Below are 50,766 nucleotides of genomic sequence, written 5' to 3'. Positions count from 1 at the left end.
GTCGCATTTTGATGCAAGCCACAACTTCCTGACGATGACTGCTACAATCTTTGTCACCACGACGCCCAGTTTCAGCTTGGCTACCAACTGTGAATCTAAACACCAATTCATCGTTGCAGCAAGGAACTGTTAAAGTGGTGCTTCGACCTCAAGGTTATTCGCTACATGAGACCTAAGTTGTAAGTCGTTGGCCAATGGCACATCATTGTCACGCTGCCCTCTGCGACCCGTAGGCGATTCACGTCTTCCGACTCAACTGAACTAGGTATGCTCGGTAGGACTGTGAAAATCTGCTATTTACGAGACTCTGTATTTTGACCTAGTCTTGTTTAAGCTGTTAATTTAATTTTGTGTCATAAAGACGATGAGTCTTTCACAAGAGGGGAGTAATGCCTCGTGCAAATAGCCGAGTCAGCAGCGTGATCGACTCGCATGCCGCTGACCCCGCCAGCGCATGTCCTTCTTTCTTTTGTTTGCGTGACTGGAATGATGAGACGACTCTAAATTTTTTTTGTTTGTTCGAGCTCAGAAACTTCTACATACCCACGCGCTTACAAAAGTACCTTCGCTTGGCTGCTTGAGGCAGTTGTCCTTTCGACACCATCAAAAGTCTTTGTTAATTTATGTTTCTCAGCACAAGTTCGGCGCATTACACACTGATTTTAAGTTTAATAAATAAGTATGTTTTTATTCGTGACAATATTTAGATGACTTTGATGATTCAATCTTCTGATATTTCAAACTAAAGTGTGTGGCTTCCAGGGCCCGTTTGCTCAAGCGCTAACCGCGGCTAAAGTTAACCACAGTACCTAAGAGAGGGATTTTGAAATCACGTGACTGGCTCGGCAGGAATGCAGGGAAACATGGCGGTGCCCCGGTGAGTGAGCGCCGCTCGCTTTGAAACTAATATGTCGTTGTAGCTGCAATATTGGGCGCGTTAGTCAGCAATGAATGGTGCCAGAGGCTTTCGCTTTGCTTTACCTCATTTAAATCGCAAAGCATGAGCATATGACCTTGCCGCATTTTTTAGATAGTCTTTCGATTCTGGCAATTCCTAAGCCAAAATGAACGCGATAAATGTTAGCATGGCAATGTCTTTGGAAAGTGGATTGCCTTGACTCAATCGGCCGGGTATTAATAGCACACAAAAGCAGACAGCGTCCCAATAGACCATATTAGACCTTTCTCTAAATTTCCCAAGCACCGAGGTGCATGCTACAAGTGTAGTTACACGCGTTGCACGTGTTGGCGTCTGAAGTAGTAACTGTTCTAAAGCAGAAAGTCTAAAACAAATTTTGTCTTGCACGTGCGTTGGTCAAATATTTATTATGATTATTTACTTCAAATCTTTTATAAGAGGAAGGCCAGTGCGCGTGGACCCCAGAATTATACTTCCAGCGTTCTTCTTGATGCTTGGGTAATTTAGAAAAAGGTCTATAGGGATGCTGTTTGCTTTTGTGTGCAATCAATACCCGACCGATAAAGTCAAGACAATCCGCTTTCCAAAGATGTTGCTAAGCCGACAATTACCACATTCATTTAGGCTTAGGAATGGCCAGAGTCGAAAGACTATCTAAAGAATGCGGCAAGAGCCTTGCTCATGCTTTGTGATGAAGTGAGATAAGGCAAAGCGAAAGCCTCCTGCACCATTCGTTGCTGACTAACGCGCCCGGTATTGCAGCTACAACGTCATATTAGTTCCAAAGCGTGCGGCGCTCACTCACCGGGGCACCGCACCGCTTCCCCGCATCCCTACCGAGCCAGTCACGTGATTTGAAAATCCCTCTCCTAGGTACTGCGGCTAACTTCAGCCGCGGATAGCGCTTCGAGCAAACGGGCCCTGGAGTTTGAAATAATGAGAGTCGACTGTAAAACACCATTTTTGCTACCCCAAGTAGCAATTTATTTTAGTGTAATTTCTGGAATCTTTCATTCAGACCGAACACTTCTTTTTCAATAAGCTTGTCGGCATAAAATTTAGACTATTTTTTTATAGCCTAAACGTAGCAAGCGTTCAAAACAAATACAACCTAGTGCATCAGATACACAGAAAACACAATATTAGCAAATGCTACTTTTATTGAACACATCTGGAGTTTCTGTTGGATACATACAGCGCTGTGAAGAAGTACACCATTCTTATATGAAAATAAGCTTCCCACCAGTGAAATTTCTCAAGTTGGACAGCCTTGTTGTAAGTCAGGCACGTTAAAGAGAACCCTGCCAATGTTTTCATAGACACTCTTACAAAGTTGTTTCATCTGTACAATAGCGACTTCAAGGTATATGTGTAGAAACTTCCCAAAGTGCAAACATTATGTGAAGAAACTGCATTTCAAAGTTGACGTCCTCGCAACCCCCTCTATCGGTAGCTGCTCTACTGGCAACAATGAAAAGAACTATACAAAGACCGCTGAGGCCACATAACGTAAGACATGGTGTCCAAGATTCGCCATGGACAACATTGTTGGTAGTTGGACTTGTTTGTGCTCACTCTTTTACCCAGTCTGTCAATTGACAGCTATTTAGAGTGCATGATAGGAACTATTTGTGCTGTAGACATAGAAACATGTACATGTTGCCCCCCCCCCCCCCCCCCCTTTGAATCTGGCAGGCGAGACCACTCGAAAATGTTTGAGAGTAGCTGTGTAGAACTGACATGTTCTAACATTCTGATGACACAATTATTCATATTAAAAGGTATGCTTAACCGAAATTCGAAGCTTGCAAAACAACACTGGGGCGGTAGGCGGGACGCTGCAAAACCCCCAAAACATCACACATAGAGCATTATTTCTAACGGATGGCCGTATTTTTGGAAACATGTGGGATTCAACAAGGCCGACGAGACATGTGATGTCGCGATTCTCATTCCCTCTCCTCTAGGCTTCATCCCCTTAAGCAGGTGAACCGAAGCGGGAATGAGAGAAGCGAGGCCGCTTCCCCTCATTCTAAAGTGTACCAGGAGAAGTATGATGTCACATTTCTTGTTTGACTGCGCCCTTTCCTTTCCAAGAATACGGCCATCCGTTTGAGATATTAATGTATGAGTGATGTTTCGGAGTTTGTAGAGCTCCCAATCAAAGCTTCTGCGGCCTTATTTATGAAATCCAAATTTTGGTCCAGCATCCTTTTAAACAAGCTTTTTCAAATATTAGCATAATGAACATACAATTGGACAACTTGCTAACTTACAACAGTATCCTCCCGATGATGCCATACAAAGGTTCTGTCACACGCACCAACCGAGGGGATTGCTGCAAGTCCATCCACCCTCAACTTTTAGTCACCTTTGAGCCTGAAGAACTGCTGTATGAGGCCCGTCCAGCCACTGAGCACACAAAGAGAAACACGGGAAATAACACTCAGTGACGAGCAAAGTCTCTGGGCGGAAAGCCCTCCATGACAGATGAGCACTGTTGGGTTACGGCAACGGCGTAATACACAGGTTCTGCTTCTTCGATGCCTTCACCGCTGCGGTGGGTGGTCGTAGCTAGTCGTAGCAGATAGTGTCACGTTTGTTGCTCGTACCAAAACACCAAAGCCGTGTAGTATTCTTGTTGCCGAAGTTCATAAGCCTACGTTCCCGGTCTACACACACTACACAAAGCCAGCCACGAGCAAAGCTAGCTAACCCCGTTTCCGCTTCGGCGACAAGCCGCCAGGGCGGTGACACCGCCGCTGAAACTTCTGCTTCGGCTCTTCAAACCCCGGCTCCTCAGTGCACAAGCATGACACTTGCTAGGCTGCTCTGCCTGTACCAAGTGACACGCGCCCGCATGTTCCCTCTCATAATTCTTCTGACTGTACGTGCCCCGTATTGTACACGGCCATACTGTGCACATGGCGAAAGTTCCCTTTTGAAAGTGCTCCACGGTCGGCCTACAATGCTGCGAACACATAGCACATGACCACTATAGGTGACGACACTTGGGACACTTGCCATCCGTCGTTGTGGCGCAAAGTCGCTTTCTCAGTCGTCCTCACAAGGGGCAAGGAAAGGCAGGCACTGCATAAAAAATCAATACATATTATAACACTGGCTGTGGCAAACTATTTTCAAAGATGATACAGTCATGTCTTCTTAATATGGACACCTCCATACTATAAAAAGATTTTTTTTTCTATAATGTAAGGTGTTTATATGAGAAAATTAAATTTAAAACAAAAATTGGATAACAAGCATAACCAAACAAACAGTTTATTCAACTAAAAGATAATGAGATGTGAGTTTGCTCTATCGCTTTAGAGCCGTTTAACATGTAGCACTACTGTCGTTTACAAGAACAGATACCCAGGCTGTAAAGTGATGATCGGCTGAATAGCAAAAGATGTTGCACTGTTTGCACAAGCCGGATGTAATTGACACTTAGCTGCCGGCAGTTAGGATCCTATAATCTTATGATCGCAGACGGGAATTACATCTGGTGCCTACGGCTGGAATAATGTCTTGCTTCGTAATAGAAAAAGCACAAAAAAAAACACTGGATGGAGAAACCGGGTGTCACAAATTCAGGCTTCTCTTCCTTTTTTTAAATACTTTTATGATCTTTTTTTTGGACCACTTTAAGTGTTGGTACGGTCAAAAAGGGGGAGTGTGGTGCCACTTTTAATCTCAGTTCGTCCCGTCGTAGTTCCTTTCTAAGTCCCTAATGAATTTGCTTGTTTGCGGAATGGGTTTTTGTTAACGGGCGACGTAGATCATCCCAGGTCACAGTTTGTGGCTTTGACCTCGCGGACGGAGGGGTGCGTATGCTGGCTCACGTATGGTGCCAATTTGACATGCAGGGGCGCCGCCGGGATACAAAGATGTTTACGCTGGCTAGCGCGCTTTTTGAAGGCGGCGGCTTTGCTCAGTCTGCCGCCTGTCGTGTTCTATGTATCGGCGATAATTGATGTTTTTGGACTCGTACGGGGGAATGGATGGGCACATATGTTTGGTTGTCTGAAAAATGTAATAGGTTTTGCCATTTGGGTCGTTGCTGTGTAGCTTTGTTTTTCTTGAAAGTTGACTGACCCGAAAGGCGGGGAAACGGGAAATTGGTCGGTAGACGAGCCTATAAAAGGGGGTTCGGGAACAAAGAAGGTAGTCCAACCCCAGAGCTGGCCGGGTCGCTGCTCAACGCGGTTACTCCCTGCAGATGAGTCTTGGAACGCGTAATTTTTGGCTTCTGCCCTGCCTGTCGGGCAAGTGTTTGAGTTTGTTGTGCTGAAGCGTGTGTGGCTGTGTGGTGCGCGGTGTCGACCTCATCAAGCCTCTAATTGGACCGCTGGACTCCGAAACGCCGTTCTTCGGCCGACAACTCCAGACTACAGGCTGCTCTGGACTCAGCACCTACCGGAAAGCTAAGCCTGGTTTTCTAGGACTTGTCTACTGCATTCTCTGGCTCTGAAGTACGAATTGTTGAATGTTGGGAAGATTTTTACACAGTGCTACTTTCTGTCGCGACTGTTTTGGGGGATTATCCCATGTGTGTAGCGGTAACGTTCGAGCTCCATCTCGGTTTGCTCTCGTTGTTAATGTCGGGTTTTCGTCACTGTTTTGTTGGCTTATTCCGGTTTTATGAGCGTCGAGTCTTTTTAGTATTAGTTTCTGGCTCGCAGGGCTCCATAGCTTTGAGCTGGAGTGTGGTTTGTGTTGAGTGCTCTATTGCCGTGTACAGCTTAGTTTTTCACTTTATTAAATCTAATCTTTTGTTTGCTTATCCTCCCTGTGTCATCATCTTTCTCTACTGATTATACACCAGGCGTTGACGTAGCACTAGTCAATGGTCGAACTTAGCTCTCTTGTTCTTTTCCCGTAATTTCTCGTTTATCCTCAGAGTGGATCATTGAATTATTTTTATTAATTTGAACCCCACTCTGAGACACCGAAACAGATGGGAAAGCACCACAACGTATTAAACTCGTCGAACATTAAATGTTTTTGAATTATACCTCACCCATGCTTGCTATGTGATGAAGCCCAAAGGTTAGTTCAATGCCAATCAATATTAAATGTCTTTAGATGGGCACCTGCTGCCCGATCATAGCCTTTATTGCAAAGCACTGTTCACACATTTGCGAGTCCTGCAGTGCTTTGTGGAATGGTGGGCGATACTTGCCGTTCCGCAAGGCACTGCAAGACAGATCAGGCTCAACTTTTGAATGTCGACGTGCTTACGGAATGCTGCAGCAAACCAATCATTCGCCGAGGGAAAAAGAAAGGAAGCTGCATGCCTCCGTGTGCTCATTGCCAGTGTTTTCTGCTGTGCTATGTACCCTGCTTGTGTGCTGTGATTTGCAAGCCAGCGTGGGATATATTTCCTTGATTTGTTTGTCTGTTCAGCTGTGCAAGGTTGTGATTGAAACAACCAAGAAGAATAGACCGCCATTCTTTTCATCAAGCTAAGGCTTCGCTCATCCGAACCGGGGACGATGACTGCTGTTGTTTACATGATTTTCGACAGCTATGTGGAGTGGCTTTGTGTTTAAAATTGCAATCCTAAGTGTAAAAAGAAGTTACCGCAGACTATATTGTTAAAGGTTGATTTCAACTGGCAGGCTCGGGCTACAACCACCTTAATATTCGTTCAACATTGCTTGCATTTCTACTTACCCGTGATCACTTCATTTGCCAAACACGTTAGTGGCCGGTCACCTTACCAATGAAACTAATGTGCTGGTGTCTCCGACCAAGAATTCCCTCAGGGCTACATGCAATGCACAATCCAGTTTGTAGCCCGTTGTGACTGAAAGCTTTCACACTGGGGAAACGTTGTTGTCACAAACGCAGTCAAAGAATGCGATAGGATTGAGGGAACAGGGGGATTGTCCAAGTTGACTGACTGCATGAGCATATGTTTCTATCGCCACCGTGTTTCCTCCACGCAGGCGACGGAGAAATTGATATAGAGACTCCTCGCGCTTGCCAAGTTTCTCTAAAACGTCGAAATACGAGACACCCAGCAGCGAAGTGTCGATATTGCCGGAGAGAGCGGCGGGACAACGATCAGCGCAGGATCGCGGCTTCGCCACTCTTATGCGACGGTGTCTTCGGTTTCCGCTCTCTGCAGCTTCCACCGGGACGCTAGCCGTGCCTAATTGTGCTAGCTTTGAGCACCACAGTTCATAGGGTTCACAGCGCCCGAGCGAAAGCTCGCGCAAAAGAACCGGCGAGCAGTCGAGTCGTTTCCAATCGACGGGGTGGCTAAACGCCGGTTGTGTGAATCGGGCTTAACGCCTGAGCCGGCTTGCTCAAAGCAAATCTAACGTTCTTGAATGGCATGTAATAAAAATCTGAGACGAGCTACATTCTATACAAACTTGATTAAAAAAATCAAACACTCACCTTCGGCTGCTACGTCCGCCGTACCGCTTCAAGGCAGAAGCAACATGGCGCTCGACGTTTTGGGGTGTTGGGCTGGGGTGTTTTCAGTGTTGCTTACACGCCTAGTCGCGTAAACCGAAACCGAAACACCAATTTTTACTACCCCAAGTAATTTTTTGACGATTTATCACTAGCAAGGCGTGTAAAAATATGCTAACGAGTGAAAATGGGGTGTAAACAGGCGAAATATTACATTTTCGCTAACAGTGTACGAAACCGACCGCTTGAATGACGGCGACGCAATCGGTTGGTGTCGCGCGAACCGACGGGCCGTGACCGATTTTTTGAACGATTTAATTGTGATCGCACCCTTTCTTTATAGCTTGGGCAAGGTGCGCATCGTCGTAAGCATGAACACCTCAAAGTCAGACTATACGTTTGTTCAGCCAAGCATGATGGAGGTCGTAACAACCAGTCCCGTGTCCAACATCAGCAACGTGCCGGGCATGGCGGCTCTGTTTGAGATGTGCACTTCCGGAACCGTCGTCATGCTTGGCGGTCCAGCCGAGTGTGGGATACGCTCCCGTGATCTCGGGCCCGCGATCGTACTAGCCCAGCCTGTGACCGCAGTGAAAAGAGTGTATGCAGTTGAGGAACTTTCATATCTCAATCAAAGCCTCCGTTACTCCCCTCGTACGTGTGTTCTAGTAGTGGACATTGATTTTGACCTGTATAGGGGAACCTGCGCCATACCAACTATTTCTAATCACCACCGTTTATATCAGCTGTGGAGCGTTCTTCCGTAGCCGAAGACGGGACCAAGAAGCCCGAGTCACTTTTGATCAATGTCTGTGTGACCCACGTTGCATTGTTTTGAAGCAGCCTTGAATTCCGAAAGTGGCATCGTTCGATATTTCGCTATTTGTTTCCTCCTCAGAACGGAGAATGAACAATATTTGAAATGAAGGTACTGACCAAGTTTCGGATATGGTTATCGGGGTTATTAGAACGATCCACTAAACTCCTCACTGACATCTCGTTGGCTGGTTGTTTGGTTGGAAACTTTCTCTATTAAAATTATAAAAAGGTGAACTACGCTCGCCGCCCTTGACTTCAGTCAGCTTTTTTGAACAAATGAGGATATGTTTTTTTTTTATTCCTTCGCATTCTTTTAGATGAATCGTGGAGATTTAGCCTCCTTCACCATAACCTCCTCTACACTGAGTATAAAGGAGGCTTACCCTTCAAGTATCTGTGGAGGGAATGAAGGGATGCCTGGCAATGCTCGGGGGATCCAGTGAGCAGGACCTATTCTTTGAGGCTATTTAGTTGCATTGGAAGTGGTAATGCTTCTAGGGCACTCCGTCTCGAGTCTTGAGCGCGGCGACAGTCCCAGAAGACGTGGGTCTCCGCGGCGATCTCCTCGCAGCATTCAAAGAGGCTCCCGTTCCGGGTTTGGATCCAGGGTCCTTGTAAGTCCTGAAGTTCTGGCTCTTGCTGTTTTAGTGCTCGCCTGTTTTCTTGAAAATGGCTGCGCGTTTGGGAACCATTCCGGTATGGGTGCGTGTCTTCCAAGGTACACTTTCTCCCATCGGGTGTAGTTATCCGCTGGGGGAGGATGCGAATCTTTTCGGAGGAGGCTTCCGCGTCGCTCCCGGCGTGCCTGGCTTTTGACAGCCTTAATAAGTGTCAAGGGGTCATCGGCTTCTGCTTCCGATTGTATTGGATATCCAGTGTCCAATACCTGTACGTCATTGCTGTCAGTGCAAAGGCCGGGCAGCTGATGAGGAGGGAGGGAGACCCGTGGCGGCAGCGTCCTCGGCGTTGTTCCCGGGTATGTTCTCGTGTCCCGTAAAGTGCCCATTAAAGATTAGCCGAGTTCTGCAGCCGTTGGATTGGTTGGGTCCGTTGGGTCGGCGTGGGTGGGTACCATAATTCCGGCTTGTGCCTGAAGTGCCTGACTTCGTCCGGGCGAGTTGGCGTCTTCCACATCCGCCAGGAACGCTCCCACCAATGCTCTGCAGAGCTGAAACGCCATCTACACGTATTCCATAGAATACACTGCAGTTAACAAAGCAGCCGTCCGGCGCGTCGACCGACGCGAGGCCACGGTGTAAGATAATACTCTTCAGGTGAGGACAGCGCGCTCCTCGCGACGTGCCGATAGACTTTGCTTTTCACTCTCTCTCTTTCTTTCTCTCACTACCGTTTCAAGCGGCACCGGCAGATGCCTCGTCTCCTGCGCTTTTCAATGGGAAACGCGTTTTTTAAGAAGTCGTATTGTGCATGCGGTGCGTTCCTTATAACCCTGCACTTGTAGTACGTGTGTTGCTTAGACAGATTCGTCGTTTGCCTTAAGGCTTGATCACACAGACCCGTTTTCTTACGTTACGTTATGAAAAGTCAATGGCGGGTCTGTGCTTCGTATTAAGCGTGGCTACCAATTCAAGGAGATAGCCTGGCACGCGACATTCGAGACACGAATGTTTCCGTGACGACGAGCTAGGACGGTAAGTAGCCATGGCAACCAAGGACACAAGGTCCGTCGTAACGTAACGTAAGGGGTTGAGCTCGGTTCAACTTTTCACACAGCACCGATTTCTTACGTTAAGTCTAAGTCACCGAAACATTCGTTGCAGTTCTGGACGAAGCATCTCCGGCCCATTGTCACCGCTTTGAAGCCGCGTCAAACGCGTGGTCAAATGCCGCACACGGCTTCGTCAATCTTCATTCCATGTAGCGTAGAGCGACTGGAGTTCCAAATGTCTCCGTCGCAACTCGAAACGAAGCAAAAACGCGCAAGGGGCAGACGCTGAGCAGGCGAAATTGCGGCACCGCGGTGTCATGGCAACGAGATAAATTTCTTCGCTCTCACACAGTTTCGCCGTTTGGCCGCCGGCGACACTGTCAGCCGCAGGAACGTACGGGCACGGTGGCCGCAGAATGATGCAGCCTTTCGGAAGCCCGTCGAACGAACGCTATCTCAATATCCGATTCCTCGCGCCGCGTGTGTAGCCCCGCCGTGTCCTCACCTAAAGAGTGTATCTTATACTTGGGCCACACGGGACACTCGAATTCTATTTACAACGAATGACATTTGAACGATCGGCCAATCAGCGCACGACACTCCGAGCGTGGGGCGTTCCACCTGCGACAGATCGCGAGCCGGTTCGTTGATCACACGAATGCCATTCATTGTAAATGGCATTCGAGTTGCCCGTGTGGCCCAAGTATTGCACCGTGATTCAGATCGAAAAGGGGAGGGGTGGGGATTGGAACCCAGGAGATGTGTAGGGCGAGCCACTCGGCATCAGATTCCCCTGAATGTGTGGAACTCAGCGCGTGTTCTGTGCTTTGCCAACCTCAACGCGTGACTATGATCAACATTGGAGGCTCGTATAGGGAGTATTCACTGGCAGCCATAGCTGTGTGCGCGAATGCTGAGCGCATACTGATGGCGAGCTTCCACAGTTCTTTTGCAACGTGCATTCCGCACCATCAAAAGTGCCGGTCTTAGCAGCCTTTTGATGTGAGCTCATTCTGAGCATGCATGCTCTAAACAGCACCCACAAATATGGCGTCTAGTGAATACTCCCTATATCGGCTCCAGATCACGTGGCCGCTTGTTCTGGCTGCGAGTTGAGGGGGTGAACCCTGCTCGTTTTCTTTTCTTTCCTTCTACGACTTCTTTTCCGCGTGGTGAAAAACGAACGCGTATTTTATAGGTCACTAACGTCAGGGTTTCGTTCTAAGAGCTATTCGCGCAAAGTACAAAAATGGTTGCGTCGCACCTTTAAACATTGCACACATTTGAGCAAGAGCTCCAAGAAACGGCACTGCGAGCAAAGACAGACGAAGAGTGTCGTGTGCTCCCGTGGCCTGCTTCTGCACGGACGCCGATTTTACTTCGTGACCGGTCCAAGGTTTTGAGGGACTGGGCTTGAACTCCTTCAGAACCGCGATGAATCGAACGCGCCAGTGCAGCGGCCGTGCAACCTCCGGATGAATCGAGTGCTCCAGTTCCTGCATTTACGAACTAGTTGAGTCAATTCGGGGGAATTGAGCAGACCTAATAACCTTGCCACTGAAAAAAAAATCAAGAAAAAATCGAGAGCCAGTGCGAAGACGCAATGCCCTGGGGCCCTAATCTACACCGCGGGAATAATCGGGGAAGGGGGGAGGGGGGAGGCAGGCGTGATTTAAACATCCGCGGCTCCTGCTGCGATTGGCCAGCTCCGCACCGCTGATCAATCGCAGCAGGCGCCGATGTTCCGGTCCCTTGGTCCCGCCTTGTAGATTAGAGCCCCTGGGTTTCTCACACTCTCGGGGACCATAAACTCGCATGCGTCTATACTCACTTTCACTTTGAGTTTGACCATAGCCGGAACTAGGATCCTGTGGACCAGAGCCGTATATTGGGAGAGTTTGGTCATTGGTTGGAGCAAAGGCCGCCGCCAGCGTCGAATATCCCCCCCCCCCCCCCCCCCCCCCCCCGCGGTTTGAAAGTAAACTAAAAGTGCGACACAGCGTCGACAAATCAGCGTCACAATATTGGAAACGACAATTAACGCTCAAAAAAGTAGCGCTCCATCTCAGCGTCTCGGTGACAATGGCGTCAATGGTAAATCAGCAGCAATGTTGGCAGCTACGCAGTTTGATCTGGTTTGGAGCGCACGTTCGTTTATTCTACCGTTCAATATGGACGTGACGAAAACCGCACATGCGCCGAATTTTTAGTCGCCAAGAGTTATACCTTCTTACTCGAGCGACGCGAAAACGGATTAAATTAGTCGAGTCGCATTTGTAGAGCTCACGACCACCGCTAGTGGCTGTTTCGTGGCCTGTGGTTGGCCGCGACACGCTCGCCTATTCACACCAATGAATGGTCAAACTCTTTCAAAATGCGGCTCTGCGATGGGCTCACTGATCTCTATGTCTATATGCTGGATCGCGTTTGACCAGCTCTGCCTATAGACGGGAATCGACTCCGTAAGTGACTACGTAACAATATGGCGTCTGGGCTCAAACAAACCATTGATACCAACGTTGCTAAAGAGTAAAGCATGGGGACTCCACATGAGGTTAGACTTTTGCTCACAAGTAAGTAAATAATTTTTTTGTAAGCAACCTTACTTCTTGATATCTAATTATGAAGATGTTCTTGTCGTCCCAGTGGCGTATTGCAACGATGAAAACCGTTTCTGAAGTTTTACACTCCGATTTTACATTGGTAGCAGTCTAGCAGACAACACGATAGATTTGCTGCCCTTTGTTGTAGCGGGTGTCTTCATTGAATTGCGTCGGTAAAGGAGCAACAAAAACAAGTGCATCGTCATGGCCGTATAAAAGCCTCCGCAATGTGCGCTTTTTTTTTCTTTGAAAAACCCAGCTCAGTTTAGAGGGTTAAAAATGCCGTAAAATCAAACCACGTCGTGCAGATCAGTTACGACGCTGACATCAAGTGCATTACCGGCGTAGTGCAGGCCAACATGACAAACAAATCGTACGCCGTCGTGGTAAGTGGTTTGTTATTGTTATTATTGAGGTCGTCAGGTTATTTAATAATTGCATGCCTATCGCGATTTTGCAGTATTTTTTTATTGGCATACATTAAATTCCGTGATTGTGCTCTTTTGCTGAAGATCTCCATCGAACCCCCGATGCGAGTACACTCTGTAATAAACTCAACTTATGTTTTCTACCTACTTCTTTCGCGCTTTGGGGTCTTGCGGAAATCTTAAGAAACTGCAAGAATATTTCTCCACTCGATGGTTACAACCAGGTACGATGCACCCTCCCATAGCGCGAGTCCGCAAACAAAATTTGAGATCTCAACCCATCGCCTGAAGTGCTTTTTTCACGGGTGTATTGCGATCTTTTAACAGACGATCATCTCGGTCGATGCCCCGACTTTCGATAAACCATATTTTGCATCGCATCCCACTATGAATTCTTGTAAGTGTCTGAAACTCATTATATTTCATACAAATACAGTATCAGAATATTGTCTTTAATCGCACGATTCAGGCGCCGGCTCCGGCTTGGCCGGCGGGCGTGTGGCAGATGGCATGCTACTTGCATTCGTCGTCTGCTGTAGGCATCTTGAGGACCGGAAGTTGCAGTCGTAAACATTTCAGAAACATGCGATTGCCGGCGCACCTCTGTCGAAACATATTTGACATTCAAGTTTTTTATATCTGTGATTTTTAGAAGTTTGAATCCTACTCCTGGTTTTCGATCGGTCGGGTTTTCGTAGCGAAACCAAGCCACATGTATTTGTCCATAACAACGACCCTAGCAACGGCTTGTTTGGACCCATGACCTTACACTTACGGAGTCAATGCGCCACGGTCGGCCATCTTTTTGGGAGAGTCATATTATCTCTAGACATCATAGTAATATGGCGTACAGCGCAATGGCGGCAGGCTGCCATAAAATAGCCGTGGATCTAGTACACTGTACCGTGGGTGATACTTCGTGCTTGATTGAAGTTTTTCGACGAAGCAGGTTCTTGAAACCCGGCGTGAACGGTAGTCTCATCTTTGAGGACCCGGCGAAAGTTGTAAGAAAGCGCAGCACCGGGGGTAAGTAACGCAGCTCGCATCGAAAGCAGACTCCGTACCGGCGTCTGCTTTCGATGCTTATTTTGATGCGACTTTCGATGTGTGCTGTGCTGCTTTTCCCCGCTGCTGCGATTTCGTGAATCTTTCACCGGGTCCTCAAAAATCTGGCTATCGTTCACGCCGGATTTCAAAAATATGTTTCGTTGAACAATTCCAAGCACGAACGAAATATCATCCACGCTATTTTGATGGCCGTATGCCACCCCAACCAACGTTACTGGAGCAAGCTCCACACTCTCAACAAGAAAGGTGTAAAAGGGTGTATCGTTACATCCTTTGTCCCATATGATACACACTAAAACTTCAATTCGACGTGCGTCGCCCTACAGTTGAACAGACGGCCCGACATTTTACGAGGGGCTTGATAGCCGTGTGGTACAACTTATTAAAATATCTAATGTACGTTTTACTGTCTACAAAAAAAAAAATAATGTGGGTTTTCTTGGCCCTACTGTAAAAACTCTGTGTTTTCCTTATGTGGTCTTTGATGCGTATTTTAGCTATTTAAAAAGTTATATCGCATCGTTATCAAGCCCCTCGTATAATTTGTGGCCGTCTGTTCGACTACAGCGCTCAGTACGTCGAACTGAAGTTTTGGGGTGTATTATGTGGGACAAAGGGTGTAACGATAACCCTTTTACACCCTTTTTTCGTGAGAGTGCAATAACGTGGACCACAACTGCCAGAACGCTTTCTGCCATGGATGGATGATAGTAGCTGCAGCAGCTGTACCTTGGCTAGAGGTAATATAATTCTACGAAAAAGATGGCCGCCAGTGGCCGCATTCGCGGAGCGGGCAAAGGCGATCCACCAATTGTCATAGAGATCAGTGGATGGGCCAGTCGAGCCGCGGCAAAACTGCATCATCAAGGCGCTCATCGGATTTGTACGATTGCTATTGTCACGAATGACAGTTGATGAAGCTACGAAAACTGAAACAAACTAAACGTTTAATGGGGCGAACTTGTGCCCAAAGCAAGAAAGGACCACAAGAAGACAACTGAGCGTCGCGGGCGTCGTTAGCGGCGTAGCAGCAGGATCGATCGCTGGGGGCCAGACTGACTCCGGCTCGCCACGCGGAGCACCTTTTTTACCCGCGTGTGTCTCTGGAACATTCGGCCTAGAACCTTCGGCTCGTAGAACATTCGTAACTGTATCGGACGAGATGGTTCTCGAACTTACGAGAACCGTCAAGCTGAAATAATCAATAAAAATGCAATCCGCTAACTGGAATCGAACCCAGACCGTTCGCTCGACAGTCAAGCAGGGTAATTATTCGGCCACGGACGCGCTCCCTCAGCGAGGCGCGTGGCGCTATTACCGGCAACACCAACCACTCCCAATAACGGCGCCGTGTGACTGCGTTTTTTTTTCTCTGTGTGTGATTATTTTCAGCCGGTGATGGCAAACCCAAAAAGGCAACGTGTACCGTGACGATGCACATTTGACGCTGCCTGATTGGTTCCATCGAATTGTAGCGCGGGCTGCGGTACGACTTAAAGAAAAGCTGAACCAAATTTTCAGTGTCTATAATAAGTGGCGCACTATCTTTCCACGATCCAGGAGCCGCCGGTGTGCGCGAGCACACGCAACGAAATTGACGTCATCATATCTACCATTCAAGCTTATGAAGCATGAACGGGGGACGTCATCATATCCCCCGTTCAAGCTTATGAAGCATGAATGTTGATGCCAATTTCGTTGCGTGGGCTCGCGCACACCGGCGGCTGCCGACTCATGGAAGGATAGTTCGCCACTTAACCTAGACGCTGAAAAGTTTGGTTCAGCATCCCTTTAAGCCGGAATCTCACTGCTTATGCACGAGTCCCACCAGAGCGACAAACAGAAACAAACAACAGCGACAAGCCTCAAACCAGAGTCTTTCGTGATTTGACAGGTTCTGTAGAATAAAGGAGGCTATAAACAAACACGAGCATCATGCACGCGAGGTTATCTTTTGGAGGCTTGCAATCGCTCGTCCTTACTTCGCAAGACCCTAACGACTAAACGCCTACCAAAGGGACCATCGCGAGCATGCTGCATGTGTTGGAGGCTTGTCGCGGTGGCTTGTTTTTGTTTGTCGCTCTGGTGGGACTCGGGCATAAGAGCGTGAACTAAGAAACACCGTATAACGCGTTCAAAAAAAAAAAAAGGGGGGGGGGGGGGCGGGGGCAATAAAAAAAAGCATTCAAAAACGTCGGGACACCAGATGTTTTGACGTCACCACCCAGAGATAAGACAAGCGTACCCTAGCGGTGGTGGCATGAATCTGGAACTCTCGCTTGTCGTGCGGCGTTGCATATAGACGCTTTCAGGCAGCTGTGCATGGGCGCCGCCATAACCGACCTTCAGTTTTGTTCCCTCGTATTCCTTTCGCTCCACTTCATCATTGCGACAGCATGACAGGTTATTACCAATTTATATGCTACTGTGTCCTTCTCCCCAGGCAAGGCCTTTGTGGAGGCTCGTCAACGCCGGCTTTAGTGGCTTGGTATCTTGGTAAGACAAGAGAAGGTCGGCTATGGCGGCGCAACCTTAAGCGCGCTGAAAGCGTCTATAGCCGATTTCGGATGTTGAAAGGTGTTTCCGTCCTTTAGCACTACACAGAAAAAAAAAAATCTCGGCAATGGCGTTACAATTAGTGCGACGCCCAGAGCAATTGCTTGTATTACCCAAAACGAGGGCGCCACACTTTGTTCACAGCTTCAGCGCAGGAGGCCAATAGTTTTACAGGTGACACTTTCCATGAATTTCGATGTCGGCGTTTGTATACTTCGTTTTACCTTGAGTCCAGACGCAGCCGACTCTATGGACTGATGGGTCCAATCAGACAGCGTCAAGAGTGCAATATCATGGTGTTCGTCGTATTTCTGCGCGTGTTCTATTATGGCTGAACCAATCATAAACAACAAAAGAATCGCCTAGTCACTAGCGCGTTTAACGCTGCTTCATTGGTCCCGGTCCCATTATTTCGTAGAGTCAAAAGTCCGCTGATACTTCTTTTTACAAGTAACGACAACCAATACAGATGACAAAGCACATTTCGCTGGAACAAAGTCAAAGTGGCGTCATTGAGTGCAGTCTTCTTCTGTGCGCCGCAATTTGCTTCCTAAAACCTGCACCGTCATGCAGGTGGCGCTTCAAACAATGTCCCTACCTCCAGGTAGCTTTTATCTAAGAACTTTAAGAAGAGGAAGCCAGCTGGACACAAGACATGTCTTTCCCATTGTCAGAGAACCAGCTCGATTAGTTGCACCCACCGCGTCTTCGATCGACCGGGTGCTCAAGCTGCTCGGTTACGAGATCGACCGCAAGATGGGAGATATCAAGGTCCGCTTTCGCAAAGACCGCCACCCGGTCAACACCGGCGCCAAGCTTTGGAGTTCCACCATGGGGGTGCTGGACTCCCTGCGTAAACGGAGGTTTGGCCGGCTTGTCTACAAGTTGTGCACGCAAGCAGCCCTCACCCTGCGCTCGAGACCGACCTGCTAGAAGTCAGCAGGCCATGGCGGCCCAGCGAAGGCCACCGTCGCGAAGCCCGCTGCTCGGCCAGACGCTCTTCATCCTCTTCATCACCTCCATCATCATCGTCACCATCCACACAATTCATTTGAAAAAAAACTTTCAGCCTTTCCACTCTGGTGAAGAAGGAAGACAAGCGGAGCTGGTACAATGCAAAGTGATGGCCGACCGCAAGTCGGCAAGCCAGAGTGGAAAGGCTGCCGCAATCTATGAGCGACGGCGGCAACTAGTGCCACTAAATAAGCTACGCTTTAGAGTAATGACACTGGGCCATATTGTGTCTTAAAATCATGGTTGCCAGTTATCTGAAGCTTTATCGGAAATCACAGGAAACGCTTTTCCGTCCTCCACAAATGTTACAACAATTCGCGAAAGAGCAAAGCAATATTACATGACCTTCCGAACACCGAATCTAATGCCGAGGAAGTCGCACTTCTGAATCATGGCGATCGGCAGTAGCGTCTGCTCTGGATACGAGCCAAAATGGCGGCGCCCACAACAATGTCGGGGAACGGAGTGCCGATACTCTAAGCGCAGCTCATTTAGTGGCTCTAGCGGCAACCAGATACGTGGCTTGCCGCCGTCGCTCATAGATGGCAATAGGTGTCGAGAGTTCGGTGTCTTCATTTCTTTGCCTGGGACACGATCCTGGGGAAACTAGCCCTTGACAGCTCCGCTGTAAAATATCTTTTCATCATCATTACAAGCGGCGCCGCAGGTGTTCAAGGTTTGGGCGATTTTCCTTTCTGTGTCACCGTGGATTTTCCGAGCTAAAATAAATATATCAGATGTGATATTTAGTACTGTTGGCTGCATCTGAACTGAAGCTGGAACGAAGTATAGTTGCCTGTAGTCACAGTGGAGTACAAAAAAAATACTTTCTTTTCATGACGTGAGAAGATATGAGGTGGATTTTCCCATTGGCCGCGCCGCGCGAACAAGAGGACTCACTCAATTGAGCGCCGAAGCTACATCGTGAAAGTTTGTTTAGAGTATGTTTGTGTTTGCGTGTATTTTGATCTTCGAGTAGGCGCGGACTCAGGTTGGCACCAAGTATAGGAAGGCCATCACTATTTTGGAGCGGATAAGGTGGCGCAGCTATCTTCAACGTGCGATTTCGAATGAGCAAAAAATAAAGATAAAACGTGTGCGCGCCAGAGGGGAGGCAGACGTCACCACTAAAGGCCCATACGCACATTCGCGTTTGAGCGCGGTGCGTTCCGAAGCGGCAAGCGGACGCGTTGCGTTGCGAAGACCGCTTGCGCCAAACTTGTACGCACAGTTGCGTTGACACGCAGTCAACCGCAGTCAAGAGCCAATAAGAACGCGCTATCGTCGCTAGTGGCTCACCAATAGTAAGCGAAATCCAAGGCAACATGGCGGCGCACGGCGACAGCGTCGAAGCATTCGATCTTGGGACAATCTCGCCGGCTTCCCCGACGTTTTGTAAAGCTTGAACCATCGCAGCCTTGGAAAATACAGTCCCCATCGCTCCCCAAAACGAGAAAGCAAGCACTGCGACCGGCGAACCGGATACGTCTCGCAGTCGCCGAGTCGGCCGGGTGGGGCGAGCGAACACGTCACCCCCCTCTCCTCTTTCGGCTTCTGACTGGTCGAACGCACCCGAACGCACCGCAACGCTTCGGAAAGTTGAACAAGTCTCTACTCGCTTGCGTCGCGCTACCGAGCGTTGCGGGGAGGCGCGCGTCGCTCCGCAAGCGACCGCGCCTGGCCGCAAGGACCCCGCAACGCACTCAAACGCCTTCAAACGCGAATGTGCGTATGGGCCTTAAGGGTTCAAAGCGCTTCGTACATCCTTCACAGTACTGGGGAAGCCGATGACATTCGAGCTCTCTTCGCACTGTTAAAGCTAAGAATGACGCTGTGGTATTCAGTTGAAATCCCTATTCGCCCACCACTATACTCTGTTTCACCTGGGTCCATATCACAAGAGCGAATGACATTTTAGCGAACGGCGACATTTGAGCGAATGTTCGTTTTAGCGAATAACGGGGGCGCGCGTTAACCCATCCGTCGCGCTGCGCTTTACGCCGCTTCGCGGCGACAGTCTGCGACAACTCATTACAAAAATATGAACTCACTTGGCCCACCCGAAAACACCGCTTCGCGGCGTCCGACTACTCGCTAAAGTGTCGTTCGATGAAACGTGGGCGTTCGCTAAAACGTCATTCGATCAAGTGAGTGCCTCCCGTTTCACCTTATGATGTACCGCAGGAAAGGCTACAAGTGCGAGCTCCTTGCTCTAATACACACCTCGGTGGCACAAGCGCTCGTGCGTTAATAGGGAGTTTTCGTAGATCGTTTTTGCCGTCCCGCAAGGCCCCCCGCAACCCGCTACGATAGCGGGAACTCCACAGTCAAGGCTATCAGCGCGCAGGCGCAGTAGCAACTTCTTCGTTGCGGAAAGCTTAGCGGAGGGGGCAACGCGGTCTACGAAAACTCCCTAATAGCAGCTCCCAACGCTATGATCTCGCGCTTCTCGCCTTCTCTGTGGTGCACCATAAGGCGAAACGAATATAGTCACTACCTTTCTTTTTTAAAAGCCTTAGCAGACTTTCTAATGGCGCCTTCGCGCCAAGGCCGTACTGCATACCAGGAACGAGCGCGGGGGGAACGGTTGGTTTCGCGGCTCGCGACCTGCGTCGCGCCCACACTGACCAGCGACGATGGGCCAGCAGTGCTGCGCGTGTACGGCGACGTGAGGATACCGAGGTGCGACTGCGCGAAGCAGAGGAGGCTTACACAGTGACGAGAGGGTTTCAAGGTCCTCAAACGCGCATTTGCTATCGATTTTGCTTGTTTCTTACATTGTGGGCAAAAAAGGCACCTTTTTTAATGCGATAACTTTACGGGAGACACATTACAGGGATTTCGGTGTCGGCGGGTGCAGTTGCGTGTCGCCACAGCAGATATAAAGAAACCCTTTTCTCGCGGCGCGAGGAGCGAGATGGTCGCGTGTTTTCATTCACTAGGCCGCGTGAATACGGAGGAGAGTAGAGCCCCAACGACCGGCAAATAATGACGCGACAGCATTGAAGCCTCAAAGGAGCGTTTTCCCCTGTCGTCTGCGAACGGTAACGTTAAAATAGGTCTTTTGAGACCTTACTTGAGTGATACGAAATTTCGCATTGGCAGTATCTACTTTTTACGGAAAATGCTGGATGATTTAAACACTTGCACCGTTTTTAATTTTAGTGAAACGTCTCTACTCTCGATCCTAACTCGAAACTTAGAATATGGTGTGCAAAAACTCGCCGCCTTGCACCCACCTTCCACGCAGAGCTTCGCCTCGTTTCTCTGCATGCGTACTCCTCTCCGCTCATCTCTGAACGTCAAGATTACCTTCTCTATTCACCGCTCAAAACCACCAAGAAAACGCGTGTCTTCGTTCGCTTGCGTCGTCAATTCCGCCGACACTTCTTATGGCGCCGCCGCGCTAAGGCCGTACTCCGTCCAGGATCGAGCGCGGAGTGAACGGCTGGCTCTCGAGGCTCTTGACCGGCGTCGCGCCCACACTTACCACCAACGATAAGCCAACCGTGCTGCGCGTGCACGTCCACGTGAGAATCTCGAAGCACGACTACGCAAAGCGGAGGAGGCTTACAGGGCCCCGAGATTATCCCTTGGGGCGCGACATTTTGGGTGAAAAAGGCCCCCTTCTATGTAGTAGAAGCCGCTTTCAATATTTTTGGTAATTAAAACTTCCTCGCTATTTAACGCCTTCATGCAGGGATAACTACTGTCCCGCTTTGTGCCAGTGTTATAGTGGTCTATCTCGTCGCACAAATTGCAGTTGCCAGGGGCGAGAACTAGGTCGAGTACTCGTGTTGTGCACGTTCCCCTCCAGAACTAACTAAAGGCCGCTAGCCGTTACTTCATCCGAAGGTAAGAAAAATACGTTACTCCGTGCTTCTTTTAAAAAGGAACAAGATCGTTACTTCGTTAATAAAAAATCAACCAGGTACAAGTAACACGGTGCTTGTAACACGTTTTATACAAATCTGGCTTCATCAATGTGGACATTGCTTATGGTTTTATTCTATTAATTACATCAATGTGTTAGGATGTTTAAAATGTAAATTTCCACGTTTATTTGTTCGATCTTACTGTGTATTACAACAATGTCTTCCACTTCGACAGTTCGAGAAAGTTCCACTTTTTAACGGCCAAAAGATAAGACTGTTTTGGAAAAAAAAGAACAATCTTCACGTGTTCCTTTTTTCTAGTATGCTGCGTTTAAGGCAAATCAATATCATTCCACAAGCTCATAACGTCGCTCCCTGCTGTCTTGACTGCAATTCGCTCCTTCATCCGTCGAGTCTGCTCGACCGAGAAGTGGTTCTTGTAATCCCCGATGATACCCTTACGTATAAAGTCGCCCTGCGGCAGAAACGACTCCTCTTTTACCAGGAACGTTTTGAAGACTTCTACAGATTTTAGCTGCTTCTCATGGGGAAGTGAAAGAAGGTTTGGCATCAGCGTTTTCAGGCCCTCATTGACAGGTTTTTTCATGCTTTCGAAGTTTGTGCCTTTCAGCACCCGGTCAAGCAACGCCTCGTTCCGTCTTAGCTTCGCTCCGTAGCCTTCACCCAGGAAATCGGCAATCTTCAGAACCCAACCCCTGGTATCCTTTTTAAGGTCTTCATAGGTGAAGAAGAAAACATTTTCGTCGTTTCGGTGATCATACCAGGATAACAGGTGATCAAAATAGTCTCCGAAGCTGACTTTCCCGCTAACAAACATCTCGAAAAACTGGTCAAATGACGAGTCTCCAAGTTCATACGGAGGCGCGCTCTTGATATGATGGAAGAAAGAAACGCAGCAGTCGTAGGGGTTCCGAGCGACGTATATGTACTTGGCATTCTCAGAGTAAGGCTGCATGTTGAAGGGTAAGTGAGTTTTGATGGCGCCGGGCCGGATCATTTTCTCTGCTGCCTCGGCGCCAAGGAACTCAAGGAAAGGCGACCTTAGCATAAAGTCAGTGAAGTCCTTGGGAAGCACACCGTCGTTCAAGATGGAGTGCACAATGTACTGAGTCCAAGTTGTGCCGCATTTTGGGTAGGTTACGATGAATATTTCTTCGGGTCTGGGCTTGTAGGAGAAAGCAGACCTCAAGATGTCTTCGTCGAAGAATTTGCTGATGTAGAGGCCGTCCACTTCTCTAAAAAGAACGCCGATGTCCTCGATTGACTTGCTCGTCATTCCTGCTTGTAGTGTCGTCTGGAAAAAGCAACATTAATGGCCTACAGTCAAACAAAATGCCGGATTCTTCGCCGTGTTCCACAAATGAACTCCGGTGACTGCCAAGACGCTGCGCACAGTTGTGTTTAAATTTAGAAGATTTACGTTGTTCTAAATTTGGCGGACGGCGTTCAGGTGACACTATGACGTTACCTGACGCCATGAAATCACGTGACACTGTGACCTCATGTAGCACTACGACGTCACACGGCACAAACATTCCCGCTAACTTTAGCGGAGAAATTACGCACTAGATTTAGCCGCAATGTTTTGGCAATGAATCAAGCGGGTCATTTTTGATGCCACGCGTCATGGCATCATGTGACGTTGAAGCGTCCCATTGTTATGACAAATTTCGCTTCCCGCTAAATTAAGCGGAGAAATTCGGTAGTTTTCTTAGATCGTTGTGTCGTTTCGCAACGCTCTCCGCCAACGCGCTACAATATCAGGAACAATACAGTCAAAGCCACCGGCGCGCAGGCGCAGTGGCAGCTTCTTCCTTGCGGATGGCTTAGCGGAGGGGAAACGCCGATCTACGAAAACTCTTTATTTACCCTCTAAACTTAGCGGGCCCCGACGTACGTACATGAAACACGGACGGGATTTGCTGAAGCCTCGTCAACGAGGTTTGATTCACATTGTGCGAATTGTCTCGCGATTTAGCAGCTGCGGCGTTGAGCCTGGTAGTCTCTGCCACGATGTTTCTGTTGCACGAGCGACGTCGTCGCAGCTGCGAAACCGCAAGCGAATTTGCACCATGTGAATCAGACTTAACAGCAGTCACCCTAAAGAGTTTGTGAGTTCAGTTTTCTGTGTAACTCAGAAAGTCATTCACACCGAATTATAATAAAATCCAAGCGAATAAAGTCCGAAATGCAGTTAGAATGAAGAATGAGATTTCCAAAGCGACAATGAGTATTTGTTTCACCTGCTTGCTATTTCTGCGCGCATCTCATTCTTCAGATTTGATCTTATTCGCGCGTTCGTTATTTGCTGGGATCCTTGTATTGTTAGTTGTGGTTGGCTGTCTAGTTTGTTCCGTAGAAACATAAACGTATTTTGTTAGGAATCCATGAGCGTTGTTTATGTATCATCTTGTATAAATTCGACGGCTCAATCGTCTTTCAAAAATCGCCGACAGATACACTCTTGAATCTACAGTCAATGCTGTTGATTTCTTTTAGAAGAAGCGGGGTCATTAGTTAATTGCCAGGTAATTTTTATGAATCAACAAAAAAGATTAACACCTTTATTATTATATACATTCATAAAAACGTATAAAATTCAGTATACGAGAGCCCCTAATGCAGCACTTTCAAATAACCCTATTAAATAATATTAAAATGTTTTAAGTGCACATTGTTCTCTTGAAGACCATTTTAACAAGAATGCATCGCCCCATTACATGTAGATGACCCCTTGGTGGCACAACGGTAGACTAAAGTCGACATAATCGAATTCGCATCACGCTTGGTATTCAATCACGGCATTGTAATTACTTCAGATTGATTTGTAAATGTAATTTTTACTACAAGTAATTGTTGTGACTTTAATTCCTTTATAGATACAGTAATTGCAAACCTTTCATTACAAATACAAGTCTTTCACTCCCGAGCATCCTTGTATTAAGTCACAGAAACACTGGGAGAAATCAATATTGGTTATGAATTCAGGAATAGGAATCATACCACCCAGGGCTTCAATGAAACATCGGAAGGGTAATCAGTGGCGTCGCGAGGGTCAGCGGCAACCGGGGCCCGCCATGACCTCCCTCTCCCCTTTCCCAGCTCTTTTGGCCCGCCGCAACACACCTCCCCCCTTTCAAGGCCCAGTTGCACCCCTCTGAGCTTTGCACCCGGTGCGGTCCCCCCCCCCCCCCCTTCCCGCCCCCTCCTTGGTGAGGCTATACTGGGGATAATGCACCTTTTCATAAAATTGTCAAAGGGCGTTGTTTGCTCTGTTAGTCCGTTCAGTACAATAATTTTTTAGCTGGTCGTAGTTGCGAGCGCGTGCTGGCTGGCAAGGTTGTCATATCATTGCGCAATCAGGGGGTAAAATAACTTATTTCCTCTGAAGTGGTATTCGCTAAAGGGATGCTTTTCGAAAGAGGGGTGTGCGTGACGTCAGTGATGGGTGGAACCAGCGGGAGTCTCTCCTCGACTCCTTATAGCGTTTGCACGAAGGGTGGGGAGCCGAGAGGGATGTCAGTGTTATCAGACGCATTTAGTGTTCAGACTCTCGGCAACAGGGCTCGGTTTGCATTGACGAGAGCAAAAAAAAAGGATGCGTGCATGAAACGGCGGTACGCGATTATTGCAGCATTGCTGTTAGATGCAGAAGACTGCTTCCTGCTAAAACAAAGATGCTTCTTGAATGGGTAAATGAAACAAAATACCCAGTTAGTCATATATAGACCTTTTCCGCAAGTGTGCCGCCATCTTGAATTGACGTCACTTCCAGTATGGGCGAAAACATTGTTTTGCCTTTGCCACGCCAATAGAAGGCATTTAGGATATAAGCGTAACCGCCACATTTTGTCATTTTGACTCCCCTTTATTTTTTTACTATTTCCAGATAGAAACGTTGGATTATTTTTTCGTCGCCCATACCGGATACGCCTATTAGGTAACTGGAGACGAGAGTACACAGAAACGGTCTATAATGACGGCCAAATCGACCAGCAAGGTGTCGGGCATTACGTCGAAAATTCCGAGGACAGCTAAGCACTTCTTATGAGTTGTGAATATGAAAGCATGAATGTCGTTCTTCCGCTCTCTTAGCTTGTCTGGTGTGTACTGGCGTGGACGGCCAGGTTTCGGTACTGCCCAGGTTGCGGCCGCCGACAATAGAGATGCCTCAGGCGCCGCCATTTTCCTCGCACCACAAAAGCAGCCACAACGCCCCCCACCCCTTTTACGGCCAAGCGCGCGCTCTCGTGAAACGGCCGCAGCCCCCCCCCCCCCCCCCCCTTCCCCCGCCCCCTTCGGCCACGTCTGACACGAGAGCGGCGGCCTAGCACGTGCTCTCGTGAAGGGGCCGTTTCGCTCAGCCAATGGGAGAATGGGCGTTTCTTTCGCGTTTTTTTTTTTTTTTTTTTGCGGTTACAGACGCCGCCGGCTCCGCTCCGTAAGATAGTTAATGCTTACGCATTACAAAGGACGTGTAATCAAAAACCAGTTTTATGATGAGCGGCTTGAAGACGGCATTGATAAATATAGAAGACTGCTTCCGCTGCCTCGGACGACATGCGGAACAGCGTAAGCCACAGGTCAGCCGATCCGGATGCCACCGCCGGTATCTGGCCGAGAAAAACCTATGAAGTTGACTTATTCCAAAACTCTATAAGCGCCTCACCGCGGCGCACTGCCACGTTATGCATTGTGGGAAACATTGCGAAGCAAAATCCGTACGCCCTCCGTTCCTGGCCCACAGGTTCCCAGAATGCAACGCGCGCGGAGACAGATTTATGGAAGTGGTCCAATAGACGTGGAACGTTTCTGCAGCCCGAGCAAAAGTTTCCCCATGTCCCTGGGATGTCCACGTCAGCGCGGTTCCGCGCAAAAGCGTGTCGTTGTTACCACGTGATGCGTATCCCAGGGAGCGAAGGGTCGGATTTCCCTCCCGTGTGAATACCCCTCGAGATCCCTTCACATAGTCTCGTTTCCTTAGATATGCGGAGAGCAAGTTGGTCTGCTTCATTTGCAGGGGATGTTGTGACGTCAGAACGCCAAGCTCTGATTGGTTCTGAATGAAGGGTAGTGGGTAGACGTCGAGGCAGCTTGCTTTGAGGTCTACCCACTATACTTCCATCAGAGCCAATCAGAGCAAGGCCTCTTTCTGACGTCCGCGCGATCCCTGTGCAAGAATCAGACGAGTTTCTCTCCGCATATCCCCGTTAATGCATGCTACCTTCTGCCATCGTCTGCTTATGTCGAGCTACAATCAAGACTCATCGGGACCTCCGAGCATTGTATGAAGCTTGATAACCAGCTCAATGAGTAGTTTTGCACGAGGCTTATGAAGAACGGATATCCCGGTGACTCCTGGTCGTATTACAACGTAACGTAATACACCGTAAGCGAAACAATAGACCGATCTCACCAGCCAGTTTGACTACGCCACCGCTGCCGCAATGCATCGAGGGAACTTTAGTCTTTCTGCACGTGCGACAACCCCGCTGGAGCTCTGCGCATGTGGAGCATGAGACGGCACGAGCCGTCTTGTGCACTGCTGCCTGCCTCCTGCGAACTAAAGTTATAGCGACTTCACGCATGCGCCGAACGCTTGGTGAGATCGGTCTATTTCCAGCGACCTGCACCTTCAAAGTCCTACAATGCATACTATGCAATATAGGGAATTGGTGCGCCGTATGACGTATATTTTCCCGCTAAATTTAGCGGGAAAATTGAATGGTTGTGTATGTCACGTGACGTCAGGTCATGTGACGTTACGCCGATTTCCCCCGCTATATTTAGCGGTGAAACTGGATTGGTGTCTACCTCTTAAGATGCGAATTAGCCCGTGCATTGTGTATTGTTTGAGACAACATCTCAAACTCAGCTGAGTTGAGTTTCAGATGTTGTCCTGAGTTGAGTTTTCAGCTGAGTTGAGTTTGAGACGTTGTTCTGAGCTTAGTTTGAGACGTTGTCCAGTCCCCTATTTTCTGTCTTACACTTTTTCTTTTATTTCATTCCCAGAGTTGAGTTTGAGGCGTTGTCCTGTCCCCTTTTTTCTGTCTTCTTACACTTTTATTTTTCAGGTTTCATTCCCAGTCTCAGGATTTTGCATCCTGTACAAACTAAACTTACTATATGCCAGCGTCACGCGGGCGGCGTTCCATTGGATTACTACCAGCGTGCAAAGGGGTAAGGAGACAGTTTGCCACATCGCTTTAAGGTTTTTCTGAGCCTGAACCACCTACCTCAACTACGCCGTTTCGAACTGGATGAGTATCGTTAAACAGTGCGTTCGTGTGATCACTACTTCGTGATACACGTTAATGACCCCCCCCCCCCCCCTCCCTCCCCCGCCTGGCGGTCACAATTACTGATCTATGGTCACACGTAACTCTGCGCTGGCAAATATTACAGCACATCCGGGACACTCTTCGTCTCATTTAATTGCCTGACCAACTTCACGCAGTCTAAATATCACACCCAAACTTTTCTAAACCTGATTTCATGAAAACCAGTGAGGCGTGAAAACGTTATTTGAAACTGAAACTGTGACGGAACATCAAAGTCGGACTTCGAACTTTGCGCACTTGGACTTGAAATAAATTCGAAACCTTCGAAGTTTTTTTTTTTTTTCGAATGTAGCCCTAAAAGAGAAGCGAAACCTTCGAACTTTATGTAGAAAGAAATTCGAAATCTTTGAATTTATCGAACTTCATGTCTATAAGAATTCGAAACGTTCAATTTTTCGATTTTCAGATCCAAAGAAATTCAAAACATTCGAATCTCACGATTTTCAAGTTAGGAAAGGTCGAAATCTTCAAATTTATCGAACCTCGGGTAAAACAATATTCGAAATAATCGAACTTGAACTTGTAGAAATCGTGAAAGGTTCAACCTTTTCGAATTCGAAACTCCACGAGGTTTGAAAGTTGCGAATTTTTCGAATTCGAACCTCCGTACGGTCGAAAATATCAAAACCTTTCGAATTCGAACATCAGTTCGGTTCGAAAATATCGAAACCTTTCGAAATCGACACTAGGGTGGTTCGCGGCATCCCTACTCCATGCCCGCTGACCTGCCACCGCCCCCGTTGTTTGTGGCGCTGGCGTCGTGAAGGGTTCCACGTAACGAATGCGCCCGCAATACGCATGAATGCTTAGAACAAGCCTTAAGAAAATGGTTTGTGTGATCAAAGAAAAGGGGCCGTCAGATGAGAAAGAAACAAGCCTCAGACAGTAGCTACAGATTGTATTTTGTATGATGCATAAGCAGTGATATGGCGGTTCTGGAGCGGCGGGCGAATGACGCGCGGGGCTTAAGATTCAGCGAGTGGCTATGAGTTCTCTGCATCGTACCCCAAGTGCCAATTCACTCCTTGGAGTTGTTGCGACATGCCCATTGAACGAATATAAGGTAAACAACCGATAAACTTCTTCTGGTGGCACGCTCGCATGCAATAAATGCGCACTGCGCGGCAGCCAGTGTTTTCATGCCGTGCGCAGGACGAACTCCGCCACACTCTAAAAAAAGCCCATGAGTCTGTTTTCCCGCACAACACTCGGAGAGCCAATCACCGCAACTTGTGGAGGAAACCCAGCGAAATACGATGCAGAAACATATGTTTCGACCAAGAAAAGCAGTCTGAGTTGTGACATATTAAGCAATGCAAAACGCCATGCTTGCATTGTTTAATGTCACAACTAAGACTTCGTTGTTTTGGTCGAAACATATGTTTCGGCATGGACATTGCCTGGGCATTCCTACATAAGTTGCGATGATTGGCTATCTGAGTGTTGTGCGGGGAAGTAGACGCACGGGTGTTTTTTTAGAGTGCAGGCATAAGCAGTCGCTTATTGCAGACGAAAATAATCTCTGGAGAAGAGGAACAAGAGGGACAAAGGACAAACACAAATGTCCAAACACAGCTAGGTGACTGGTGCGCGACCGTATCGTGGAGCCCAACGTTTATCCCAACTAAGATCAGTCTCCACGTAAGCCCTCGTAAGGTAACCAGAAAGCGTCCAACGCTACAATATAGATGGTACTTTAAAATAATTGGTCGCTCTAATGTAATAACGATAAGGTAAATATTTGAATTACCTAATCGTCACGGAGCAGCAGAGAAGAAATTGAAGAAGATGGTCGATTCCACCGTGGTTCTGGGAAACAAGGATTATCAGCTTAATGTCTGGGGGGAGTCGTCTGCTTTGATTCTTATTGTCTCGCATTTGCACACAGATTAAAAGGGCACAAAAGTCGTGTGTGCGAGCACGCACTATCTCCTGAAATTGCTTACTCACCGGTACGTTATCTTCGTCATTGGTTCTGGCTCGGGTAGGCTATCTTTCTCAAATACGTGCTTCAACGAAGAGATAAAGGCTCTTAGAACCGAGAAACAATTAGCAGCAGGTACCTAAAAAAAACTCATTCCTAAAAAAACATCGCGTTTGGCCCACCTTGAAGTTTTAGATTTCGAAGCATACATGGCTGAAGAAGATTGGGCACGCTGACATCGTTTCGCCAAAACTTTTTATGTATACTTTAGAGGTTGACTCGGAGACGGTAAAATTTCAAATACAAAACAAAAACGGCATTCTCAGAATGCCCATGTTCCACGTAGGGTGCGTGTTGGGAAAACACCGCCGAATAGGCCCATATTCCAAGATTCCGGCGCCGTGCTTGGCCTATGTAAACGTTCCGCTATCTCGGAAGCAGCACGCTGCGTAGCCTCCCGCGTTCGTTGTTTAGACAAGATAGGACGGCCTTGTGAGAATAAAGTCAAGCCGGTGATGACGGAAGGGGGATTCGACCGCCTGTCACTCAATGGGCAATTTTCGCTACACAAACCTGAGTTTCAGGAATGCACGAGGGTATTCATTATTTTGGAGGTTACCTATGAAAACGTGATGAAGGTTGTACGACCCTTTGATTTTTCCTTGAGAACGTCGGAGATTTTTAATAAAATCCAGATATATGACCGTTTTGACTGTTTTGAGCGCGTTTTGAGACATTTTTGAAAGTACAAATATTTAGAGGAAAAACAAGACAAAACGCTTGGCTGTGCGCACTAAGGGTGCCTCTAATCTTAATTTTGAGACCACGACGAGAAAACAAAACAATGTTGTATTTGCGTATTTGTGTAAATAAAATTACCCTATTATTTTATTTCCAACGTGCTAAACGAGACGGCGACACAAGTACTAAATGCCTCAAAACGGAGATTTTATTGTTGTTGCTGTTTTTCTCTCGAGCTCGAACTCGACCTCGATGTCTGGTTGCTCGGGGATCGGTATCACATGTAGCGAAAGCTCGCGCTCTAAAGCTCACTGATCGTAGATTCAATCTCCCCCCTCTGTCCATTTCAATCTGAACGATCATCGTATTGTACCGGCGTGCTGTCATGTATCACTATTGCGTGATGCACGTTAAAAACGTCAGACAAGCAGTGGTATACTGCACTGGCTTTAATCTCCAACGAAGACACGAGACGCCCTCAGGGCTGACTAACTTCCCGCTGTATAAACATACACACAACAAAATTACAATTGATGGCTCCGTTCGTTGGCACTTTTTTAACGTTGCAAAAAGAATAACTAACTTGCCCATTAGTGACCAACCCGGGGTTCCGCAACTTTGTCGCGAAGCTGCCACGCACCTGCGATGAACTTAGACCCCTCCTTCGTGATGCCTCACAGTACATTATCAGCGTCCCAGATTGTATCGCACTGTATCATCAGTAGAGAGTTTTAGTAGATCGTTCCGATACCTCCGATAGCCCCGATTACGATAGTATGCATGCACAAGGGAGGCGGTGGCGGAGTATCGGGTATCGTTATCGGAGTCATGGGAACGATCTACTAAAACTCTCTATTATCAGGCCCTATACGGGCCTCTCCGGCATTCATTGTAAGGGCTACATGCCTCTCTGTGGCACCTGCTCTCACTAGCACCAAATACGAACATACCTACTTACAAACGAGTATTTTTTTTATGCGTTACATCTGTGAAAGCGCTCGTGTTCCTTGATGAATCGGGGAAATATCGATGCTTGCAAGTGCTGACGAAACTAGATTCTGACGAACAGTAAGAACGGATGCCATGCATAATAGGGTGTTTAAATCCCGCACACAAAGTTGCGTTTTAGAGCGTTTGACTGCGCTGCGCCAAGAAACGAAAGCGAGTTACCTGCACATCTATGCTTCGTATGAAGCGTGGAAGAGTAGAGAGTCTTAGAATAGGGGGCCCTAACGCTTTGGGGAACCCAAGGCTTTGGGGTACACAACGCAACGACACCTCACGCAGCGTGCTTATAGAATAGGGTTTGTGACGACGCAACGCGGCACGCTCGTCTTTTTCGCATGCAGCGCCATTGTGGACAACGAACGAACTTCTTAACAGTGAAAAATTATGAAAACGTAAAATATTTGCGCTGAAACGACACTTGATTGTGGCTTGCAGTTCAAATCATAGGGACGGTAACACCAGTTGGAACGGCACAGCAAGGCCCACTTGCCGACCGTCTCTGAATCAGAAGATTTACTTGTCTGGTCACAAGAGAGCGCACGCCCTCAAATACCAGACTATCATGTGCGCCAATGGAATTGTCTGCGAACTCGACGGGCCATTCCCCCGGTCACAGGAACGACGCTGGTAGGTGTAGCTTGCGTTTAGCCCATCCTGTAGCTGAAGCAGCACGACATTATAGAGAGTTTTATAACAGGGGGTCCCAAAACTTTGGGGCTCCAAAGAAATAGGTGCTAAGCACTGCGCATGCGGAGAACCCAAACTCCGTTTTGGGTTTTGTTTTGGCGCGCGCCCCCAAAGTGAAATTCGAGAAATAGCGTGGGGCCCCCAATTGCTTGGGGCCGGGTTGTGTCGGCAAACATGGAGGCGCCCTTTCCGCTCGCTTTGGAGCAAATTCGTCATGGTCGCTGCAGCATTAGCCAATTTCATTGCCAATGACTAGTGCAACCGGCTTTCGCTTTGCTTTATCTCGCTCAAGTCAGAAAGAATGAGCGGTGTACCTCAATATACCTTTCACTTTTTTTTATTTTTTTTTCTATACCGCGTTTACACTGCTGACTTGTATAAGGTCCGTCAAGCAGTGGACGACACTGCTTTTTTCTCGCCACCCTCAGTTTGTGATACGAGCTGAAATGAACGCTGATTGATTGATAGATTTATTGATTGATGCGGGTGTATTTGGGGCTATCAGTTTGGTCTTTTGTTGGCATGTGGAGACTGCGCTTTGCTCGTGCCTTGTTTCCTGCTCTGTGTTCGTTCACTTGCTCCAAGTTTGCAACCGGTTAAGCTTTACCCTGAGTCTGCCAATCCGTAGTTCATCCGGCGCCAAATCAGGGTTGTTCCTACCGCCTGAGCATCCCTCCCTCCCTCCGCCGCCGCCTGGTTCAGTCAGTTGCGTTTGACTGCGTTGCGGCTGCGAGAAACCAGGACATTCCTGCTGCTTATGTCCCGTGCCAAGGTGATTCCTTGAATTGGATTCCCCGCTTCATACGAAGCACAGATATGCCGGTGACTCGTTTTCAGTTGTCGACGCAACGCAGTCAAACGCACTCAAACGCGAGTGTCTGAACCGGCCTTCATAGCGCCGCATTGCAAAAGGCTGACGTTCTCGTCGCGTGATGCGCGCTCCAGGGAGGAATCACCGAGATTTCTCCCTCGTATGAATACAGCTTTTCACGGGAGGGAGAAATCCCGGGGATTTCTCCCCGGCACGCGCGCATCACGAGTTGAAAACGCGAGGCTTTTCCACATCGCAAAGCCTGACGTTTTCGTCGTGGGATGCCCAGTGCCGGGGAAAAATCCCCGGGATTTCTCCCTTGTGTGAAAAGGTGTATTCATACGAGGGAGAACTCTCGGTGATTTCTCCCTCGTGTGAATACCCCTTTTATAGCCAATTCACACAACGGACCGAATTGCGATTTTCGTCCGCGGACCGTGTACCACGTGACCGGCACGTCACCGATTCCTACGATCTGCGCCTCGTCCGCGGACGCGCGGACTGATAAAGTCGAGCGCCTTTTTCACTTGCGGGCGTTTGGCGGGAGATTGACTTGGAAAGCATTTAGTCTGGCAACGGTACATGGTCTTCTTGGTTTTTTGCTTATGGTCGTTCAAAACAAAAATGGCGCATCGTTGCGTTTTGTGCGTTTGTTGGTTCATTTTGTCGCACGATTCATGGTTCTACGCGTGAAAGAAACTCCAGGAACTTTGTCCGGCTGACGCGACGCAGGTTCCGGTGCTCCTCCGCGTCCGTGTCAAAAAGCTCCCGTCAAAACTCGTCTAGCACGCCGCGATAATTCCTCCACGTCCAATCAGGATTTCACCGAGCAAGACCTCTCTTGTGGATGTGGTGTGCTTAAGTGGTGTGCACGAGCGCGGAGTGCGTGAAGGCATCTCTAAACGCCCCTCCGCGAGCCCAGAACTTCGTCGCGTCTACGCCGAAGCTTTCTCGAGTAGGACCATGCCTGTGTCACTGTCATGGTTTGGGTTAGTAAAGTGAGTGGCGCTTCGCGGCGAAGCCTGTCCCGGCGTTTTGTCTCGATCTGTACGTAACGGCAGCGTACGATTCTTTATCGCGGTAGCAAACGTCGATTTCTCTCTTGGACAACGGTGCCACGGTGCGATGTTGGAGTTTCGCGGAACTGTGGAGAGGCGAACAGGTTTGGTCCGTCCTCGCTGGCGTCTGCTCGTCTTCTCCCTCGTGTGAATGCGCTTGGGAGACGGACGAACCGCGGACATGTCGTCACGTGATCAATCCATCCGCGGATCAGTCCGTCGTGTGAATTAGCCTTAACGGCGGCGCGCTCTTGGCTGCCTCGTCATCGCACGTTCGCTGCGCTTTCCCCTTGTTGCCCTTTGATTGGCGTGCTCCTCCTCCGGTTCCGACAACACGCATTTTGATATACTTGCTTGCCTTATGCTGTAGCGGTCCCCTTAGAGTTATTCAGTAATTAAAATTCTCACGCTATATTTTTTATTCACCCAATATCATTTCCATCGAATGATATATGTTATTACGAAGAACCTGGAAGCCGAGGTAAAATAAGGAACAGCACAAACACGAAGAATCAGTGCTTGTGGTACTCCTTATTTTACCTCAATCTCGGGGCCCTTCGTAATTATGCTCGATTTGCAGCTAATTTCTTCACATTATGGGATCGGCGATTGAGCTCGCGATCCTAATTCAAAATCGGGGCGTGCGTATGCTTATACAGCCTGAACTCATTTCATCTGCCTCAGCGGGCGACTTCTCTCTCAGCTGTAGATGCGAAATTTAGCCAGTGCAGTACGACCGCTAGCATATGGGGTCTTTAACGTGCATCACCCGGTAGTGAGAGAGAGAGAGAGAGAGAATACATGTTTATTGGAAAGATGAAGAGGTTATCCCGCGGGAATTTGCAGGATTGCTACTTCATACATGGGAAAGGGAGAAAGGGGCAAAAAAGACAAAGAAAGAAAAGGAAAGAAAGAAAACTTTGAGGATGGCTGTCAGTTACTTTTGGAGGGTGTCCTACAGTATTTTATCAAGTTGAGTCGTTTGAAGAAAACGAATCAATGAGCTCGTCGGCTTGACTCCTTGCAATGTTGATGGCCATGGCCCCAGGAGATGATTGAGCGTGAGCGGTTCTCTGTTGTGAAGAGGCAGGGAGCTTATCATTTCCTTTCTTTGGTCAGCGTAGAGGGCGCAGTGACAAATAACGTGTTCCAGCGTTTCTACGACGTCACAGCTCTCGTAGATGGAGGAGTCCAGCTGACCGGTGAGATTTAGATAATATTTTGCTGAGGCCACGTTCAGTCGTATTCGGTGAAGAGCGGTTTCTGTCCGACGTTTGAGCCCCCGGGGAGGGCGAAAGGTAAGAAAGGGGTCAATGTTATGAAGGTGCCTGTAGTGATATAATGGATTCGCCCAGAGGGTGTTTACTAGAGCCGCAGTAATGCGGTTGGTTGTAGCTCTGGCGTCTGAACGTGAAAATGGAATTACCAGTTTGGACGTAAGATGATGTGCATTCTTGGCTGCCAAGTCAGCACTTTCGTTGCCTCTAATACCGCAGTGGCTCGGGATCCACTGTAAAATTAGTGTGTGACCATTATTTATAGCCTCTTTATGAATTTTTAGGATCTGATGTACCAGCTGAGCATTCATGTTCTTGCTTTTGGTAGATTTAAGGCTTTGAAGGGCTGCCCTTGAATCAGTAAAGAGTGACCAATTGTTTGGGGCACTCGTAGAAATAAAGTGAATTGCTTCTCTAATCGCTACTAGTTCTGCTGCCGTCGATGATGTTACAGGGCCTAGCTTCCCCTGGAGTATTTTGTTTATTGATGGTATAACAAAGCCGTAGCTGGAAGTTTCGCGAGTAGAAGACCCATCAGTGTACACATGAATTCGGGAACGGTGATGCGTATTAATGGTTTCTAGAGAATGTTGCCTCAATACCTCCGTTGGAGTATGCTTTCTTGAATGTATTCCTGGAACATCTAATTTTATAGAAATTACTGGATATATCCATGGTGGTAACAACGAGAACTCTGCTGGTTCAAAGTCTCGTGGAAGATCCGCGTTGTCAACATTCACGATTTGGGAAAAACCAGACGCGCTTCTGCTGTTTCCGATGTCTGCTAGGTAGTGGTCTTTGTGCCTTGTGAGGTGGCGGAGGTGCGCTCGAAGGGTTTCTTCAAGTCTCAGCGCGCCCATCGGAACAGCTCCTGCCTCAGCTACAGTTCCGACATTTGAGGTGCATCTTGGGAGCCCTAGGCAGGCTCGTAGAGCTTGAGCCGGCATACCTTCCAATGCTCTTATATTTGTACGGCACATCCCATGAAGTACAGGTAGGCTGTATCGAAGGAAGCCGACAAAAAGGGCGTTATATAGTTGAAGAAGGGCGGCTACAGAGGCGCCCCACTTAGTGCCACTAATGAATTGGATGAGCTGAATAATGCCGAGAAGCTTTCTTTTCATTTGTTTTATGTGCGGTGTCCATGTCAAAGACTTGTCCAGAACTATTCCGAGGAATCTGTGCGTGTTCACATATGATATGGGATGACCATCAACTGTCAGACAGTACCTATGAGTACTCTTTCTGGTAAAAGCCATAGCAGCTGACTTTGATGGCGATAGAGATAGTCCACGGTGTTGTAAGTAGCTGGAGATGATCTCAAGTGATTTCTGTAAGCGGATTCGATTAAATCGCTGCGTAATTGATGACGTCCATATGCAGATGTCGTCCGCGTAAAGTGTAATGTTGACGCTCCGGGGAAGTTTGTTTACGAGTGCCAGGAGGGTAATATTGAAAAGTGTAGGACTGAGAACTCCGCCTTGCGTCACGCTTCGAAACACTGTATGCTCAGTCGTTTTCCCGTCTGCTGTCAGCATGTGAACTGTTCGACTATCTAAGTAGCTTAATAGCCACGCGTAGAGACGTCCTTCTATTCCTGCATAGCTTAGGGCGTCACGGATAGCCTTGTGACTTATTGAGTCAAACGAGCCTTTTATATCTAGAAATACAGCGGTAGTGATTCGCCGACACTTCCTTTGTTCTTGGATGCTAGTTGTGAAATCAATGACGTTGTCCAGGGAATTCCTCCCTCGTCTGAAGCCTGCCATACACTCAGGGTATATCTCAGATTGTTCAAGGTACCATTCTAGTCGTGTGTGAATCATTTTTTCCATCACTTTGCCGACGCAAGAAGACAACGCGACTGGGCGGAAAGATAATATGTCCAGAGGTGATTTACCTTGCTTAAGGATAGGTATGATGCGCGATGTTTTCCACTCCCGGGGTACCTGGCTAGTTTCCCATGACATGTTGTAAAGTTTTAAGAGCCTCTGTCTACCCTTGTTACCAAGATGAGCTAATGCTGAGTAAGTTATACCATCTGGTCCGGGAGAAGACGAGTAGTTCAATCCGGAAAGTGCATCTTCCAGTTCACGAGCATCAAATAATACGTCCATGTGGTTACACGCTCGGATCTGACTATGAAGTTTAACAAGTGTTGCCACCGGATTCGCAACATTTTCTGTAAGTTTTTTGCAGTAGGCTTCAGCCAAAACTAGTTCCGAAACATCTTGTTTGAGTGCAAGTGCCCGGAAAGGGTGACGTTGTTGAGGTGTTGTCCGCAAGCTCCGTGCTAGGTTGTATATCTGAGAAAGAGGCCTGCGTGGATCTAAAGTTACGCAGTGAGCCCTCCAACGGCGCCTAGCCAGTTTGTCTAGGTGACGTTTTATACGTTTTTGCTGGCGTCTCGTTTTGCGCAGATCTTCAGGGTTGTGTGTTTTTCTAGCCTTTCGCTCGCATCTTCTTCGAAGCGCGCGAAGTCGTTCATATTCTGCATCGATGACAGGGTAGGTTCGAGGCAGGTTATATGTTTTCGTGGATTGCTTCACAACCTCTTGAATACCATTAAAAAACTCTTCGTTGCTGTCGAATGAATCACACGCGTTTTCAAAGTTAATTTTAAAGAGAGACCAATCGGTGCGCCTAATTGGAGAGGATTCATTATTTGACCCAAATCCCTTGAGCAGAGTGTAGGTTGGAATATGGTCACTCCCATGGCATTCGATGTCTGTGAACCACGCAATTAAATTCGAAAGACCTGCGCTAGCAAATGTCAGATCCAAGCAGCTACTCATCGTAGTTCCACGGAAAAAAGTAGGACTTCCATCGTTCAGCGAAAAGAGGCCATGCTGATGGGTAAGTGTCGCAAGTGAGGTTCCCCGTATAGTTGTCTTCACACTTCCCCATAAGGGGTGATGGGCGTTAAAGTCGCCCGTTAGGATGTGCGGAGAAGGAGTGTTGTCAATAATAGAGTTAATACGTTGGGTGTTAAACTGAGTATTTGGCGGAATATACGCCGCGATTATGGTGAATATACGGTGATCGTTTTTGACAGTCAACGCTACGTACTCGTTGTTAGCGTCAGGTGGAAGGGCGTGAGAAATATAGGTAAGGTCTTTCCGAACCGCGACTAGTACTCGACTTGGAGCTGTACCTCGCGTCGAGTGAAAAACCTCGTAACCGGATAGACGAAAATCACTAGCAATGTTTGATTCCGACAAGGCCATGATAGGAAATCGGTACTTATGGCAAAATTGTCGAAAGTCAGATAGTCGGCTGCGGAGACCCCTTGCATTCCATTGTAAAATGGTTGCTTGTGTCCGAATTTGCTCTACTGATAACATATGTAGGCTAGAAGGGAGGGCTTGGACAGAGCATAAAGTCAATCAAAACCAAAATTGTAAGCGCTATACTTTCAGGCGCCGTGCCTTCCATACCTTGTAAAATAGATCTTTGCGATTTTAAAAATAAATAAATAAATAGGCTGTGGTGGTACATGTATGGTGAAAATCGGTAGTTGCCTTGAAGCAAAAATGTCTCGTTGAAAGCCAGAGTGTTAGCTTGTGAATCAAGAGTACAGTAACAAAATTTGTAAATAAAATTTAAAAAAAAAAGTGAAAGCCGTTTACAACTCCCTGTAACACCGAATTAGAGCGCAGCTCTTGAGGAGGAGGAGGGAAGGGTACTGGGGGGTGAAGTGACCTGGGGGGGTCACGTGACCTTGGGGAGTCACGTGACCATGCCGATGATGTCAGTGACGTCACTGATGACGTCATCAGTGACGATGACGATGCGGACTCCGATGACGTCATCAGCGATGATGACGATGACGATGCGGATGTCGGTGACGTCATCAGTGACGTCACTGATGACGTCATCTGTGATGATGACGATGACGATGCGAATGCCCCCCCCCGAAGTCACGTGACACTCCCAGGTCACGTGACATCCCCGATGACGTCATCGTCACTGATGACGTCACCGGCATCCGCATCGTCATCATCACTGATGACGTCATCAGTGACATCACTGATGACCTCACCGGCATCCGCATCGTCATCGTCATCATCACTGATGACGTCATCAGTGACGTCACTGATGACGTCACCGGCCTCCGCATCGTCATCGTCATCATCACTGATGACGTCATCAGTGACGTCACCGGCATCCGCATCGTCATCGTCATCATCACTGATGACGATGACGATGCGGACGCCGGTGACGTCATCGGGGAGGTCACGTGACCTCGGCGGGGGTCACGTGACCCTGGGGGTGGTCACGTGACCTGGGGGTGTCACGTGACTTCGGGGGGGGGTCACGTGACTTCGGGGGGGGGGGGGGCACGTGACCTCGGGGGGTCACGTGACTTCAGGGGGGTCACGTGACTTTGGGTGTCACGTGACCTCGGGGTAACCTTGGGATGACCTTGGGGGCCACGTGACCTTGGGATGACCTTGGTGACGCCGACGCCGCTCAAGCCGGGAATGGGCCCCTAAGAGCTGCGCTCTAAAAAGTTCACGAAATTTTTGTGCATTTTCCTGTAGTCGGGGGTTCCCTGGGGTCTGTTTTTCTAGTGATTGAAGCATAACATGACCAGTGTTCGTTTCTTCGGGTGAGGCGAGAGTAGTAAAACTTCAGAGTACCCTTACAATGAAGGACTCTAGCGAAAGGATCGCTTCAATCGCGTGATGGAACGTTGATGCCGGTGGAATCGTTTTCAATATTTGACGAAGTGCGGTGAATACCAGTGGTATTATGGTTTTGAAAAACGATGTAGTACCTGTTTCCCCAGCCTGGTTTGGTGCCGAGGTACGCGAATCGGAAGGCGCGTGTGAAGTGATGTCTTTGATGTTTTGTTTTTCCCAAAAAGATGGATTTCGTGCTTCTTTGAGTGCGGCTGTTGTAGTAGTCACTACAGCTCCAGGGTCGTCGATTTTGTTCTCCAGGTTCTTAAGAGGAGGGTACTCCTGAGCATTTAGTGACGGGACACTACTGGTGGTGATTCTGGACGGTGGTTTGCCACCTTCAGCCGTTTCCTTGTTCGCCTGACGTTTAGCGTGCACGGCATATTTTGCCTCGCGAAAAGTGGTGTTGTGTTCTAGCCGATACCTTGTAACTTCAGTCTCTCGTACCTTGACTGGGCACTCGGCTGAGTTAGAGGCGTGCTGTCCTTGACAGTTAACGCAGTTGGGATTGGCTTCACACGTGCCTTTGTGACGCAGTCCACATCGATAACTCAATTGAAACTCTGCTGTGCACGCAGCTGCAATATGGCCGAACTTGTAACATCTATAGCACTGCAAGGGGCGTGCTCGGTAGGGGATCACCTCAGTTCTTACAAGCCCCACTTTGTCGCGTTGAGGAGCTACTTTCCCTGTGAAGGCGACTCGCACTACGGGTGACGTCTTCCCAAGTCGCTTCACCTCTGCCACGCCAACGGAGGACTGCAGATGTGTTTTAATGTCGTCTTCTGTGCAGTCAGGGTCAATGTCTCGCAGAATGCCGAAACAGTTTGAGCGATCTCTCGGCAGAAAGGCTCTGACCGGTACTGCGCATAGCTTGGACAGCTTGAGAAGCTCTGCTTTAAAGAGAGGTCGCTTCACATCAACTGCGACAATGTTCCGAGCTTTGTTAATCCGGACAACACTCACCATGCCTGGAGCAACGTTGTTCAGGTAGTCTGTAAGCTTGAGTTTGCTGAGCGACTCGACCTTGTGGTTCTCAGTCGGGATGAACAATACCGTGGATCCAACTTGTAGGTTGCCTTCATCCTTGAGAGATGAAGCATGACACCGTGGGTCCGTCTTACGTCTCTTCTTTCCTCGAATTCATCGTCGTCGGGCAGCATGTCGTCGTCACCGCAGGCAGACACGATTGTAGAGGAAGTGCAAGTCATTGCATCTGTTGTCGGTTCCTTGGTCGGAATTTGATAGCCGTCTTTGAAAGACGTCCCCGAATCTGTTATGTCTTGCAGGGCGGCGAGCATCAGTTGGTCTGTTGATTCAGGGTTCATTTTTGCAGGAAGCTTGGCCTCCCTGAAGGTGGCCCTTCGCGAAGAGAGGTCCGATACTTCTCTGCTGTTACGTAATCGGTGGATACGAAGTGCAGGCCCGCTATTTAGCAAATATTTCGTTAAATCTCAGGAGACACAAATAGAATTACCAGAGGCAGTGTCGTCGTCGTCGTCTTTTCCCCGGTAGTGATACACGACCGCGCGACGATGCGATGCTCATCCCGATATAAACGGGCAGCAGTGGGGATTGAACCCAGGATCCCTGGGTACTGCAGCGCGAGCTTTCGCTCCTCGTGCTCCGAGCTGGTGTGTGCTCGCCCACTCGGCCACCGATCCCCCCTCTATCTTGACTACAAGTCTCATGCGTGACCGCCTCCGCAGAAGCGCGGGCTGATTGGCCGAAACCAGAATGTCTTTCAATGGTGCCGTGTAGCAGGATCGCAAGGTGTACAAAAATAATAATTGAACTTTAGGAAAGAAACGAGAGAAACTTGTCGATTACGCTTAGGTATTGAGACGCGGTCAGCAACTACGAAATCACCATTCTCGCAGAGCGTTATCTACATAGAATTTCGCTCTGCACGCCGTGCTGAATTTTCACGTGCCGAGTTTAGTGCAGCACGCGAATCGAACGCATGTAGGGGTTTCATTTCATTACACGCTGCATAGGAACAAGTACCATACCTGGGATGTCGGAGAATGTTGAAGGTAAGCTCAACTAAAAGGCAGCTTAAATTATACGTAATAGATATTTTCCATTTGTCGTCAAAATTTGGGATACAAAAGATGCGTGCCCAATCTAAAGCGAATCAGTGTTCTTTTTTAAGGCTTTCTACTTGAGACTGGTATGCTTGTTGATTGCCAACTCACGTTCAAATCTCATGTCACTATATACCATCTGTAATACCGGTTTTAAATTGCTTGGTATCAGCTCATGTTTGAGTCGGTGCGTTCAAGCGCCTGATGCTATGTTGCGTTTATTTTGTGCCGTGATTAAACCCCGACTCGAATTCGGTTCTGCAGTGTGGAAAAACCATTTATAGAAAAGCGAATGTCATCGTATTGCGGCGGTACAGAAGCGTTTGGTTCGCATGATCGATGATAATCATTTTCACAACAGATTTGATTTTGAATACCATTTTTTTGTTAAGGTTTTTGGATCTCAGCACTTAAAGGGGTTAGGACACGAAAATTAATCGGATCGATATTTCTTGAAATTGAACGTTCATAGGCTACATGTATATACACCATTTATGGCGATTTCTTAAGGTCCAGTAATTACAACACTCAATTTACGAATTTTTTTATAATTTTCATCTATCGACCAGACAACACTGCCCGAATTAGTAACACCATAGTGCCGCTAAGCCGAGTGATCATGAACGCTCTCTCACCCATGATCGACCAAGCTCCCCTCGCCACGGTACGATCAAGACCGCTCACGCACTCGACTACTCCAACGCTATTCTCGCTCTCGCACCCGGCCTTTTGACCTTCCACCCTGCATGCACCTGCGAATTGTCACGCACGACGGCGACCACGGCGAGTTCGTCCGTGACTCGTCGTCGCTGGAACTGGTCGCAAGCGGGTCGTACTTAAAATTACCAGCTTCCAACATCTCTTTATAACAATCACTCTCATCGCTGCTGCGATCATTGTCGAAGGCTTCGATGAAGCCAGATATGCCGTAGACGTAATCGTGACGGACCGCATGCTCGAAACGCGGAAGGTGAACGAGGAAGTTGTGGTTCGAGGCACCAAGAGAGCTAAGTCAGTGAGTGCGTTCTAGGGGACATCGCGCGTTGGGCTGGTGACGTCACCAAAAATGCAGACAAGAGTCATGTAACGGGCGCCCCGCTGCGGCGAGACGCCGAAACACACTTGTCCCGAGCAATGGAATGTCCGCTCGTGCTTCTCGCGTTCCTCGGGCTACCGCTTCTTTTCTCGGCGGGTTCGAAAACCATGTTTCGGGTTCTCGCCGATGCAAAAGCTTTGCGCTGAATACCAGACAGAAATGCTCTGTGCTACCAGATCCTCGCGTTCCACATCTGCGACCCGGCACTCTCTTGCTCCGTCATCGAACTGCAAGGCTTTGTGAGTATAGAGGAGGCTATGGTTCAGCGTATAAATCGATTTATCTACGAAACCATCGCGCCATTTACAAACAAATTTAGCAGAAACATAGAAACATACAATGGGTTTTTGCAGTATAGTTATCGCAAATTTTATTTTGGCGTGCCCCAACCCTTTTTAGTGACCGTAGGCATTGCCGAGATGTAGTCTTTTCTACAGAAGTTCATTAAAGGTCATATTGATGTACCTGATCTTTTTTTAGCAGAATGAAGTGACGCGTCTTAGCTAAATTCACGCGACGGTTGCGACACGTCGCGACAAGCTGATTGAAGGATAATCACTGCACCCAATTCAGACTTTTTGCAATACGCTTCGTTCAGATTACTTTCCGGAGAATGGGCTGAGCAAATTATTCACACTCTACACCAGGGATGGCCAGCATGCGGCTCTTGGCGTGTTAAAGTGTGGCTCGTGGCTCCCTAATAAACCTACCCCCCCCCCCCCCCCCCCCCCCCGCCTCCCTCCCGGTCACACGAGCACTTCCCCCAAAAGAGAGATGAAACGCGTTTTAAACTGTAAAGCAGTTTGCGGTTTGGTACTCTTCTGCTGCTGGATACCTTACGTACAGTTGGACTGATTCTGACTCGAATCGATCATAAGTAGTTGAAGTTTCATTTATTGCTCTGGACAAACATTTTCCCCGTCCTTCTTTCTTTTCTGACCTTCCTCTTCCGGGCGGCCTTGGAAGTTTAGTGGTCCTGTGTGTGGCTCTTAGGCCGGCTCGTCCTGGCCACCCCTGCTCTACACTAACCGTTGACACTAACTCAACTCTGTTACGTCATGCTGTGGTGGAGGCGCATCGGGCGCACTTCCGGTCTGGGGCTGTGGGCGGAAGTCCCCATGTCGGACAGGCATTCTTGTGTTGTTTTGAAAGAAACCAGGCTAAAATCTGACTTCTCGTCAAAACGTCGCGACTGAGGCTGCACCAAAAGAACCGGTAAAGGTTTGAAGACAGTGGTGTAACTGGGGGTTGTGGGGGGGAGGGGGGGAGAGAGAGAGGGGGCAGGGGGGGACAAGTGCCCCCGGCTCTACTTGGGATGGGGCGCCGAGCCGAGTCCACCCATAATAATAATATAATGATAATGATGATGATGTCATTATCACTATCATCATAAGGGGCGCGAAATTTCATTTGCCGTGGGCGCCGTCATATCTAGTTACGCCACTGTTTGAAGATCAGTTTTCATGTGTTTTCTGCCGGCTCGGTTCGTCCGAGAACGTGGATAGATGCCGTGAAAAGAAAACCCGACACCGTCAAACCACAATTGGTTGTGAGGGAAGGACTTTGGGTTGAATTAACGAATACTTAATGCGCATTCACGCTGAAACTTCGGTCCGTGTTGAAGCCGCCGTCGAAAAAACGAGGCAGTCACACAGGGTCACCTGACGCCAGCGTCTTGGGGTACCCGGCGTTTGTCGAGAGGTCACGAAATTTTTTTATTTGACTGTTTCGTACGATTGTTGTTGTCTTGCATTCGCGATTGCATATGCACTCGAAAACAGCCGTCTTCAGTGAATGGACAACGGCGATTGTAGTGTATCGACCCCGACGTTATGCTGGCGCGACCGCACGAGTCCGTAAGGCACGAGGCCGGGCCAGGGTTCTGCGCGCCATGCAAACACATTCGAACACCGAGCCGCCTCCAGCCAGAGCGGCCTTTCTCATGCTTACCTTAGAGTATATATACGTTTACACTCCATTTGTATGCGGCATGTGAGCGACACTGAAATAAGTGCGCAGCTTTGGAAGGTTCAGAAGGTGCTCTTTTGGCGCGTTTTTGTCCAAGCAAGGCTTGGCACAGTGCTACGCCTGCGTGTCCGTATACTTTGATGGCACTGCCACGGCCACTCGATCCCCCCTGTTGGTGCGGCCTGCCGATGTTTTTCCGAAAACAAAAGAGCGCGCGTGCGAGGAGAACTTCTCCCATTTTCCGTGGGGGCGCTGCACATCGGTGAGCGGTAGGGTGCCTAGATGTCTGTCTGTCTCAGGGTGAAGACATCCATTGTTGTCCGGAATGTGCCAGCGCGTGACGCTCTCGCGCACTCGGTGCGTGACTTGGGCGGTAAGATGGCGTCTATGCATCAGCCAGAGCTACGCGCTCGAGCTGAGTGACACCGGATTGCGCGCACTTCAAAATGCATAAAAAAACGATTGGGTGGAAAAATGGCTGAGATGTCACCACTCAAGCAAAAGCGCGCGTGTGTATGAAGGCACTCTAGTGAGCGGTCTTGTGAGCTGAAAGATATATACTCTGTTTCACCTTATGTTGTACCGCAAGAAAGGCTGTAAGCGCGAGCTCCTTGGTCTGCAGGGGCAGATCTCGGCGGCACAAGCTCTCGTGCAGTAAGGGCAGCTGTCAACGCTATGAGCTCGCGCTTCCAGCCTTCGCTGCGGTACAACATAAGGTGAAACGGAGTATAGAGAAGGTGCCCAACGCGCTCTTGCTCCGCTACCCAGATAAAATATCTGCCTGTCATTGACTTCGCCGATACCGAGGCGCTGCCGCGGTTGCAGAAGGCAGCAAAACTCGCTTTCCCCCACCTATGCACCGCTGTGCTCGGCGAAAATATCGTAGTGTCACTCTGCGCTCGCGTGTGTGGTTTGTGTTGGCATTTTAGAAGCTGCCGGAAATGTAAATGCGCGTTCTAGTTCTGAGTGCAAGACGGCGATGAAATGTGCCAACTCCACTCGTGAAACAGGAAATCCTGCAGTTGATGAAGTACAATGGAATCTCTTCCGAACTTGAGTTCGCACCGCTGACTTACATGGCTCGCTACTTGGCCTAAAGTAATTAGCTGAAACATTCCACCTAGCAAAGCAATAAGAATTTCTCAGTGAAAGCAAGGAAGGCTAGTGTGTAGATCACGCTAAACTTGCAGGTGACGTGTCCTGAATGCAAGCGCAACTTAAAACATGACGGAGCATATCAGTCCATGTTTAGCCTTGACCAAGGAGGACTCAGCTATCCGCGACCTGGAGCTGTCTGGCTGTGCAAGCTCGTCTGCACCTTTGTCGAGAGGGCTCTACAGTCGGCAGAGATTCGTGGTTGTGGAAGGATTTGCAAGGTCCTCTCGAGCGCTGTGCTTCCACACCTTATGGACTGCCCGCTGATGTGATGTGTTAACTGCCGAGACCCCTACCACAGTGAAGAGCTCTGCGAGCCCTTTCTCAGAAAACTCCTCATACCTTTCTTGGCAAACTGGGCTGGTGACCTAAACAGCCCACCAGAGAATATATTGAGGCTTTCGCGAAAGCCTCTTTCCCCAAAGCTACTCCGCTTGTGAACGATATGACTCCCTGGGCCTGTTTTTTTTTGTGAACAATGAAGTTTATATTGCTGAAGTTATGCACGCGGAATCCGATCTTATATTGTCCTTCACAGATGAATAAATGGCACAGCTCGCGCGTGCTTGAGCGTCGGTTAAAACCGGAAATCATACGGCCTAGCTATATCCAACTATAACTCCTATACTACAGTGGTAATAGAAATGGGGCAACAGTTACGGGAACAAGAAAATGGCAATTCGCTCATACTGCCAGCAGAATGCAGCTTTAACGCGCAGCCTGCAGCTGAGTGAGCTTTTCGCAGAAAGAATCATGCGCTTTTATTCCGCACAGATTTGTCACATCATTCATGCAATCTGGCACTCGTTTCAATTGAGACTTGCGGCATCAGGAAAAAAAAAAAATCTAAATAGCCACACCGGGCCAGGCCGGGTGTACTGCTCCTCTCTCACTATATTTCGTCTTACCTTAGCATGGACTAACCGCGAACGCTGTGGTAGCACGAGCGGCTAGCCTTTACTGCCTTAACTGGAGCGCTCGCTGCACGAGCGCTCATGCAGCCGCCGAGGCTTCCTTCGAAGCAACTATCTCGCGCTTTTAGCACGCGCGGCTAACAATTACATACTAACGTGAAACGAGGTATAGAGTTCCTCGATATGCTCCCCCGAAAGGAACTCTATCTCTCACCAATACACGGCTCTGTCTCTCACCGATAACGAGCGCCACGGCTGGCGCTGCGGGGTAAAGTAGAACTATCGCTCTCACCGGCGGAGTGAGGCATACGGCAGGCCGCAGACTTGTACACGTTACTGAAAAATAGTAAGGAATTACATTTACAATTACTCGAGGCTAAATTGTAATTTATTACAGTTACAATTACCCTCCCATGAAAGTAACTGACCGTTACCCCAAAAACTAATCCGTTACTTTCGTGGCGTTACTTTTAACATTATTGTCCTCAAGTAAGAAACAAAAGGAAGAGGGTTATTCAAGTTCTTATTGTTGCCACCTGACCCGTATAATGATCTTGAGTATTTGAGCAACAGCTGGCTCTCGAAAGTCTCGTCAGACATTTTGCGTGATTTCTTACTCAATAGACAGTTTTAGTATAGCGTTGCTGGCTCTTGCGTACGCAATACGCAATAGTATAGCGTACGCTAAAAATGACCTGCTCGGACCGAATTTAGTTGTGCGTTACGTTTTCGAGTGAACACAGCGCATGATCTTGGTTAGATTTGCTAGAGCTGCAGAATGCTGCGTGCTTATAGCCCAACCATGCTCCTGGAAAGAAATATTGAAAATGAAAACGTGTCCAATCATTTTATTTCAAATTAAACCAAGCCGCAGCTGCCTCGTCAAGCGTGCTTTTCTGCGGGGTACAGAGGCTACGAGTAAAGGCCGGTTCAGACACTTGCGTTTGACTGCGTTGCATTGAGAACCGAAAGCGAGTCACCGGCACATCTGTGCTTCGTATGAAGCGTGCAATCCAATTCATAGAATCATCTTAGCACACGATATAAGTAGCAGGGATGTCCTGGTTTCTCGCTGCCGCAACGCAGTCAAACGCAGTCAAACGCAACTGTCTGAACCAGGCTTAAGAGTGCGTAGCCAAATTCGAACACGGAGCCTCCGTCAATCGTCCCGTTGAAACGGCACCTTTTATCAATGCTATCGCGGAATGAAATTCATGACCCTGATGTCCAGTGCATAGCAAGATCTTCGGCGATTTCTTTTAGAGTCGCTCGTTCGTCGGCGATGAACTGTGCGAATAGGCTTAGCGTTGAGCAGATCGCAGCGTTGACGCATATTCCGAGCGGCGAACATTTTCACTGTGCACTCCTTCAGCTGCACGACGATCTGATTTGACCGCGGTAGGTCCCAGAAAGAATTGCCGAGCTGAACACCACGCAATTTCACGTAACACAGAACTTCAAAAACACCACGTCGCCCTTGCTGCGCCAGTCGAGGTAACCGCCATCTTGAAACTGGCGCTCACGTTGGGTCCGAGATCTCTCGAGAGCGTCCCGCAAAGCCCGCTAGCCCGCCTCGCAAAATCCCCAGCGTTGCGTGCGTACGCAATACGCTAGCCCTTCTATTGCGTTCTGCGCAAGCGCACTCACGACCCGCAATTTTATTGCGTACGCAAGGCTTTAGCGTACGATCCACTAAAACTGTCTAATATGTCGACTGCTACGCTAAACACCATTTGAGCTGAGGCACTAGATGGGAGTGCCATATTGTTCCTCACGAATGCTTCATGCTCTGCATTGAGCTTTTTCAGCGAAGCAAGGGAAGTACTATTTACCTCGAATGTAGAGCAAAGCTTCGTCGTTGCAGCCGTTGCCTGCTATTCGAGAGATTTAGTAGATCCTTCCGATACCTCCGACACCCCCGATAACGGTGCCCGATAACGATATTGATGCATACGCAAAGACGGCGGCGAAGTATCGGATATCGTTATCGGAGTCATCGGAGCGATCTACTAAAATTCTCCATTGTCTAAATCGCGAAGCTGTAGAAGTCATCAATAGCGAAACATATTTGTAAGAGTAAGGTGATAATTAAATAATAAATAAGGTTTGGCTTGATATTCTTCTTCCTTTGGTTCTGAACAGTTCGAGCCTCACTTGAGACGTTGGTGAATAAAAGAAACAAGCTTCCAGTATATAAATATAAGTAATAAAAGAAAAGAAGGACACTCATAACAATTAATTAGAACGTCGGTTAAAACAAGAAAATGTAAACGCACGTTTGCCGTGTGTACCTTTCTTGGTGCCGTTCGAAACGCACGGAGCACGGACCGACTGTAGTTTACTCCGGTGTTCTCTAGATAGACGTTCGCTGATGCCACGGGCAGCAAAGGTTAGAGTACTAAGTAAGCCGCGCTATAGCCTCACTCACGAATTTCACTCTCTCCTCCAGCCAGAATATCAAGTCTACGTCAGCCACCATTGTGTTTTATTTGTAAAAATATCTGCTTGAGATAAGATGCGTCCTGCTGGGGCAAAACAGGAAGAAGAAGAAAGGAAGACTATTACCATTTTCTAAGTGCTGGCAAAAAGCTGACTCACAAAAAGGGTAGGGTAGACAGAGCGTTGTCTCGTGTCGTGACATTATGAAACTGGTCGTAGTCACAATAACCGAGAAGGACATTGTTAATTCTTTTCAGTGCACTTACCACCTAGAGCTTCTCGAAGAGGCGCACAATCACTTGGTGTCCTCCTCTCCCCGTCTTCGATCGCAAAAAAAAAACAAAGGGACTAAAAAAAAGCGGATATAACTTGCCACCCCCCCCCCCTTTTTTATTTTGTTGTAGAAATGTTTATATAGATTTTTTGACATTGATGTTAGGGTCTAAAAAAAATACAGATTCAGGGGCTTGGTGTTGCACAAAAAGGCCTTGCGGAACTGAAGAGTGCCAAGCCTTCCTTTGCGCTGGTCGATTTGCGTGACAGTGTCACTGCACTCGACTTCACAAAAATTAAAAAAAAAAAAAAAACTTTATTTATAATTGGAGGGGGGGGGGGGGGGGTTGGTTCTGACAAAAAAGTGTAACGGATTACAAGCAATCCGTTACGTCAAAAATGTAAGGGAATTACTTTAAAATTACTCTATAAAACATATAATTATTCCGTTACTAAATTACTGATAAATGTAAGGGATTACAAGTAATTTCGTTACTTGTAACGGATTATGTACAAGTCTTGCAGGCCGCTCCCAAGGGGAGTCCTAATCAAGTGGCCGTGGCACTGCACGCAGCTTGGGCAATCGTGTTTTCGAAGGGGAACTGTTGTATTCCGTAGTGGTAGTATGCAAAAAAAGAATGCACAAAAAAAAATTGGGGAGATCGCGCAGTCGGAACACGCTGCGGAGTTCGTCGTTCAGTTGCGGCTTTCGCGCAAACGATGAAGAGTGTAGTTTCATAGCGTCGTGCACGCGCAGCAGACACTGCTCACAATCAGATACTCCAATGGGCTTGCTTTGCTCCACGCTGAAATGCTTCCGTATCGCGGCTGCCTGCATTCCTCTACCCTTCTGCCTTTTCGCCTTCTTTGTATCAAAAATAAAAGCACCAAAAGCAGGTCT

The 50,766-nt window shown here is 48.2% G+C and overlaps 1 protein-coding gene across 1 annotated transcript; it reads right to left on the bottom strand.

The window, feature by feature from the left end:
- Nucleotides 1-21,542: 21,542 nt before the first annotated feature.
- LOC115315950 (sulfotransferase 1C2-like) lies at nt 21,543-29,638 on the bottom strand. The gene is made up of 2 exons (XM_029975254.4): nt 29,493-29,638; nt 21,543-22,695 (listed from the first exon to the last, which is right to left on the bottom strand). The coding sequence occupies exon 2, from the start codon at nt 22,675-22,677 to the stop codon at nt 21,712-21,714; it is 966 nt and encodes a 321-aa protein (XP_029831114.2). The 5' UTR covers nt 22,678-22,695; nt 29,493-29,638; the 3' UTR covers nt 21,543-21,711.
- Between the last annotated feature and the right edge of the window lie 21,128 nt (nt 29,639-50,766).

This window comes from Ixodes scapularis, unplaced genomic scaffold, assembly GCF_016920785.2.
Source record: "Ixodes scapularis isolate PalLabHiFi unplaced genomic scaffold, ASM1692078v2 PGA_scaffold4__175_contigs__length_147842914, whole genome shotgun sequence".
NCBI classification, from domain to species: Eukaryota; Metazoa; Arthropoda; class Arachnida; order Ixodida; family Ixodidae; genus Ixodes; species Ixodes scapularis.
The sequence above is the reverse complement of the archived record's forward strand: the minus strand, read 5'-3'. Positions and strand labels throughout refer to the sequence as shown.

Coding starts and splice junctions, on each gene's coding strand:
- LOC115315950 (XM_029975254.4), bottom strand. CDS start 22,677: ATGACGAGCAAGTCAATCGAGGACATCGGCGTTCTTTTTAGAGAAGTG.